Raw genomic sequence first — 65,465 nt, forward strand, 5'->3', positions numbered from 1 at the left:
TTTGTTGGTGATGTCTATTTTGCTCTATGAGTTCATGGTGACCTAACCCTAACCCTAAGTGGAATTTTCCCACTATGTAATTTTCCCATGTACTTTACCAGGAAAGATCGATAGGGCAGCCTACAAAAGGAAGTACGCTCCTAACGATACCCAAGTATTCCGAGTTCCTTGGCAATATCCCTATTTCTCTATGATTTCATGGTGACCTAACCCTAAGTGGAATTTTCCTACAATGGGATTTTCCCATGTATTTTACCAGGAAAGATAGGATAGCCTACAAAGGTAAATGCCCCCCTAACCATACCGAAGCACTCTTAGTTTATTCGCGATGTCCATTTTGCTCTATGAGTTCATGGTGACCTAACCCTAACCCTACGTGGAATTTTCCGACTATGTAATTTTCCCATGTATTTTAAGAGGAAAGATAGATAGGGCAGGCTTCAAAAGTTAATGCTCTCCTATCCATACTCAAGCACTCCGAGTTTGTTGGTGGTGTCCATTATCCTCTAGGAGTTCATGGTGACCTAACCCTAACCCCAAGTGGAATTTTCCCACTATGTAATTTTCCCATGTATTTTACCAGGAAAGACCGATAGGGCAGCCTACAAAAGGAAGTACGCTCCTAACCATACCCAAGTATTCCGAGTTTGTTGGCGATGTCCATTTTGCTCTATGATTTCATGGTGACCTAACCCTAACCCTAAGTGGAATTTTCCCACTATGTAATTTTCCCATGTATTTTACCAGGAAAAATCGATAGGGCAGCCTACAAAAGGAAGTCATCTCCTAACCATACCCAAGTATTCCGAGTTTGTTGATGATGTCCCTATTTCTCTATGAGTTCATGGTGACCTAACCCTAAGTGGAATTTTCCTCCAATGGGATTTTCCTATGAATTTTACCAGGAAAGATAGATAGGGTAGCCTACAAAAGTAAGTCCGCTCCTAACCATACCCAAGTATTCCGAGTTTGTTGGCGATGTCCATTTTGCTCTATGAGTTCATGGTGACCTAACCCTAACCCTAAGTGGAATTTTCCCACTATGTAATTTTCCCATGTATTTTACCAGGAAAGATCGATATGGCGGCCTACAAAAGGAAGTACGCTCCTAACCATACCCAAGTATTCCGAGTTTCTTGGCAATATCCCTATTTCTCTATGAGTTCATGGTGACCTAACCCTAAGTGGAATTTTCCTCCAATGGGATTTTCCCATGAATTTTACCAGGAAAGATAGATAGGGTAGCCTACAAAAGTAAGTACGCTCCTAACCATACCCATGTATTCCGAGTTCGTTGGCGATGTCCATTTTGCTCTGTGAGTTCATGGTGACCTAACCCTAACCCTAAGTGGAATTTTCCCACTATGTAATTTTCCCATATATTTTACCAGGAAAGACCGATAGGGCAGCCTACAAAAGGAAGTACGCTCCTAAGCATACCCAAGTATTCCGAGTTTCTTGGCGATGTCCCTATTTCTCTATGAGTTCATGGTGACCTAACCCTAAGTGGAATTTTCCTCCAATGGGATTTTCCCATGAATTTTACCAGGAAAGATAGATAGGGTAGCCTACAAAAGTAAGTCCGCTCCTAACCATACCCAAGTATTCCGAGTTTGTTGGCGATGTCCATTTTGCTCTATGATTTCATGGTGACCCAACCCTAACCCTAAGTGGAATTTTCCCACTATGTAATTTTCCCATGTATTTTACCAGGAAAGATCGATAGGGCAGCCTACAAAAGGAAGTCATCTCTACCATACCCAATTATTTCCGAGTTTCTTGCAAGATCCCTATTTCTCTAGAGTTTCAATGGTGACCTATACCCTAAGTGGAATTTTCCTCCAATGGGATTTTCCCATGAATTTTTACCAGGAAAGATAGATAGGGTACCCTACAAAAGTAGTACGCTCCTAACCATACCCAAGTATTCCTATTCGTTGGCGATGTCCATTTTTGCTCTATGAGTTCATTGTGACCTAACCCTAACCCTAAGTGGAATTTTCCCACTATGTAACTTTTTTTCCCATGTTATTTTACCCAGGAAAGACCGATAGGCACCTCCAAAGGAATACGCTCCTAACCATACCCAAGTATTCCGAGTTTCTTGGCAATATCCCTATTTCTCTATGAGTTCATGGTGACCTAACCCTAAGTGGAATTTTCCTCCAATGGGATTTTCCCATGAATTTTACCAGGAAAGATAGATAGGGTAGCCTACAAAAGTAAGTACGCTCCTAACCATACCCAAGTATTCTGAGTTTGTTGGCGATGTCCATTTTGCTCTATGATTTCATGGTGACCTAACCCTAACCCTAAGTGGAATTTTCCCACTATGTAATTTTCCCATGTATTTTACCAGGAAAGATCGATAGGGCAGCCTACAAAAGGAAGTCATCTCCTAACCATACCCAAGTATTCCGAGTTTGTTGGTGATGTCCCTATTTCTCTATGAGTTCATGGTGACCTAACCCTAAGTGGAATTTTCCTCCAATGGGATTCTCCCATGAATTTTACCAGGAAAGATAGATAGGGTAGCCGACAAAAGTAAGTCCGCTCCTAACCATACCCAAGTATTCCGAGTTTGTTGGCGATGTCCATTTTGCTATATGAGTTCATGGTGACCTAACCCTAACCCTAAGTGGAATTTTCCCACTATGTAATTTTCCCATGTATTTTACCAGGAAAGATCGATATGGCGGCCTACAAAAGGAAGTACGCTCCTAACCATACCCAAGTATTCCGAGTTTCTTGGCAATATCCCTATTTCTCTATGAGTTCATGGTGACCTAACCCTAAGTGGAATTTTCCTCCAATGGGATTTTCCCATGAATTTTACCAGGAAAGATAGATAGGGTAGCCTACAAAAGTAAGTACGCTCCTAACCATACCCATGTATTCCGAGTTCGTTGGCGATGTCCATTTTGCTCTGTGAGTTCATGGTGACCTAACCCTAACCCTAAGTGGAATTTTCCCACTATGTAATTTTCCCATATATTTTACCAGGAAAGACCGATAGGGCAGCCTACAAAAGGAAGTACGCTCCTAACCATACCCAAGTATTCCGAGTTTCTTGGCGATGTCCCTATTTCTCTATGAGTTCATGGTGACCTAACCCTAAGTGGAATTTTCCTCCAATGGGATTTTCCCATGAATTTTACCAGGAAAGATAGATAGGGTAGCCTACAAAAGTAAGTCCGCTCCTAACCATACCCAAGTATTCCGAGTTTGTTGGCGATGTCCATTTTGCTCTATGATTTCATGGTGACCTAACCCTAACCCTAAGTGGAATTTTCCCACTATGTAATTTTCCCATGTATTTTACCAGGAAAGATCGATAGGGCAGCCTACAAAAGGAAGTACGCTCCTAACCATACCCAAGTATTCCGAGTTTCTTGGCAATATCCCTATTTCTCTATGAGTTCATGGTGACCTAACCCTAAGTGGAATTTTCCTCCAATGGGATTTTCCCATGAATTTTACCAGGAAAGATAGATAGGGTAGCCTACAAAAGTAAGTACGCTCCTAACCATACCCAAGTATTCCGAGTTCGTTGGCGATGTCCATTTTGCTCTATGAGTTCATGGTGACCTAACCCTAACCCTAAGTGGAATTTTCCCACTATGTAATTTTCCCATGTATTTTACCAGGAAAGACCGATAGGGCAGCCTACAAAAGGAAGTACGCTCCTAACCATACCCAAGTATTCCGAGTTTCTTGGCGATGTCCCTATTTCTCTATGAGTTCATGGTGACCTAACCCTAAGTGGAATTTTCCTCCAATGGGATTTTCCCATGAATTTTACCAGGAAAGATAGATAGGGTAGCCTACAAAAGTAAGTACGCTCCTAACCATACCCAAGTATTCCGAGTTTGTTGGCGATGTCCATTTTGCTCTATGAGTTCATGTTGACCTAACCCTAACCCTAAGTGGAATTTTCCCACTATGTAATTTTCCCATGTATTTTACTTGGAAAGATATATAGGGCAGCCTACAAAAGTAAGTACGCTCCTAACCATACCCAAGCACTCCAAATTTGTTGGCGATGTCCATTTTGCTCTATGAGTTCATGGTGACCTAACCCTAACCCTAAGTGGAATTTTCCCACTATGTAATTTTCCCATGTATTTTACCAGGAAAGATCGATATGGCGGCCTACAAAAGGAAGTACGCTCCTAACCATACCCAAGTATTCCGAGTTTCTTGGCAATATCCCTATTTCTCTATGAGTTCATGGTGACCTAACCCTAAGTGGAATTTTCCTCCAATGGGATTTTCCCATGAATTTTACCAGGAAAGATAGATAGGGTAGCCTACAAAAGTAAGTACGCTCCTAACCATACCCATGTATTCCGAGTTCGTTGGCGATGTCCATTTTGCTCTGTGAGTTCATGGTGACCTAACCCTAACCCTAAGTGGAATTTTCCCACTATGTAATTTTCCCATATATTTTACCAGGAAAGACCGATAGGGCAGCCTACAAAAGGAAGTACGCTCCTAAGCATACCCAAGTATTCCGAGTTTCTTGGCGATGTCCCTATTTCTCTATGAGTTCATGGTGACCTAACCCTAAGTGGAATTTTCCTCCAATGGGATTTTCCCATGAATTTTACCAGGAAAGATAGATAGGGTAGCCTACAAAAGTAAGTCCGCTCCTGACCATACCCAAGTATTCCGAGTTTGTTGGCGATGTCCATTTTGCTCTATGATTTCATGGTGACCTAACCCTAACCCTAAGTGGAATTTTCCCACTATGTAATTTTCCCATGTATTTTACCAGGAAAGATCGATAGGACAGCCTACAAAAGGAAGTCATCTCCTAACCATACCCAAGTATTCCGAGTTTCTTGGCAATATCCCTATTTCTCTATGAGTTCATGGTGACCTAACCCTAAGTGGAATTTTCCTCCAATGGGATTTTCCCATGAATTTTACCAGGAAAGATAGATAGGGTAGCCTACAAAAGTAAGTACGCTCCTAACCATACCCAAGTATTCCGAGTTTCTTGGCGATGTCCCTATTTCTCTATGAGTTCATGGTGACCTAACCCTAAGTGGCATTTTCCTCCAATGGGATTTTCCCATGAATTTTACCAGGAAAGATAGATAGGGTAGCCTACAAAAGTAAGTACGCTCCTAACCATACCCAAGTATTCTGAGTTTGTTGGCAATATCCATTTTGCTCTATGAGTTCATGATGACCTAACCCTAACCCTAAGTGGAATTTTCCCACTATGTAATTTTCCCATGTATTTTACTTGGAAAGATATATAGGGCAGCCTACAAAAGTAAGTACGCTCCTAACCATACCCAAGCACTCCAAATTTGTTGGCGATGTCCATTTTGCTCTATGAGTTTATGGTGACCTAACACTAACCCCAAGTGGAATTTTCCCACTATGTAATTTTTGTTGGCGATGTCCATTTTGCTCTATCATCGCCAACAAACTCGCAATACTTGGGTATGGTTAGGAACAAACTTACTTTTGTAGGCTGCCCTATCTATCTTTCCTGGTAAAATACATGGGAAAAATACATAGTGGGAAAATTCCACTTAGGGTTAGGGTTAGGTCAACATGAACTCATAGAGCAAAATGGACATCGCCAACAAACTCGGAATACTTGGGTATGGTTAGGAGCGTACTTACTTTTCTAGTCTACCCTATCTATCTTTCCTGGTAAAATACATGGGAAAAATACATAGTGGGAAAATTCCACTTAGGGTTAGGGTTAGGTCAACATGAACTCATAGAGCAAAATGGACATCGCCAACAAACTCGGAATACTTGGGTATGGTTACGAGCGTACTTACTTTTGTAGGCTGCCCTATCTATCTTTCCTGGTAAAATAAATGGGAAAAATACATAGTGGGAAAATTCCACTTAGGGTTAGGGTTAGGTCACCATGAGCTCATACAGCAAAATGGACATCGTCAACATATTTGGAGTGCTTGGGTATGGTAAGGGGGGCATTTACTTTTGTAGGCTGCCCTATCTTTCCTGGTAAAATACAAGGGGAAAATCCCGTTGGAGGAAAATTCCACTTAGGGTTAGTGTTAGATAACCATAAAATCGTAGAGCAAAATGGACATCGCCAACAAATTTGGAGTGCTTGGGTATGGTTAGGAGCGTACTTACTTTTGTAGGCTGCCCTATATATCTTTCCAAGTAAAATACATGGGAAAATTACATAGTGGGAAAATTCCACTTAGGGTTAGGGTTAGGTCATCATGAACTCATAGAGCAAAATGGACATCGCGAATAAACTCGGAGTGCTTGGGTATGGTTAGGGGGGCATTTACTTTTGTAGGCTACCCTATCTTTCCTGATAAAATACATGGGAAAATCCCATTGGAGGAAAATTCCACGAAGGGTTAGGGTTAGGTCACCATGAACTACTAGAGCATAATGGACAACCCCAACAAACTCGGAGTGCTTGAGTATGGTTAGGAGACCACTAACTTTTGAAACCTGCCCTACCTATCTTTCCTGGTAAAATTCATGGGAAAATCCCACTGGAGGAAAATTCCACCTAGGGTTAGGTCACCATGAACTCATAGAGAAATAGGGATATTGCCAAGAAACTCGGAATACTTGGGTATGGTTAGGAGCGTACTTCCTTTTGTAGGCTGCCCTATCGAACTTTCCTGGTAAAATATATGGGAAAATTACATAGTGGGAAAATTCCACTTAGTGTTAGGGTTAGGTCACCATGAACTCATAGAACAAAATGGACATCGCCAACAAACTTGGAATACTTGGGTATGGTTAGGAGCGGACTTACTTTTGTATGCTACCCTATATATCTTTCCTGGTAAAATACATGGGAAAATCCCATTGGAGGAAATTTCAACATAGGGTTAGGGTTAGGTCAACATGAACTCATACAGCAAAATGGACATCGCCAACAAACTCGGAATACTTGGGTATGGTTAGGAGCGTACTTACTTTTGTAGGCTACCCTATCTATCTTTCCTGGTAAAATTCATGGGAAAAACCCATTGGAGGAAAATTCCACTTAGGGTTAGGTCACCATGAACTCATAGAGAAATAGGGATATTGCCAAGAAACTCGGAATACTTGGGTATGGTTAGGAGCGTACTTCCTTTTGTAGGCTACTCTATATATCTTTCCTGGTAAAATACATGGGAAAATCCCATTGGAGGAAAATTCCACGTAGGGTTAGGTCACCATGAACTCATAGAGAAATAGGGATATTGCCAACAAACTCGCAATACTTGGGTATGGTTAGGAGCGTACTTACTTTTGTAGGCTGCCCTATATATCTTTCCAAGTAAAATACATGGGAAAATTACATAGTCGGAAAATTCCACTTAGGGTTAGGGTAAGGTCACCATGAACTTATACAGCAAAATGGACATCGCGAATAAACTCGGAGTGCTTGGGTATGGTTAGGGGGGCATTTACCTTTGTAGGCTACCCTATCTATCTTTCCTGGTAAAATATATGGGAAAATCCCATTGGAGGAAAATTCCACGTAGGGTTAGGTTAGGTCACCATGAACTCATAGAGCAAAATGGATATCGCCAACAAACCCGGAATACTTGGGTATGGTTAGGAGCGTACTTACTTTTGTAGGCTACCCTATCTATCTTTCCTGGTAAAATTCATGGGAAAATCCCACTGGAGGAAAATTCCGCCTAGGGTTAGGTCACCATGAACTCATAGGGAAATAGGGATATAGCCAAGAAACTCGGAATACTTGGGTATGGTTAGGAGCGTACTTCCTTTTGTAGGCTGCCCTATCGATCTTTCCTGGTAAAATATATGGGAAAATTACATAGTGGGAAAATTCCACTTAGGGTTAGGGTTAGGTCACCATGAACTCATAGAGCAAAATGGACATCGCGAATAAACTCGGAGTGCTTGGGTATGGTTAGGGGGGCATTTACTTTTGTAGGCTACCCTATATTTCCTGATAAAATACATGGGAAAATCCCATTGGAGGAAAATTCCACGTAGGGTTAGGTCACCATGAACTCATAGAGCAAAATGGACATCGCCAACAAACTCGGAATACTTGGGTATGGTTAGGAGCGTACTTCCTTTTGAAGGCTACCCTATCTATCTTTCCTGGTAAAATTCATGGGAAAATCCCATTGGAGGAAAATTCCACGTAGGGCTAGGTCACCATGAACTCATAGAGCAAAATGGACATCGGGAATAAACTAGGAGTGCTTGGGTATGGTTAGGGGGGCATTTACTTTTGTAGGCTACCCTATCTATCTTTCCTGGTAAAATACATGGGAAAATCCCATTGGAGGAAAATTCCACGTAGGGTTAGGGTTAGGTCACCATGAACTCATAAGGAAATAGGGATATTGCCAAGAAACTCGGAATACTTGGGTATGGTTAGGAGCGTACTTCCTTTTGTAGGCTGCCCTATCTATCTTTCCTGGTAAAATTCATGGGAAAATCCCACTGGAGGAAAATTCCACCTAGGGTTAGGTCACCATGAACTCATAGGGAAATAGGGATATAGCCAAGAAACTCGGAATACTTGGGTATGGTTAGGAGCGTACTTCCTTTTGTAGGCTGCCCTATCGATCTTTCCTGGTAAAATATATGGGAAAATTACATAGTGGGAAAATTCCACTTAGGGTTAGGGTTAGGTCACCATGAACTCATAGAGCAAAATGGACATCGCCAACAAACTCGGAATACTTGGGTATGGTTAGGAGCGGACTTACTTTTGTAGGCTACCCTATATATCTTTCCTGGTAAAATACATGGGAAAATCCCATTGGAGGAAAATTCCACCTAGGGTTAGGTCACCATGAACTCATAAGGAAATAGGGATATTGCCAAGAAACTCGTAATACTTGGGTATGGTTAGGAGCGTACTTCCTTTTGTAGGCTGCCCTATCTATCTTTCCTGGTAAAATTCATGGGAAAATCCCACTGGACGAAAATTCCACCTAGGGTTAGGTCACCATGAACTCATAGGGAAATAGGGATATAGCCAAGAAACTCGGAATACTTGGGTATGGTTAGGAGCGTACTTCCTTTTGTAGGCTGCCCTATCAATCTTTCCTGGTAAAATATATGGGAAAATTACATAGTGGGAAAATTCCACTTAGGGTTAGGGTTAGGTCACCATGAACTCATAGAGCAAAATGGACATCGCCAACAAATTTGGAGTGCTTGGGTATGTTTAGTAGCGTACTTCCTTTTGTAGGCTGCCCTATATATCTTTCCAAGTCAAATACATGGGAAAATCCCATTGGAGGAAAATTCCACATAGGGTTAGGTCACCATGAACTCATAGAGCAAAATGGACATCGCCAACAAACTCGGAATACTTGGGTATGGTTAGGAGCGTACTTACTTTTGTAGGCTGCCCTATATATCTTTCCAAGTAAAATACATGGGAAAATTACATAGTCGGAAAATTCCACTTAGGGTTAGGGTTAGGTCACCATGAACCCATACAGCAAAATGGACATTGCGAATAAACTCGGAGTGCTTGGGTATGGTTAGGGGGGTATTTACCTTTGTAGGCTACCATATCTATCTTTCCTGGTAAAATATATGGGAAAATCCCATTGGAGGAAAATTCCACGTAGGGTTAGGTTAGGTCACCATGAACTCATAGAGCAAAATGGATATCGCTAACAAACCCGGAATACTTGGGTATGGTTAGGAGCGTACTTACTTTTGTAGGCTACCCTATCTATCTTTCCTGGTAAAATTCATGGGAAAATCCCACTGGAGGAAAATTCCACCTAGGGTTAGGTCACCATGAACTCATAGGGAAATAGGGATATAGCCAAGAAACTCGGAATACTTGGGTATGTTTAGGAGCGTACTTCCTTTTGTACGCTGCCCTATCGATCTTTCCTGGTAAAATATATGGGAAAATTACATAGTGGGAAAATTCCACTTAGGGTTAGGGTTAGGTCACCATGCACTCATAGAGCAAAATGGACATCGCCAACAAATTTGGAGTGCTTGGGTATGTTTAGGAGCGTACTTACTTTTGTAGGCTGCCCTATATATCTTTCCAAGTAAAATACATGGGAAAATCCCATTGGAGGAAAATTCCACGTAGGGTTAGGTCACCATGAACTCATAGAGCAAAATGGACATCGCCAACAAACTCGGAATACTTGGGTATGGTTAGGAGCGTACTTACTTTTGTAGGCTGCCCTATATAACTTTCCAAGTAAAATACATGGGAAAATTACATAGTCGGAAAATTCCATTTAGGGTTAGGGTTAGGTCACCATGAACTCATACAGCAAAATGGACATCGCGAATAAACTCGGAGTGCTTGGGTATGGTTAGGGGGGCATTTACCTTTGTAGGCTACCATATCTATCTTTCCTGGTAAAATATATGGGAAAATCCCATTGGAGGAAAATTCCACGTAGGGTTAGGTTAGGTCACCATGAACTAATAGAGCAAAATGGATATCGCCAACAAACTCGGAATACTTGGGTATGGTTAGGAGCGGACTTACTTTTGTAGGCTTCCCTATCGATCTTTCCTGGTAAAATACATGGGAAAATTACATAGTGGGAAAATTCCACTTAGGGTTAGGGTTAGGTCACCATGAACTCATAGAGCAAAATGGACATTGCCAACAAACTCGGAATACTTGGGTATGGTTAGGAGCGGACTTACTTTTGTAGGCTACCCTATATATCTTTCCTGGTAAAATACATGTGAAAATCCCATTGGAGGAAAATTCCACGTAGGGTTAGGTCACCATGAACTCATAGAGCAAAATGGACATCGGGAATAAACTAGGACTGCTTGGGTATGGTTAGGGGGGCATTTACCTTTGTAGGCTACCCTATCTATCTTTCCTGGTAAAATATATGGGAAAATCCCATTGGAGGAAAATTCCACGTAGGGTTAGGTTAGGTCACCATGAACTCATAGAGCAAAATGGATATCGCCAACAAACCCGGAATACTTGGGTATGGTTAGGAGCGTACTTACTTTTGTAGGCTACCCTATCTATCTTTCCTGGTAAAATTCATCGGAAAATCCCACTGGAGGAAAATTCCACCTAGGGTTAGGTCACCATGAACTCATAGGGAAATAGGGATATAGCCAAGAAACTCGGAATACTTGGGTATGGTTAGGAGCGTACTTCCTTTTGTAGGCTGCCCTATCGATCTTTCCTGGTAAAATACATGGGAAAATTACATAGTGGGAAAATTGCACTTAGGGTTAGGGTTAGGTCACCATGAACTCATAGAGCAAAATGGACATCGCCAACAAACTCGGAATACTTGGGTATGGTTAGGAGCGGACTTACTTTTGTAGGCTGCCCTACCTATCTTTCTAGGTAAAATACAAGGGGAAAATCCCATTGGAGGAAATTTCTACGTAGGGTTAGGGTTAGGTCAACATGAACTCATAGAGCAAAATGGACATCGGCAACAAACTCGGAATACTTGGGTATGGTTAGGAGCGGACTTACTTTTGTAGGCTACCCTATATATCTTTCCTGGTAAAATACATGGGAAAATCCCATTGGAGGAAAATTCCACGTAGGGTTAGGTCACCATGAACTCATAGAGCAAAATGGACATCGGGAATAAACTAGGAGTTCTTGGGTATGGTTAGGGGGGCATTTACCTTTGTAGGCTACCCTATCTATCTTTCCTGGTAAAATATATGGGAAAATCCCATTGGAGGAAAATTCCACGTAGGGTTAGGTTAGGTCACCATGAACTCATAGAGCAAAATGGATATCGCCAACAAACCCGGAATACTTGGGTATGGTTAGGAGCATACTTACTTTTGTAAGCTACCCTATCTATCTTTCCTGGTAAAATTCATCGGAAAATCCCACTGGAGGAAAATTCCACCTAGGGTTAGGTCACCATGAACTCAAAGGGAAATAGGGATATAGCCAAGAAACTCGGAATACTTGGGTATGGTTAGGAGCGTACTTCCTTTTGTAGGCTGCCCTATCGATCTTTCCTGGTAAAATACATGGGAAAATTACATAGTGGGAAAATTCCACTTAGGGTTAGTGTTAGGTCACCATAAACTAATAGAGCAAAATGGACATCGCCAACATATTTGGAGTGCTTGGGTATGGTTAGGAGCGTACTTACTTTTGTAGGCTGTCCTATATATCTTTCCAAGTAAAATACATGGGAAAATTAAATAGTCGGAAAATTCCACTTAGGGTTAGGGTTAGGTCATCATGAACTCATAGAGCAAAATGGACATCGCGAATAAACTTGGAGTGCTTGGGTATGGTTAGGGGGGCATTTACTTTTATAGGCTACCCTATCTTTCCTGATAAAATACATGGGAAAATCCCATTGGAGGAAAATTCCACGTAGGGTTAGTGTTAGGTCACCATAAACTTATAGAGCAAAATGGACATCGCCAACATATTTGGAGTGCTTGGGTATGGTTAGGAGCGTACTTACTTTTGTAGGCTGCCCTATATATCTTTCCAAGTAAAATACATGGGAAAATTACATAGTCGGAAAATTCCACTTAGGGTTAGGGTTAGGTCATCATGAACTCATAGAGCAAAATGGACATCACGAATAAACTTGGAGTGCTTGGGTATGGTTAGGAGCGTACTTACTTTTGTAGGCTACCCTATCTATCTTTCCTGGTAAAATTCATGGGAAAATCCCATTGGAGGAAAATTCCACTTAGGGTTAGGGTTAGGTCACCATGAACTCATAGAACAAAATGGACAACACCAACAAACTTGGAGTGCTTGAGTATGGTTAGGAGCGTACTTCCTTTTGTAGGCTGCCCTATCTATCTTTCCTGGTAAAATACATGGGAAAATCCTATTGGAGGAAAATTCCACTTAGGGTTAGGGTTAGGTCGCCATAAACTCATAGAGCAAAATGGACATCACCAACAAACTCGGAATACTTGGGTATGGTTAGGAGCATACTTCCTTTTGAAGGCTGCCCTATCTATATTTCCTGGTAAAATACATGGGAAAAATACATAGTGGGAAAATTCCACTTAGGGTTAGAGTTAGGTCACCATGAACTCATACAGCAAAATGGACATCGTCAACATATTTCGAGTGCTCGGGTATGGTAAGGGGGGCATTAACTTTTGTAGGCTGCCCTACCTATCTTTCCTGATAAAATACAAGGGGAAAATCCCGTTGGAGGAAAATTCCACTTAGGGTTAGTGTTAGGTCACCATAAACTCATAGAGCAAAATGGACATCGCCAACAAATTTGGAGTGCTTGGGTATGGTTAGGAGCGTACTTACTTTTCTAGGCTGCCCTATATATCTTTCCAAGTAAAATACATGGGAAAATTACATAGTCGGAAAATTCCACTTAGGGTTAGGGTTAGGTCACCATGAACTCATAGAGCAAAATGGACATTGCAAATAAACTTGGAGTGCTTGGGTATGGTTAGGGGGGCATTTACTTTTATAGGCTACCCTATCTTTCCTGGTAAAATACATGGGAAAATCCCATTGGAGTAAAATTTCACGTAGGGTTAGGGTTAGGTCACCATGAACTGATAGAGCAAAATGGACATCGCCAACAAACTCGGAATACTTGGGTATGGTTAGGAGCGTACTTACTTTTGTAGGCTACCCTATCTATCTTTCCTGGTAAAATACATGGGAAAATTACATAATTGGAAAATTCCACTTAGGGTTAGGGTTAGGTCACCATAAACTCATAGAGCAAAATGGACATCGCCAACAAACTCGGAATACTTGGGTATGGTTAGGAGCGGACTTACTTTTGTAGGCTGCCCTGTCGATCTTTCCTGATAAAATACATGGGAAAATCCCATTGGAGGAAAATTCCACGTAGGGTTAGGGTTAGGTCACCATGAACTCATAGAGCAAAACAGATATCGCCAACAAACTCGGAATGCTTGGGTATGGTTAGGAGCGTACTTCCTTTTTTAGTCTGCCCTATCGATCTTTCCTCGTAAAATACATGGGAAAATTACATAGTGGGAAAATTCCACTTAGGGTTAGGTCACCATGAACTCATAGAGAAATAGGGACATCACGAACAAACTTGGAAAACTTGGGTATGATTAGGAGCGTACTTACTTTTGTAGGCTACCCTATCTATCTTTCCTGGTAAAATTCATGGGAAAATCCCATTGTAGGAAAATTCCACTTAGGGTTAGGTCACCATGAACTCATAGAGAAATAGGGATATTGCCAAGAAACCCGGAATACTTGGTTATGGTTAGGAGCGTACGTCCTTTTGTAGGCTGCCCTATCAATCTTTCCTGGTAAAATACATGAGAAAATTACATAGTGGAAAATTCCACTTAGGGTTAGGTCACCATGAACTCATAGAGCAAAATGGACATCGCCAACAAACTTGGAATACTTGGGTATGGTTAGGACTGGACGTACTTTTGTAGGCTACCCTTTATATCTTTCCTGGTAAAATACATGGGAAAATCCCATTGGAGGAAAATTCCACGTAGGGTTAGGGTTAGGTCACCATGAACTCATAGAGCAAAACGGATATCGCCAACAAACTCGGAATTCTTGGGTATGGTTAGGAGCGTACTTCCTTTTTTAGTCTGCCCTATCGATCTTTCCTGGTAAAATACATGGGAAAATTACATAGTGGGAAAATTCCACTTAGGGTTAGGTCACCATGAACTCATAGAGAAATAGGGACATCGCCCAGAAACTCGGAATACTTGGGAATGGTAAGGCGCGTACTTCCTTTTGTAGGCTGCCCTATCGGTCTTTCCTGGTAAAATACATGGGAAAATTACATATTGGGAAAATTCCACTTAGGGCAGTGCTTTTCAAATAGTGGGGCGGGCCACCCAGGGGGGGCGCGAGGCTCCGTAAAGGGGGTCTCGTTTGACCTCGGCAAATACTGCCATATTGGATGCACGTGACATACGCAAAGGACCCGATTGAATAGACAGTCGCGCGGGGGACGTGTAATGTTTTCTTCTTCCTAGGGGGGCATGAAAGAAAATAATTGAGAAGCACTGCCCTAACCCTAACTGGAATTTTCCCATTATGAAATTTTCCCATGTAGTTTACCAGGTATGATAGATGAGGCAGCCTTCAAAAGTAAGTACGCTCCTAATCATACCCAAGCACTCCAAATTTGTTGGTGATGTCCATTTTGCTCTATGGGTTTATGGTGACCTAAGCTAACCCTACGTGGAATTTTCCTCCAATGGGATTTTCCCATGTATTTTACCAGGAAAGATAGATAGGGTAGCCTACAAAAGTAAATGCCCCCCTAACCATACCCAAGCACGCCGAGTTTATTCGCGATGTCCATTTTGGTTTATGAGTTCATGGTGACCTAACCCTAACCCTAAGTGGAATTTTCCTCCAATGGGATTTTCCCATGTATTTTACCAGGAAAGATAGATAGGGCAGGCTTCAAAAGTTAGTGCTCTCCTAACCATACTCAAGCACTCCGAGTTTGTTGGGGTTGTCCATTATGCTCTAGAAGTTCATGGTGACCTAACCCCAAGTGGAATTTTCCCACTATGTAATTTTCCCATGTATTTTACCAGGAAAGACCGATATGGCAGCCTACAAAGGGAAGTACGCTCCTAACCATACCCAAGTATTCCGAGTTTGTTGGCAATGTCCATTTTTCTCTATGAGTTCATTTTGACATAACCATAACCCTAAGTGGAATTTTCCTCTAATGGGATTTTCCCATGTATTTTCCCAGGAAAGATAGGGCAGCCTACAAACGTATGTATGCTCCTAAACATACACAAGTATTCCGAGTTTTTTGGCGATGTCCATTTTGCTGTATGAGTTCATGGTGACCTAACCCTAACCCTTCGTGGAATTTTCCCAATATGTAATTTTCCCATGTATTTTACCAGGAAAGATAGATAGGGCAGCCTACAAAAGTAAGTACGCTCCTAACCATACCCAAGTATTCCGAGTTTGTTGGCGATGCCCATTTTGCTCTATGAGTTCATGGTGACCTAACCCTAACTCTAACTGGAATTTTCCCATTATGGAATTTTCCCATGTATTTTACCAGGAATGATAGATAGGGCAGCCTACAAAAGTAAGTACGCTCCTAACAATACCCAAGCACTCCAAATTTGTTAGCGATGTCCATTTTGCTCTATGAGTTTATGGTGACCTAACATTAACCCTAAGTGGAATTTTCCTCCAACGGGATTTTCCCCTTGTATTTTACCAGGAAAGATAGATAGGGCAGCCCACAAAAGTAAATGCTCCCCTTACCATACCCAAGCACTCCAAATATGTTGACGATGTCCATTTTGCTGTATGAGTTCATGGTGACCTAACCCTAACCCTAAGTGGAATTTTCCCACTCTGTATTTTTCCCATGTATTTTACCAGGAAAGATAGATAGGGCAGCCTACAAAAGTAAGTACGCTCCTAACCATACCCAAGTATTCCGAGTTTGTTGGTGATGTCCATTTTGCTCTATGAGTTTATGGCGACCTAACCCTAACCCTAAGTGGAATTTTCCTCCAATGGGATTTTCCCATGTATTTTACCAGGAAAGATAGATAGGGCAGGCTTCAAAAGTTAGTGCTCTCCTAACCATACTCAAGCACTCCGAGTTTGTTGGTGTTGTCCATTATGCTCTAGGAGTTCATGGTGACCTAACCCCAAGTGGAATTTTCCCACTATGTAATTTTCCCATGTATTTTACCAAGAAAGATCGATAGGGCAGCCTACAAAAGGAAGTACGCTCCTAACCATACCCAAGTATTCCGAGTTTCTTGGCGATGTCCCTATTTCTCTATGAGTTCATGGTGACCTAACCCTAAATGGAATTTTCCTCCAATGGGATTTTCCTATGAATTTTACCAGGAAAGATAGATAGGGTAGCCTACACAAGTAAGTACACTCCTAACCATACCCAAGTATTCCGAGTTTGTTGGCGATGTCCATTTTGCTCTATGAGTTCATGGTGACCTAACCCTAACCCTACATGGAATTTTCTTCCAATGGCATTTTTCCATGTATTTTACCACAAAGATAGATAGGGTAGCCTACGAAAGTCAATGCCCCCCTAACCATACCCAAGCACTACGTGTTTGTTGACAATGTCCATTTTGCTCTATGAGTTCATGGTGACCTAACCCTAACCCTAAGTGGAATTTTCCCACTATGTAATTTTCCCATGTATTTGACCAGGAAAGATAGATAGGGCAGCGTAGAAAAGTAAGTACACTCCTAACGATACCCAAGTATTCCGAGTTTCTGGGTGATGTCCCTATTTCTCTATGAGTTCATGGTGACCTAACCCTAAGTGGAATTTTCCTCCAACGGGATTTTCCCCTTGTATTTTACCAGGAAAGATAGATAGGGCAGCCCACAAAAGTAAATGCTCCCCTTACCATACCCAAGCACTCCAAATATGTTGACGATGTCCATTTTGCTGTATGAGTTCATGGTGACCTAACCCTAACCCTAAGTGGAATTTTCCCACTATGTATTTTTCCCATGTATTTTACCAGGAAAGATAGATAGGGCAGCCTACAAAAGTAAGTACGCTCCTAACCATACCCAAGTATTCCGAGTTTGTTGGTGATGTCCATTTTGCTCTATGAGTTTATGGCAACCTAACCCTAACCCTAAGTGGAATTTTCCTCCAATGGGATTTTCCCATGTATTTTACCAGGAAAGGTAGATAGGGCAGGCTTCAAAAGTTAGTGCTCTCCTAACCATACTCAAGCACTCCGAGTTTGTTGGTGTTGTCCATTATGCTCTAGGAGTTCATGGTGACCTAACCCCAAGTGGAATTTTCCCACTATGTAATTTTCCCATGTATTTTACCAAGAAAGATCGATAGGGCAGCCTACAAAAGGAAGTACGCTCCTAACCATACCCAAGTATTCCGAGTTTCTTGGCGATGTCCCTATTTCTCTATGAGTTCATGGTGACCTAACCCTAAATGGAATTTTCCTCCAATGGGATTTTCCTATGAATTTTACCAGGAAAGATAGATAGGGTAGCCTACACAAGTAAGTACACTCCTAACCATACCCAAGTATTCCGAGTTTGTTGGCGATGTCCATTTTGCTCTATGAGTTTATGGTGACCTAACCCTAACCCTACATGGAATTTTCTTCCAATGGGATTTTTCCATGTATTTTACCAGGAAAGATAGATAGGGTAGCCTACGAAAGTCAATGCCCCCCTAACCATACCCAAGCACTCCGTGTTTGTTGACAATGTCCATTTTGCTCTATGAGTTCATGGTGACCTAACCCTAACCCTAAGTGGAATTTTCCCACTATGTAATTTTCCCATGTATTTTACCAGGAAAGATAGATAGGGCAGCGTAGAAAAGTAAGTACACTCCTAACGATACCCAAGTATTCCGAGTTTCTGGGTGATGTCCCTATTTCTCTATGAGTTCATGGTGACCTAACCCTAAATGGAATTTTCCTCCCATGGGATTTTCCTATGAATTTTACCAGGAAAGATAGATAGGGTAGCCTACACAAGTAAGTACACTCCTAACCATACCCAAGTATTCCGAGTTTGTTGGCGATGTCCATTTTGCTCTATGAGTTCATGGTGACCTAACCCTAACCCTACATGGAATTTTCTTCCAATGGGATTTTTCCATGTATTTTACCAGGAAAGATAGATAGGGTAGCCTACGAAAGTCAATGCCCCCCTAACCATACCCAAGCACTACGTGTTTGTTCACAATGTCCATTTTGCTCTATGAGTTCATGGTGACCTAACCCTAACCCTAAGTGGAATTTTCCCACTATGTAATTTTCCCATGTATTTTACCAGGAAAGATAGATAGGGCAGCGTAGAAAAGTAAGTACACTCCTAACGATACCCAAGTATTCCGAGTTTCTGGGTGATGTCCCTATTTCTCTATGAGTTCATGGTGACCTAACCCTAAGTGGAATTTTCCTCCAACGGGATTTTCCCCTTGTATTTTACCAGGAAAGATAGATAGGGCAGCCCACAAAAGTAAATGCTCCCCTTACCATACCCAAGCACTCCAAATATGTTGACGATGTCCATTTTGCTGTATGAGTTCATGGTGACCTAACCTTAACCCTAAGTGGAATTTTCCCACTATGTATTTTTCCCATGTATTTTACCAGGAAAGATAGATAGGGCAGCCTACAAAAGTAAGTACGCTCCTAACCATACCCAAGTATTCCGAGTTTGTTGGTGATGTCCATTTTGCTCTATGAGTTCATGGTGACCTAAGCGTAACCCTAAATGGAATTTTCCCATGTATTTTACTACGAAAGATCGATAGGGCAGTCTACAAAAATAAGTACGCTCGTAACCATACCCAAGTATTCCGAGTTTGTTGGCGATGTCCATATTGCTCTATGAGGTCATGGTGACCTAACCCTAACCCTACGTGGAATTTTCCCACTATGTAATTTTCCCATATATTTTACAAGGAAAGATATATAGGGCAGCCTACAAAAGTAAGTACGCTCCTAACCATACCCAAGTATTCCGAGTTTGTTGGCGGTGTCCATTTTGCTCTATGAGTTCATGTTGACCGAACCATAACCCTAAGTAGAATTTTGCTCTAATGGGATTTTCCCATGTATTTTACCAGGAAAGATAGATAGGGCAGCCTACAAAAGTGTGTACGCTCCTAATCATACCCAAGTATTCCGAGTTTGTTGGCCATGTCCATTTTGCTCTATGAGGTCATGGTGACCTAACCCGATCCCTAAATGGAATTTTCCCATGTATTTTACTAGGAAAGATCGATAGGGTAGCCTACAAAAGGAAGTACGTTCCTAACCATACCCAAGTATTCCGAGTTTGTTGGCGATGTCCAGTTTTCTCTATGAGTTCATGTTGAGCTAACCCTAAGTGGAATTTTCCTCCAATGGGATTTTCCCATGAATTTTACCCGGAAAGATAGATAGGGTAGCCTACAAAAGTAAGTACGCTCCTAACCATACCCAAGTATTCCGAGTTTGTTGGCGGTGTCCATCTTGCTCTATGAGTTCATGTTGACCGAACCATAACCCTAAGTAGAATTTTGCTCTAATGGGATTTTCCCATGTATTTTACTTGGAAAGATCGATAGGGTAGCCTACAAAAGGAAGTACGCTCCTAACCATACCCAAGTATTCCGAGTTTCTTGGCGATGTCCCTATTTCTCTATGAGTTCATGGTGACCTAACCCTAAATGGAATTTTCCTCCAATGGGATTTTCCCATGAATTTTACCAGGAAAGATAGATAGGGTAGCCTACAAAAGTAAGTACACTCCTAACCATACCCAAGTATTCCAAGTTTGTTGGCGATGTCCATTTTGCTCTATGAGTTCATGGTGACCTAACCCTAACCCTACATGGAATTTTCCTCCAATGGGATTTTTCCATGTATTTTACCAGGAAAGATAGATAGGGTAGCCTACGAAACTAAGTACGCTCCTAACCATACCCAAGTATTCCGAGTTTGTTGGCGGTGTCCATTTTGCTCTATGAGTTCATGTTGACCGAACTATAACCCTAAGTAGAATTTTGCTCTAATGGGATTTTCCCATGTATTTTACCAGGAAAGATAGATAGGGCAGCCTACAAAAGTGCGTACGCTCCTAATCATACCCAAGTATTCCGAGTTTGTTGGCGATGTCCATTTTGCTCTATGAGTTCATGGTGACCTAACCCTAACCCTAAGTTGAATTTTCCCACTATGTAATTTTCCCAAGTATTTTACCAGAAAAGATCGATAGGGCAGCCTACAAAAGTAAGTACGCTCCTAACCTTATCGATGTGTTCCGAGTTTGTTGGCGATGTCCATTTTGCTTTATAAGTTCATGGTGACCTAACCCTAACCCCAGGTTGAATTTTCCCACTATGTAATGTTCCCATGTATTTTACCAGGAAAGATCGATAGGGCAGCCTACAAAAGGAAGTACGCTCCTAACCATACCCAAGTATTCCGGGTTTGTTGGCGATGTCCATTTTTCTCTATGAGGTCATGGTGACCTAACCCTAACCCTAAGTGGAATTTTCCCACTATGTAATTTTCCCATATATTTTACAAGGAAAGATATATAGGGCAGCCTACAAAAGGAAGTACGCTCCTAACCATACCCAAGTATTCCGAGTTTGTTGGCGATGTCCAGTTTTCTCTATGAGTTCATGTTGAGCCAACCCTAAGTGGAATTTTCCTCCAATGGGATTTTCCCATGAATTTTACCCGGAAAGATAGATAGGGTAGCCTACAAAAGTAAGTACGCTCCTAAACATACCCAAGTATTCCGGGTTTGTTGGCGATGTCCATTTTTCTCTATGAGTTCATGTTGACCTAACCATAACCCTAAGTGGAATTTTCCTCTAATGGGATTTTTCCATGTATTTTACCAGGGAAGATAGATAGGGCAGCCTACAAAAGTGTGTACGCTCCTAATCATACCCAAGTATTCCGTGTTTTTGGGCGATGTCCATTTTTCTCTATGAGTTCATGGTGACCTAACCCTAACCCTACGTGGAATTTTCCTCCAATGGGATTTTCCCATGTATTTTACCAGGAAAGATATATAGGGTAGCCCACAAAAATACGTTCGCTTCTAACTATACCCAAGTATTCCGAGTTTATTGGCGATGTCCATTTTGCTCTATGAGTTCATGGTGACCTAACCCTAACCCTAAGTTGAATTTTCCCACTATGTAATTTTCCCAAGTATTTTACCAGGAAAGATCGATAGGGCAGCCTACAAAAGTAAGTACGCTCCTAACCTTACCGATGTGTTCCGAGTTTGTTGGCGATGTCCATTTTGCTTTATAAGTTCATGGTGACCTAACCCTAACCCCAGGTGGAATTTTCCCACTATGTAATGTTCCCATGTATTTTACCAGGAAAGATCGATAGGGCAGCCTACAAAAGGAAGTACGCTCCTAACCATACCCAAGCATTCCGAGTATGTTGGCGATGTCCCTTTTGCTCTATGAGTTCATGGTGACCTAACCCTAAACCTAAATGGAATTTTCATCCAATGGGATTTTCCCATGTTTTTTACCACGAAAGATAGATATGGTAGCCTACAAAAGTAAATGCCTCCCTAACCATACCCAAGCACTCCGTGTTTGTTGACGATGTCCATTTTGCTCTATGAGTTCATGGTGACCTAACCCTAACCCTAAGTGGAATTTTCCCACTATGTTATTTTAGCAGGAAAGATAGATAGGGCAGCGTACAAAAATAAGTACGCTCCTAACGATACCCAAGTATTCCGAGTTTCTGGGTGATGTCCCTATTTCTCTATGAGTTCATGGTGACCTATCCTTAAGTGGAATTTTCGTCCAATGGGATTTTCCCATGAATTTTACCAGGAAAGACAGATAGGGTAGCCTACAAAAGTCAGTACGCTCCTAACCATACCCAAGTATTCCGAGTTTGTTGGCAATGTCCATTTTTCTCTATGAGTTCATTTTGACATAACCATAACCCTAAGTGGAATTTTCCTCTAATGGGATTTTCCCATGTATTTTCCCAGGAAAGATAGGGCAGCCTACAAACGTATGTATGCTCCTAACCATACACAAGTATTCCGAGTTTTTTGGCGATGTCCATTTTGCTGTATGAGTTCATGGTGATCTAACCCTAACCCTTCGTGGAATTTTCCCAATATGTAATTTTGCCATGTATTTTACCAGGAAAGATAGATAGGGCAGCCTACAAAAGTAAGTAAGCTCCTAACCATACCCAAGTATTCCGAATTTGTTGGCGGTGCCCATTTTGCTCTATGAGTTCATGGTGACCTAACCCTAACCCTAAGTGGAATTTTCCCACTATGTAATTTTCCCATGTATTTTACCAGGAAAGATCGATAGGGCAGCCTACAAAAGGAAGTACGCTCCTAACCATACCCAAGTATTCCGAGTTTCTGGGCGATGTCCCTATTTCTCTATGAGTTCATGGTGACCTAACTCTAAGTGGAATTTTCCTCCAATGGGATTTTCCCATGAATTTTACCAGGAAAGATAGATAGGGTAGCCTACAAAAGTAAGTTTGCTCCTAACCATACTCAAGTATTCCGAGTTTGTTGGCGATGTCCATTTTGCTCTATCAGTTCATGGTGACCTAACCCTAACTCAGTGGTTCTCAACCTGTGGGTTGGGACCCCATTTGGGGTCGAACAACCATTTCACGGGGGTCACCAAACAAGGCTGTCCGCCATTTCCCCCCCTTTTCTTTGGCCACGCCCCTGGCACCCGGTGATGTATAAGTGGTTAGGGGGTCACCACAACATGGGGAACTGTATTATGGGGTCGCAGCATTAGAAAGGTTGAGAACTACTGAGCTAGACCTTAGCTATTGCTACGTAGCCTTGCAACAAGCAATATATATCTGTGTGTTGGGAAAGTAGGAAAATCCACAATAGATTTTTTAAAAAGACTCCCCTTACTCTGATACGTGTTGGGTTTATAGAAAATTTGTGTGTTACGCAATTGAGTAGTAACTTAATGGAGAACTCACCTGAACTGTAAAGTTGGAAAGCTAATAGAACTTGTTAGCCTATCCCATTTCTATTCTGCCACAGTCTAATCAACTCGGGTGAAATTTTGTTTTGGAGAGTTCAGGATTAAGAGCTCCTCTCAAGTGAAGCATGTCTTAACTACCTTCAAGAATCTGTAAAAGATATCTGAAGGCTATTCCTTATATGGTAGATTGGACAGAGAAGAAAATGGCCATGCCACTTTACTCTTAAAAGATAAATTGGCTTTTGTGCTCCAAAGTAGAATGATGGCCAGGAAATCAGAGAAGCCACAAGAAGAACTAATATAAGCCCTACCCCCAAAATAAGCCCTAGTTTTGGGGCAAGGCACACACCTAAAAATCAAGCTAGGGCAGGGGTGGGGGATGGATCTGCCCTATGCGCCCCACACCCACTTACCTTGCAGCCAGGCCTTTCCTCGCTGGCCCATTTCTTCTGCAGCGTCCTCTGCAGCCAGGCCTGCATTTTTCAGTCACAGGCCTTTCCAGAAGGCCACTGTAGCTGAGAACCAAGCTATGGATTGAATCCATAGCTTCTGCAAGACCTCTGTAGCCCTGAGCTATGGATTGAATCCATAGCTCGGTATTCGGCTGCAAAGGTCTTCCAGAAAGGCCTGATTGCAAAATGCAGGCCGGAATGCAGCTGCAGAATGAAGCTGCTCCTTCAGCCCCAGAAGAAGTAGACCGTCTGGGCGGGGCTGTTGGTACCGGAGGTGAGCTAAGACATCCCCCAAAATTAAGACCTGGTGCCTCTTTTGGAGGCAAAAAAAAAAAAAAGACCCAGTCTTATTTTTTGGGAAACACCGTATGTATATAGCATGTGTATATGTGTGTTATGTGTATTATGTGTGAATGGGTAGATATATACTTTTTTTTTTGAGAGCAGAGAATTTCATTTTTAATGTGGGCCAGTGTACTCATAGTAAAAAATGACAATAAAGGTTATCTTATGTTATCTTACCAATAGAGAGAGCTAAACAGGGTTATCTTAACTATTCTGTGCTTATTTCTTCCATTCTTTCATACCACAAAATATCCACCAAGAAAGGAAAAGAAAGAAGAGTTACACAGTTTCTCCTCTATTCTGGAAACTAACATTTTTAAAGAGAGCTGCAATTAATAGGAGAGCCACCTGAAGAAGTCTGTCAAGTTTTATTTTTTTTTTATGGATTAATCTATAATGGGAGATAATTTTATTTATTTATTTACTTTACTTATATCCCGCCTTCATTATTTTTATAAATAACTCAAAGCGGCTAATATATCTACTAATCCATCTTCCTCCTATTGTCCCTATAACAACAACCCTGTGAGGTGGGTAGGCTGGTCCAAGGTCACGCTGCTGACTTTCTTGGCTAAGGCGGACTAGAACTCATGGCCTCCATTTCCAGCCTGGTGCCTCAACCAGTAGATCAAACTGGCTTTCTCATGGATTTCAACAAGTGCCTCTGCCAGTAGTTTGTATTTATTTTATAATATAAGCTCTCATTTCTTCCCATTCAGACCAGTACTTTCATTTAGAAGCCCATTCAGGTAATCATTCCACTTTGGATGCCCGTGATTTCTGATGTTTGATGAGTTTTTAGAGACTGTGTGTTGTTCCTGGTGTTTGCTGAAGTGCCTATTTAATCCAGCGATTAATTTGTTTTATATATAATATATGGGGACTGAAGAAAAAAAAATTGAACAGGTTCCATTTTTTCCCATTTGTACTTGGTGGTGGAAGATGTGAAGGACTTATCAAGGGAAATAGAGATATTGTTGGCTGCTGGCTTAACTGATATCAACAGCAATTGATGTAAACCAGATCTGGACAGAAAGGAGACATAACATCGTAATTAATTACAAGTAATGACTGAAAACCAAATCCCTTCCTTACCATTTCCTGCATCCCAAATGCCATATGTTTGCACTTTTGGTAATAAGGTTGATGTACTGACAGTTGCCTTGCTTCCCTTGCAAGCTGCAAACCCTTTGGGGGAAAAGCTGTCTGTTTGCCGTGTGGTAGCAACTGGCATCTACCCTTCCATCTGCATCGTTGATGCCTGTGGGACAGGCAGCGCCTCTGGCATCAGCAAGCTGCACCTCTGGAGACTCTTTTCTTTGGAGAGACTGAACCAATATCTGGAGCGAGAGCCGACACCCCAGGAGCTCACTTTCCGAGTGCCTACCAGACACAGGTAAGAATCCTTTTTTTCTTAATAGTTCTTAGTCTGTGGTGATGACGATGACGATGATGATATCCATTCAGTCATGTCCAAGTCTTGGCGATTCTATGGACCAAGTTAATATAATAATAATAATAATAATAATAATAATAATAATAATAATAATAATAATAATAATAATAATAAAGTTGGAAGGGACTTTGGAGGTCATCTAGTCCAACCCCCTGCTCAGGCAGGAAACCCTATACCATTTCAGACAAAAGGCTGTCCAGTCTCTTCTTAAAAACTTCCAGTGTTGGAGCATTCACCGCTTCTGGAGGCAGGTTGTTCCACTGGTTAATTGTTCTAACTGTCAGGAAGTTTCTCCTTAGTTCTAGGTTGTTTCTCTCCTTGATTAGTTTCCACCTGTTGCTTCTTGTCCTGCCTTCAGGTGCCTTGGAAAATAGCTTGACTCCCTCTTCTTTGTGGCAGCCCCTGAGATATTGGAACACTGCTATCACATCTTGCAATCTTGCACTACTTCTTTGAGTTTTTTTGTGCTCTGGCTGGTGTCAGCTTTGATGGTGCCTTAGTTTTTAGTTCCTCCATACAGAAACTTTCTTGATTACATCATAGTCTGCAACCAATACTTTCTTTTCTTCCTTTTCTTTTCTTTTCTTTTCTTTTTTTTTGCTTCAAGCAAGACACAAGAAAATACAATATGTAAGCAAGGCAGATTCTGGGACTATTGAACATAGGAACAATTCCTCCACCGTTCTTCTCACTTTTCATTTCTTTTCAACATGCAGCACTCAGCGAATACCCCCAGTTTACACACCTGTCATGGTAGATTTCAATTTTGGAGCTGCTCCAGTTGGATGTGAGCCCTCTATGGTTGTGCTGATGATACAGAACAATGGAATGATACCTGTAAACTGGTAAGTTATGCTCAATCACTGACTTAACCAGGAACAGCTTCTGTTTAGAGTTCAGAATTTTTGCACTATCTTCCTCCTGCACTTGAATTTAGGATGGATCAGATAAGTATCTTCATAGTATGGATTTAATTTGGGGGATATTTTTCTCTGCAGTTAAGCACAAAGGGTATCCCTCGTGCCTGGTTTAACAGGCCAAATGGTCTGATTTATAAATAATATTGAGGCATAATTCATGAATATGCAGGTAAATAAAGATTCTATAAAAATTGCATCTTCAAGGGTGCTTAATTTATATTTCTGGTGCATTTCATAGAATGGCTATGAATGTAAGATTTGACAATGGAACAAGTTATTTGGGAAAATAAAAATTGGCTCTTCATTGTTTAGAGAGGCTTTGCTAGTGAGGATACTGTAGCAATGTCTTTCTTGCATTGAGAAGGAAAATAATTAGATGGCTACCATTTATAATTCTGTAGAGCACTGTACAGAGATGTTATAAAGTTCCTTGGATCTGGTTAATCATAGTCTAGGTACTGGATAATCTTAGTCTGGATGTTGGAATGGGCCATTGATACACATCAATGGAAGGGAGAATGATCAGAGCCTGCTTAGCAGTGAGGAAATTTGTCAGCTGAACAGTCTCCTAGCATTTAATGTTATTCTGTCTTCTAATCTAAAGATCGGATCTGTGCATTTTCTTCCTCCTTTTCTCGGCATTAACTGCTTTTGTAGGGATTTTCTTTTTCCTTCTGACCAGAAGATTGACATGGAATATTGGGCAGAAAGTACTGAGTTTGATCCCAGTGAGTTGCATCAGATGCGAATCCAGGATAATCAGCTTTTCACCATCGCTCCCAAGTCAGGAAAGCTTCCTCCAGGGCAAGAGCAAATTATACACCTGTCTTACAGGTATTCATGTACTATGGTTCCTTACTCATGTGGGAGCTGAGCTCACCCAAATGTCAATTTCAGCTCCTATGTTAGATAGGGCACACCAACTTAACCCGCAGTTTGGGACCCTCTTATGATCACCTGAAGTATGAAATTCCAACAAAATTCTCTCAACACTGTTCCCAAAGCAGAGGACTGCATGATTTTACCTTTTCCGAGACTCAGATTTTGAATTCTTGAATTTATTCAGAACCTAAGGCAGCTGTAGATTAACTTTACATGGTTCTTTCTTATCCAATGCTATCCTTGTGCCCAGGAGGCTCTTTATGCAACAGGGCAGTTCTGCAACAGGGAAATAATTGTTCCTGATCTTTTATTTGATATAGGATTCCTCAGTTAAGAGTTTGGAATGGTTTCATTTATGCATTTTTTTTAATGCTTATATCTGTTTTTCCTTCAACAGACATGATTTCATTGGCACTGACCGACTTCCAGTCCTACTAAAAATATCCCACGGTCGAGAAATTCTGGTATGATATTAAGTGCAGAGGTTCATAAACTCCCCAGGAGGAAGTGATACTATTCTTCCCTAAGGACTCACTAAATTCTTTAGCTGCTATAGCTATAGTAGGCAGTGCCCTGGTAAAATGTCCTTATCGTGGACACAGAGCGTTCTTTTTATGATTCACATACTCACCACAACATATTTGAGACCTCTGATTTTTCATCCATAAGCATCATTATAGTTACTACTCTAGGCACTATGGGGGTTGAATAGTTCTGATGGCAGAATTTTCTTTTTAGCAGTTAACTGTTTGAAAATAGCGTCTTAAGATTTGATTCACCTTCTCTCTGTTTTAGTGACAGTCAAGAGAACATGTTTTTATCTGTGTGGTTTGTGGATGGAGACAAAGGAGAACTAATCCCAATTTGATAACTTTCTTGAGAAAAATAGAAATTACAGTGCTGATTTTTATTTGATATTAATTCAGTTTTATACTGCTAGTGGTTTCATCATCTCCTTGATCCCCAAGGTTGTTTTTTAGTTGCCTTTTCCACTTTGGCCCTCCCTAATTTTTCAGTTAAAATCCAATTCCCTTATTCCCCAGTGACGCCTCCCTCCTTTCTTACTGACCTTCTATTAGATGCCCATTACACATTCAAGATTTCTAGGTATTCTTGAATGTATTCCTTTTTGTTTGTATGTTTTTCCTCTTCCAGGAATTCAGAATTTCAAAAAATATGAAAATCCAGATTTGTGTCCAAACCAACCATCAGTGTGAGATTTAATGAGGAAAAACCTTGAGAATGCTGAAGGGCTGTTCCCTTTAACTTTTTACTTTAGCTTTAATGTTTTTAAGAATGAGATTGGGGAAAGGCACTATTTGTGGTTGTTATAAATGCAGCCTGTATGGTATGGTGCAAATAACAGCCCATTATTTCACCTCTTTTCTTTTTATTCTGTGCCTGCAGCTGAATTTCATTGGTGTGACCCTGAAGCTGGGATGCCACTACATTCACTTCACTTCAGCTAAACATATGTTCACACCCATTGCTATTGGCACATATAATTCTCCTAAACAAGTGAGTCATCAAAAGCCCACCTTGTTTCTTCAACTGCTTTTGATTTGTTGGTGCTGTTTCCTCTGTCTTTGCAGGACTTATCCAATCATTCTGCAATGAATGGACCTGGATAATTTCAGGGGGAGTTTGGGGTTTTCCCCTGGGAATCTGGTAGACATTCCAGCAAGATCTTAATCCCTGCCTGGAATGGGTGTGTGATGAGAGCCTTGGACCAAATTGTGCCTCTGCAGTCTCTCTTTGTGCTTTGATTCCATGGTCCTCCTTGATAGTTCAAAGAGGTCCAAGAGATTAAGCAGCATCTGGCTCAGGAATTCTGGGAGTTGAAGTCCACGAGTCGTACAAGAGCCAAGGTTGCCTACCCCTGATCTATACCATGCTAGTACACTAGTTCCCAGTGGCTTCTGAGTGCAATTTAAAATCCTTCAAGGCCTATGCCAGTGATGGCGAAATTTTTAGAGACCGAGTGCCCAAACTACAACTCAAAACCCACTTATTTATCACTGGGTGCCAAGTGGGCGTGGCCCACAGTGTGGGCATGGCTGTGGTGGTCATGGCAGTGGTCATGGGTGTGGCCAAGGTGGGCGTGATCACCTCAATGTTGCTTATGGGGAGGGATGCCTGTGGGGGCCAGGCAGGGTTAGGGGAGATCCAGGGGGTCTCTGCCAGGTGTGGCAGTAGGCAGGAGGCTTGTCCTGCAGGGTGAGGCGAGGCAGGGCAGGGTTGCCATTGTCGCAGGGCAAGGTGAGGCAGGGGCCGGGGCAGCTGCTGCCTGACACCATCGGCTCCCACACACAGAGGCCAGCGAGCACATGGGGGCCGACAGTGTCCGTCAGCAGCCACAGCCTGCCGGCCCCTCAACCGGTGCACTCTGAAGCCGCCTCTGAGCTGGACGGCTGGCTGACAGCTGAGGAGGCAATGCAGTGAGTCGTGCCCGGGAAAAGGAGAGCATGCGAGGCCAGGAGGGATGGGACAGGGGGGAGGGAAACTAGCCATACTGGGATGCATCTGGCCATGTGGGACCTCGGTGAGTTAGCGGGCAGCTGTTGAAGAGGGATGATTGCCATCTCCGGGGCATGGTATGCGTGCCCACAGAGAGGGCTCTGAGTGCTGCCTTTGGCACAGGTGCCATAGGTTCACCACCACTAGCCCTGGCTATCAGAGATGACCTCTCTCCCATTATTTCTGCCTGCCCAGGCAGGGCTGGTATGCTACATGTCCCATTCATTAAGTACTGTCATCTAATGGGACCTAGGAACTATGCCTTATCTATTGTGGCACTTGCCCTTGGAATGTTATCTCTCTGGAGGTTTGTACCACCCTGAAGGTGCAAATTTTTAGGCAATTTTTAAAAATGTGGTCAATTCCCCAAGTTCTGGGATAGATAAGTGATACACCGTTTGCCATGTATAGTTTGGTTGTATTTTATGTTTCCTGTGATGTTCTTTGTTTATTTGGCTTGCTTTTGTAGGTTCCGGCCCTGGATAGATAGATAGATAAATAGATATGCATACATATATAAATCCAAGGCAATAGTATTGACAAATAGCTTGGGAATTCTGCTGGGGGAATATTTTTCATTCATTCATGTTACATCCATGTAAGAATATATTTTAAATTTTAAGATTGCTTCCTAATATCACTAATTAATATTAAATATTCATATGTGCCAAATTAATTCCCCCCTAACAATGGTCATATAATAGAGAGGCAAGAGGCTGAAGTTATACAAAATGAAGGTATTTGTGCATCTTGTCAGAAAATATTTAATAATCTTTGCCGATAGACCAAATGGAATTGGTGTCTCTCTCCTGCAGATTTATGAATTGTATAATGGAGGTTCTACCAGTGCAGTCTATGAAATTCAGACGGATGCCCTCCGGCAGGTAGAGAGAGAGAATCACCATCATGCAGTTTTTACCTGCCTGAATCCAAGAGGAGAGATTGGCCCCGGATTAACAGCCCACACTGAATGGATTTTTTGCCCACTGGAAGCCAAAATGTATTCGGTAAAGCTTTTATCTTTAAGAATAAGCACTTTCCTTTAGGAATTTATATTTCTTGCCATTCTTGATGCCCTCTAGCTAGCCCACCGAAATGCATTAGGCCTTCATGAATCATGCAAAATCCAATTCAAATTGTTGATCTAATTTGAAAAATCAGTCCAGTTCTGAGTTTATGAGTGAAACTAGGCTGATCTAGATTTCCAAATTGATTAGGAAAAAAATTTCTGCACACATACAGGAACATCTAAATCATCTGAACTGCCAAATCCAATTTTAATCAGCTTTAGAACATACATTCTGGTGATTATTATTCAGTTAAGTTCTGATATTTAGTTCATTTCAGCAAAACTGCTTTGTGTCCAATGTTTTAGCTATTACAACTATTTTATTAATTTATAAAATTTGTAGGCCACCCATCTTACCTCAAGATAAGTCTGATCTATTACTGATTCCATTTTCTTAATCTCAATTCTTCATCTTGATTTGAACAATATTTTGCTTTTTTTTTTACCCCTAAACACCCCAAGATCTGTTACACACATCTGTTCCCCAAAGTAAATTGATAGAAAGGTTAATTTCACTCCCTCTTTTATTATGGCCATTGTTCTTTTAGCTGCAGTTTTCTTTTCTTTTTTTCTTTGCACAGGTGGACGTACCTATCCATATCCTTGATGGAGATTCTGCTTTAATTACCTTTCAAGGAGTAGGCTTTGATCCACAAGTTATGGGAGAAACAGCACAATTTGACAAAGTTGTGTCTGCTGCAACAACACCAGTCTCTGCCAAATTAACAGTACCTGGTCTGGTAAATCTGGGAGTTTACTTGTTCCAGTATCACACAAGAGAGTGTTTAACAGAGATTTCAGATTGCCAGTAGGAGTAAGTGAGCCACTGGCACTGGAAAAGCTATTCTTATATGATGCTGTTTTATCTCAAGTAATGTCTTTTTTTTTCTTTTTAAAATAAAAGAAATGATGGTTCTTATTTATCTGATGAGCCTCTGGCAAGGCACCGAAAGGATACACTTTTCATGCTGTATCCACTGGTAAAGCTGTACATTGTGCAGGCTATTATGTGTTCTAAGAAGTCCAGTATGATCTCTTTAATGAAAAGCCAGGCATGCTATGACATGCAGTCCAGCTGAATGAAAGATGAATGCATTGCTGTTGGTATTATTCTGTTGCCATCTGTAGGATGCCAGAAAATGTACCAGCAGGTATTTCTCTCACACACTGGATAACGTGACCTTGTGACTCTTGGGCCTGATTGACTTTATTCCTTGGTATCATATTGGCTGCTCCCAACAGCAGGGAAAAACAAATTTGCCATCATTTCAGTATCTGTCGATCTGTTACGCAGAATTATTGTTGCGTCCATATATAGGCAGAAAGTAGCGCTAGATTTGTAAAACGGAGAATGGTGACCTCTTCAATCAGATCCTTTTGTAACAAGCTAAGGATGTTATGTTGGCGATAAAGCTCCTGAGACTCGCAGGTGTTTGTTTTTTTTTTTCAAAAGGCAACTGGACTGGGTTTTTTTTTTCCTTGAGGAAGAAGAAGAAAACATTTTGCTTCTCATCCAATAAACTTTGTCAGTTGTGGCTCAACGGTGGGGGTGAGGGGATGAAAAAATAGGTTCTGACAGGATGATGGGGGGGAGGGGTGGAAGGATTATATTTCTTTGCAGTCATCCGGTCGAAATACAGGTAGCTCTTGACTTACAACAGCTCATTCAGTGAGCATTCAAGGTTACAATGGCACTGAAAAAAGTGACTTATGACCATTTTTTACATTTAACGATCGTTGCAGCATCCCCTTGGTCACATGATCAAAATTTGGATGTTTGGCAACTGGTTCGCAATTATGACGGTTGCAGTGTCCCAGGGTCATGTGATCAGCTTTTGTGACCTTCTGACAAGCAAAGTCAATGGGGAAGCCAGATTCACTTAACAACCGTGTTGCTAACTTAACAACTGCAATGATTCACTTAACAGTTGTGGCAAGGAAGGCCATAAAATGGAGTAAAACTCACTTAACAAATGTTTCACTTAGCAACATAATTTTGGACTCTATAGTGCCCAAGTTGAGGACTACCTGTACAATCTTTCCATTCCCCCGCCCCCCGCAACCTGTCAGAGCCTTCTCTTTCCATCCCCCACCATTGTGCCACAACTGATGAAGCTTCTTGGATGAGAAGCAAAATGTCTTCTTCTTCTTCTTCCTCAAAAAAAAAACCCACCCACCCCCCAAAAAAACCCCAGTCCAGTTGCCTTTTGAAAAAGCACCTTTGAGAAAACTGGATGACTGAGAATCTCCATAGACTTAAAGTTCCTGAGGTTGCTAAGATATCCTATGGGAGATTTCAGACATAAATATCACATGATTCAAATGAAAAAAACAAAACATCAAGTTGCTTTGCCTACAAGGAATCCATGTTATGCCATGATGTTTGTGAATTGGTTTAAATCAGTGGTTCTCAACCTGTGGGTCGGGACCCCATTTGGGGTCGAATGACTATTTTACAGGGGTCGCCAAACAATGCAGTCCACCATTTTTTCCCCCCTTTTCCTTAGCTGTGCTACTCCCTTTTATTCTATTGGCTTTTGAAAGCCAATAGAATAGACTCTCTTGAACAATCTAATTCTATTGGCTTTCAAAAGCCAATAGGAATTGTCCAGGCTGTCTCTGCCCTGCTGAGCCCGCCAAAAGTCCCATTCTGCAAATGGTGCTGCACCAGTTGAGTAGTCCTCAACTTACGACCGGTTGAGTAGTCCTCGACTTACGACCGGTTGGGGGTCGCAGCATTAAAAAGGTTGAGAACCACTGGTTTAAATGGTTCTCATTGCTGAGCCTGTATCTCTGTGCTGTCGAGTCAGTCACAGAAGTACTGCTTGTACTTATTATGGTTGAGATTGGAAGCTTAGACAAATGGAAAGATTTTCCAGTGGTAATCTGGGTGCATTTGAATCTGGCAGGGTACTAAAAAGCCATTATGAATGAAACATAAAGTTTGGATGTATTATATATTCTTTTGAAAGCTGGAGATTCTTCTGCTCTTTCCAAAAATATCATGGATAGAGCAATAATAAAGTAACAAGTTCAGAAAATAGCAGAAGGTGCATGTACTGCCCCCATAATATTCTTCCATCTCTCTCTCTCTCTCTCTCTCTCTCTCTCTCTCTCTCTCTCACACACACACACACACACACACACACACACACACACACACACAGAGAGAGAGAGAGAGAGAGAGAGAGAGAGAGAGAGAGAGAGAGAGAGAGCGATGCATGTATGTGAACATACTCATCACACTAATCCTTTTTGGGTTAAACAACATTATACAAAGCACAAAAAAGAACACCAAATAGCAGGCCAAATGAATTAAGGCATGAGATAAGAAAAAGAAAGGGAAATACAGTTAAATATGGTTTACACCAACCATTCCTTCTCCTTATTTTTCTGTTCTTCGTAACCATCCTTGCTTCCACAACATCCATACATTGCTTTCTGCATTGCCTTTTGTTCTTTACATTTCTCAGCTTTTGAGAATCGCCATGCGACTCTATTCTTTGACTTTTATATATAATTTGCAGGCATTTACTCTGTTTTCCCTGCAATCATTTTGGTCTTTGGAACACTAATTTTGAAATACTTATACTTTTGTTGCATTATGTAATCTATTTGACTCAAAACATTTCTTTTTGCTCTTTTCCAAGCAATTTTCACATCCTTTTTCTATTCATTCTGTTGGAAGAGTTATCTATGTTCTAATGCATTTTCAAAGACTCATATTACTCTGTTTTCCCTGCAATCATTTTGGTCTTTGGAACACTAATTTTGAAATACTTATACTTTTGTTGCATTATGTAATCTATTTGACTCAAAACATTTCTTTTTGCTCTTTTCCAAGCAATTTTCACATCCTTTTTCTATTCATTCTGTTGGAAGAGTTATCTATGTTCTAATGCATTTTCAAAGACTCATATTTTCTCATCTTGCAGTCATTCTACTTTCTCTCTTTGTTTTTCTTCCATGTTTGCTTTCCCCAAACCCATTCTTAAATAAAAGTTTGTTCCACATTTAGAACATTTCCATATCCTTGTATTCTTCACTAATTTTCTTCCATCACAAATATTCAAATCAATCATGCTTTTTGATTCAGTCCTTCCTTTCCAAATAAACTGTACCTATGGGTAGACTTATACTTAAATGACATATTTGAAATAATCATTTATTTTTGTAATGGAAATATATCCCCAGACACAATTCTCATTATTCTTCAGTGTCTGAAGACCTAATGAATTTTTCTGTACTCTCTTGACTAATTTCTACCCATCCGTTTATGTCATCTACAGCAGGGGTCCCCAACCCCTGGTCCGTGGACCGGCACCAGGTCACGGCATTTCAGAAATTGGGCCGCACAAACAAGTGAAGCCCCATCCATGGGATACAGGCAGCATGCGAAACCGTGCCCCCTCTGGTCCACGGAAAAACCATTCTCCACAGAACTGATCTCTGCTGCCCAAAAGACTGGGTGCTTCTGGTCTACAGAATAATATTTTTCCCTGGATCCCATTCATTTCATTGTAGCAGGGTTTATGTATGAAATGCTCCATACATGTCTGCAATTAGCTACAGGCTCTACATACCACTTTAAATCACCTAGTTTTCTTCCACTAGTTAGACCAAGAAAACAAAGGGATCCTTACTTATTAGGCTAGCAATTCATTCTGTTTATTTTCTTTCCAGGCAGTATATTTATCTCAGCCTCGGATATGTCTTGGCAATATCCCTGTTTACAGCAAATGTAGCCGCCTTTTTTTCCTCAACAATGCTTCTGAGGATGAGGCCATCATTTTTACCTGGCATGTGGGGATCTCTCCTGCCATGGTGGTGAGTTTCATCTACATGATTGTTTTTTTGGCTTCCTTGTTTTTCTCCTAGCCATTCTGTTCCTTTCAAGCTTCCTCCACTTTGATCTGGCAATGTTACAACACTTGATCAATTGGCTTCAATTTTATCAAGTCAAACTTCTGAACCGGGTTACACCACAAATGGAAAAATCTCCAAAAGTTAATATAAACACTTGCTAAAGAGAACAGCATGGCTCAAATGCAGTGTTGTATTTTATGACTCCAAAACAATCTTTCTTTATCAGTATTCTGCTATTGTGGCGATATTCAACTATTCCAACTCTTTTTTAATATAAGTAGGAAAGAGTCTATTTGCAGAGTGACAAACAAAGATATTTAATGTGAATCCAGTACCTTGCATGCTTTATGTACTCATTCATTTATTTCATTGTTTTATATGGCCACACAATTTACAAGAGTGACCCTGAGCAAGTTACAATTTAAAGAAATACGAAACCTATCTGGGCAGGGAAAAAGTCAAGGGTTAAGTTTAAAATTATGCAAGACTTCCGTGAGAGGGGTGGACTTAAGGTACCAAATTTGAAATTATATTATGACGCGGTGGTTTTAACACTAATCAGTGATTGGGTAAATTTGACAAATTCTGAGATACTTTATTTAGAGGGATGGGATTTACTTTATGGGTGGCATGCCTATTTAATATTCAATAAAAAAATGGATTGGGCTTTTAAATCTCATATCTTAAGAATTTCTTTACTTAGGATTTGGAGAAAATATTATAAAAGTGATTTCAAAGTACCATTATGGGCTATACCTTGGCATGCGATAGAAGCAATAAAAAGAGGGGTTAAAATGGATATGGTGTCTTACAGACAGTTACTTAAATGGGATGGACAAAACTGGCAATTAAAATCACGGGAAGAGTTAGCACAAGAAAACTTTATTTATTCTTGGTTCCAATATAGGCAATTACTAGACAGATGGAAGATGGATTGTAAGGTGGGTTTTCTTAGAGAAGATGAAAATCTTATTAAGCAAGTGAAGGATTCAAGACAAACCCACATTAAGAGAATTTATGCGGTTTTAGTTGAATTGGATTCAGAAACGGAACTAATTAAAGATTGTATGATAAGATGGGCGCAGAATTTTGGTGAGCCAGTCTCATTGGACACCTGGGAAAATATTTGGGTGAGAAATGTCAAATTTACACAAGCACAGAACTTAAGGGAGAATTTTTATAAAATGTTTTATAGATGGCACCTTGATCCACAAAAAATGTCTTATATGTACCCTGACGTGCAACCCAAATGTTGGAGATGTGGTTATAAGGAGGCTTCCTATTATCATATTTGGTGGTCATGCAGAGAGATAAAAGCATTTTGGATCAAAATATGGTGGAATATCCAGAGAATTTTTAGAAGGAGGGTAAAATTTACTCCGCAATTATTTTTGTTAGGTATTGTTACAGATTGTGATACAAAGGAGGTTGTATTGATGTTAAATTTGATTACAGCCGCTAGGCTGTTAGTAGGACAATATTGGAAGAAGGAATCTTTGCCTACATTGCAGGAATGGTTTCTTAAAGTAGCTTATCTGGCGGAAATGGCAAAGATTTCGGCTTTCTTAAAGCAACAAACGCAAGAGAAGTTTCTTGCTGTTTGGGATAAATGGATAAAATTTATACAATTTAGATTGGGTATACAAAAATATTATATAGTTTTTTCATAAGTTTTATTTTCATATATATTATAGATAATCTTTTTATATATATAAATATAAAGTTCTTAATTTAATTTTTATTTTTATTTCTTAAGCCTATATTCTGCTCTGGGAAGCTCAGGGGGGGGGAAGGGAGGGGGGGGTTTTGGGAGGGGTGGGGTTTTTTTTTTTTTTTATATATATGTATTGTTTAGTTTTATTTTTTTTGTATATGTTGTCTCTTGTTTTGTATTCTTTTTTCTTTTTTGTAAAATTTATAAAACTTTTAATAAAAAAAAAAAAAAGAAAAAAATAAAAAAGAAATACGAAACCTAGAATTAAAAATATAATATATTATGTCATGTCATGTAGTAAAATACAATAGACTTAATGGCATAAAAACAAGATAATAGAATAACAACAATAATTATAATAACAGAAGCAACTGAGGCCAACCTAACACATATCTCATTCAAGGAAGGGCCTTGAATTCTATGTGGGCCTTAAGGAAGGACAGAAGGATGAGGACTGTCTGAAGCTTCATATATTATGATATAATAATCCATTGTTTTATTTCAAGGCACTGACGATCATACCTCAAAATGGAATTGTGCAGGCCGGAGAGAGCACTCATTGTGTTCTTACACTGCATGCTGGTGAAAATCCATGCTTCTACAATGTGGATTTGATTTGTGAGGTGAGATTTAGTGGATACCTCAGATCAAAGTTTCCTTTAACACCAAAAGTCGGGGGGGGGGTTGGTTGCTTATATGCAATATAAGAGATCTTGGTGCCAAGCAGAAAGGCTATAGTTCTAAAAAGAGTATGAGACTGCATTGAAGTCTGTCACTGATTAGTTCATTAAAATTAATAACAAATGTGGGATTTATATAATGGAGCAATTAAGGCTGAATGGCTTTTGTCAAGGGAACATCTGCATAGAAGCCTCAAGAAGATAGAAATAATGTACACTTGACACAAATTATATTTTTCCATGATGCATAGGTCAATTAGAATGCTCTTGAACATGCATGATTTCATTTTTGTCCTCTTTCCTGTCATCCAAACATGTTGGCTTAACTGTTCTGCATATAATTATCTTGTTTTCTCTTTGGTGAGATAGTTGTTTCCAGTAATTTCTATAAAGAAATTCTATAAAGTCATAACATTGAACTAAAGTGCTGCCAGAAACTAAGTCTCAGAAAGCACGTAAGGGGTGATATATCTCACCAGTACAGAAGAAGAAAAGTAGCAAAAATCCCAGTTGAATAATGTTAATCTTAGGTATTTTCCCTGTAGATTTTTACTCAAAACTCATTAGATCAATATGAGAAAGAGCTACAGGAATGGGAAACTGAAAAAGGTCGCCAAGCTGTGGAGTTTACCATCACGGAGAAAGACCTGGATATAAAGAAGGCCCTAAAGGAACCTTTCAAGGTAAAAACTAGCTTGCTTTGAAGAGACATCTATTGTATATCTGAATTAGAATGTGTTTCTCAAGGTTTTTGTTACCACTTGATTCTGCGTTTAGTGAACATATGTAAGAAGATGGCTAAAAATACCTGGCAATGTTTTCAGTTTGCAAGATAGTCTGGTATAAGACTTAGCCATATCATTTAGATGCCAGAATCATTCTGCTCCTCAGAATTAGAAACTACTTATTCAGACATTACAATATATAGATTTGCAAATGATTGTAGAGGTAATTTGCTGACAGTGAGAGCAATTAACCAATGGAACAATTTGCCTCCTGGAATTGTGGGTGCTGCATCACTGGAGGTTTTCAAGAAAAGATTGGACATTCATTTATCTGGGATGGCATAAGGACTCCTGCCTTAGACAGGGGGCTGGACTAGAAGACCTCCAAGGTCTCTTCCGGTCCTGTGATTCTATATTCTATGATTCATATTTTCCTGAATATATTTTCTAAATACACCGGGGAAACACAAGTTGAAATTAGTGCTCAGGTTTTATCTACATATTTTTCTTAAGGCCAGCCAAATCCTTTGAGTTGCTAAACTGGAAAATCTAAGTGGCATCTTCCTCTTACTAATTTATATGAGTTATCTAGAAAACTCCCTCTGGAAGTTCATTCAGTTCAATGGAGTATGTATAATTGTATGTATTATTATCTAAGTTCCATCCGCATTGTTTTCTTGTTATTTGTATTGGAAATTCTAAGTACAATTATAAATAAATATCATAAATAACACTTGTTTTATTTATTGAATGTGTATGCCATTAACTTCATATAAATGCTTCATGTCGACTTACAAGAAAATTAAAACATCGATGGTATGACATATAAGTGGTAAAATGTACACAATACATTTAAAATATCAGTAATAAAGCATGCACAATAAATCTGAAACACTTACATTACAAATTTAAAGTGTCCACGGTCAGAACCAATCCCATGTCATAAAAATATAATTAAATTAAAATGATTGCAATGTTAAATAAGTATATTTATTTACTGAAATGCAATGTTTTAGATTTCTATTAGCACATCTTTTTGTAAGGATTTGGGAATTAACAGCCAGCCATAGGGAATGATAGAGGAAAGACAAGAACCTTACAAAAAAAAGAAAAACCACCCCTCCTAATACTCCTAATATGTCAATGCTTTACTAAACCCCAGAAATTTTTACAGTAAATCCACAGCTTGATGTTGAGGGAAAAACCAACAGAGACAGAAGCATATGCTTGACTTTTCCTCTGGAAGGCAATTTTGTGCTTAGAATCCATCACTGATTTTTCTCCACTCTCATCTAGACACCCTACAAGGAGAAAAGTAGCTTGGAGATTGCCCACTTTGAGCAGAAAAGGGACTGGCAGAGAGAAGATTAAGGTTTCTTTATTCAGGGTTGCATCCTTCTTCTTTTTTACAACTACATCCTACATGTTTGTGTGTATGGATTAACTTGCTTCATTTAGATATATATCACATCTGTTCAGTTTTTGTAACTTTTTGCTATTATTATCTCCTTTTTCTTTAGGGAGCTCCAAATGTGCCAGGATTATCAAAGCTTTCTAAAGAACTTACAAAGATCAGAAAATATAAGGTAATTAGTTAAAAGCCATAATGTAGATATAGTGAGATCTCTTGTTGTCAGCCTCCGTTCCACAAACTGAGCAGGAAATGTAAATCTTCCAGGCATATTTCTTTATTGTTTCATATCTATATCCACACCTATAGACAGAATCTTCCCAAACTATACTCCAGGAACTATACTCTCTTCCCTCCCTGATACAGCTGACAAAGTGAGAAAGAGCCTGTGGCCTAGAGGTCAACACAGCTGCCTAATGTGCAAGCAGCCCAGGTTCGAATCTCAGAAGGGTATGTCTGGCTGATGAGAGCTAATCAGCTCAAAATAGCTATCCCAGTCCCCCTTAACTCTTTGTTAGCAATCCAAAAATTTAGGAAACACTCCAACAATTTAGGAAATACTCTGGGAACTATTAGGGAGATGCTGGCTTCTCCCTCTTTCTCTCACACAAAGGTAAGTTTCTCTGTCCAGTCATGTCCGATTCTAGGGTGCAGGGCTCATCTCCGTTTCTAGGCCGAAAGAGCCAGCATTGTCCAAAAATATTTATGGCCAGCATGACTATAACAATAGCAAAAGCACTTAAACTTATATACCACTCCATAGTGCTTTACAATTTTCTCTAAGCGGTTTACAGAGTTAGCATATTGCCCCCAATCATCTGGGTCCCCATTTTACCAACTTCAGAAGGATGAAACGCTGAGTCAACCTTGAGCTGGTTAAAATCGAACTCCTGGCAGTGAGCAATGAGTTAGCTTACAATATTGCATTCTAACCACTGTGCCACCATGGCTCCTAATGCCAAAGGTGCCTTTCCACCAAGCATTTGCATGCTTTTGAACTGCTAAGTGGGGAGGAGATAGGGCAGGAACAGGAGCTCACCCCATTGCACAGTGCTCAGTGCTTAGTTCTTGAACCTGGTTTCTCAGCTTTCCAGCTGACAAGCTCAGTGTCTTTAACCCCTGAGCCATCATGACCCCTTTCAAACTATCTGAAAAGAATTGTTGCTTACTCCTCTGGAGTGCACTGCCTTCCTCCTGGGAATCCATCTCCTGACTACATCCCACCTCACTTGTGAAGAAATTGATAGAATAGATAGCAAATAAGGCTTTTATTTCAGAGCTAGCAGAATTCATTGAGAATTTGGCCTCTGTGTTACAGAATCCAATAATTGTGTCACAAAAATAAGTGCATGCAATGTATTTCCATAGTGTTTACCACTGCGGCTAGAACAGGTAGAGATGAATAAGAATCTAATACAATAGGGGTCCCCAACCCCCAGGCCGTGGTCTGTTTGAAATTGGGCTTCATGAGTGATGGGCAAGCACGCACATATGTAAAGCTCCATTTGCACAAGCAGTGGGCACTTGAGCTTGCGCTTGAAACTCCACTTGCGTGAACAGAGGGCATTCATGCACAAACCTCCATTTGTGCAAATGGAATTTTGTGTGTAAGCATTCTGCTCACTCGAGTGGAACTTTGCACTTGAGCACAAGCATCTCCAATCACATGCAAAGCTCCATTCGGGTGAGTGGAGGATGTGTGCGCCCGCTCCTTGCATCAATGGAGCTGTGCATGCACAGGTGTGCTAGCCATTCACAGCACACACACACCTGCACCAGGCTGGGCCACCAAGGTGGAAAGGTTGGGGACTGCTGTAATACGGTATGGTCTTATTCGAGTCAAACCCATCTTCCTTCTGCCTTTATAATACAGTTAACTCTCTAAGTCTAAGACTGATTTAGCTGTCAAGCTTTTTCCTTATCTAGTTTTCAGCAATGCTGCCTCCCTTAAAATATATCATAGCTCCAATGGAATATGTACAAAATTCAGAGCTCATTTCATACATTAAAAGGGTGGATGGATAGCTTTAAATGTGTATGGAATCACACAATTTATAAGACTCACTGAAGCTATCGGAATGCAAAAACATCCATTCTGGGAAAAATCACTCATAAGGGATGAGAGTGAAAATGTTTATAACTGTCTAGAGGGTGACAGTATAGGTATAATGGATATAATTAATCATGAAAGGCATAATATCATAAGGTTAAAAGTTCATGCCATGAAAGGATTAGGAGTATAAATCCTGCCATTCCCCACCATCCAGTCAGAGCTGAACAAGTTTCTTGGATGAAAAGCGAAACATCTTCAAAGAAAAACAAGAAAGTTCAGTTGGCTCATGAAAAAGCACCTTTGGGACGAAGGATGAGACATATATAGATGCTTATATGCAAATACTAAGAATAGGAGGAGTGTTTTATGTTAGGTGGAAAACATAGCATAAATTATGGAAATGTGATATAACCAGTGGGATGCAGTTATCTTTGTGACATGATCTCCGAAAAAAAGAAAGGGAAGGACATAATGGGAGCAGATCTGCTTTGTATGCAGACCCAATTAGTTCTCCCAAGAAAGCAGAACTCTTGAAACGGCATCATTTCAAAAGGTACTTTTATTGGGAGGTGTTGACAGCAGGAATAGAAGGCAGGATCTGACGGTTTCCCACGCGAATCAAGTAAGTAAAAGTGTCCATAGTAACCTCACCCTAACTGTCCATCTGGATGATTCAAATAGGCCAATCTGCAGGTGTGAAAACGCTGTTGGAACAGAGTGATAATGTGCTGCTTCCAAGGCTGTCAGGTATCTGCCCCGTTTCTTCTGCGCTTGGAGATAAGGCAGATGGCCAGAGGTACATTCCATTCTCACCCCATTAGAGACTTTCAATGTCCTTCTTTATGGATTCTTTATGGATGCCACCAAAACTATCTCTTTGCTAGATGGAGCATTTTTACGAAATGACATAGTTGCATAAATTTCAGTTTCTGGGCTTTGGGTATACATAATTTCCCACCCACCCAAGGCAGTCCATCATCCATCGAAGAGAGGTTCTTATGACCCAGGAACCATTCATCTGTTTCCAAAGCCTGTCTGAACTCTGGTCCTGCTTTGCTGTCTAGATGCTTTGGTTTCTTAACTTGCAAGCATATGGTTACTGGAGCTGCTAATTGTTTAGATGGCATGAGGGGGCCCACCACTTCTGTTTTGGTGCTGTTATACTGTGGCAACCTTGACAAAGCATCTGCTAAGAATTTTTTTCCCCCAGGCAGGTATGTGATAGTAAAGTTAAACCAGTGGAAGGGTTGAGACCAACTTGCTTGTTTTGGTGACAGTTTTCTGGGTTTTTTTTTAAGGCTTCAAGTTTCTTGTGGTCAATCCATATCTGGAAGAGGATTTTATTCCCTTCTAGGAAATGCCTCCATGTGAAGAGGGCCCAACGTACGGCATAGGCTTCCTTCTCCCACACTGCCCACCTCTGTTCCGTCTCTGTGAGTTTTCTGGATGTGTATGCACAGGGCTGCAGTTGGCCCTTTTGGTGTTCTTGGAGCAGTACTGCGCCTACTGCTACCTCACTAGTATCTGCTTGTATGACAAAAGGCTTCTCTGTGTCTGGGTGTTTCAGGATCGGTTCAGCTGTGAAAAGTCTTTTCAATTTTTCGAATGTAGCTTGACATTCCATAGTCCATTTGAATGGTTGGCTCATTTTTGGTTTGCCCTCCCCTCTCGTTTTTACTAAATTTGTAATGGGAAGTGTGATTTGGGCAAAAGAAGGGATGAATTGGTGGTAGAAATTAGCGAACACCAGGAAACTTTGCAATTGTTTCCTCATGCATTGCAGTGCCCACTCCAGTACTGTCCTGACCTTTTCCAGATCCATTTCTATCCCATTATGAGATAAGCGGTATCCTAAATAGTCAATTTTTTCTTTATGGAATTCACACTTTGATAGCTTGGCATAAAGTCAAGCGGCCTGCAATTTATTCAGTACCACCTTGACCAGTTTTATGTGCTTCTCCCTTGTTTCAGTAAAAATTAAGATGTCATCCAGGTACACGAGAACCTCCTTGTAGAGGTGCTCCTGGAGGACTTCATTAATTAGCTGCATGAAGACTGCTAGCGCTCCCTGCAGTTCAAACGGGAGCACCCTAAATTGGAAGCAGCCCATGGGGCAGTTAATTGCTATCTTCCATTCATCTCCTTATTTAATCCTAACCCGGTAATATGCTTCCCTTAGGTCTAATTTTGAGAATATTTTCCCCTTCGCTAGGTGGGCCAAAATACCTTTCATTAGCAGCAGGGGGTAGATATTGTTTTTGCTCACTGCGTTCAAAGACCTGTAATCCACGCAGAGGCAAAGAGACCCGTCTTTCTTCTCCTGGAACAAAACTGGAGTCCCTGTTTTTGGTCTTGCCAGCTGTATGAAGCCTCATGCTAAATTTTTCTCTATGAACTTCTGCAGTTCTCCTAGTTCTTGGGAGGGAGGCTCATCGAGTACATTTTTGACTTGGGTAATTTGGCCCCCAGTAGGATTTCAATGGTGCAGTTGGTGGGCTGATGGGGGGGCAGCTCATTGGACTGTTCTTCATTGAACACCTCAGCTAAATCCCGATATTCCTCGGGTACCATTTCCAATCCCCGATCTTTCACTGTTGCTACTACCTCTGGGGTTCCTTTTCCCTTTGTCCTTCACTCTCCACCCCAGGCGACATGCTTTTGCTTTGGGAACCTCAACTCTCCAGTTCTCCAGTCCAATTTGCTCCTCACCAGGATTTCTAGGTTCTCCACTAAAGTTGGGCTTATGAGGCAACGGGTGCAACCCGAATCCACTAGAACCTTCAGGGTTACCTTTCTTGGCATCCCTGGACTCAATGGCTCTATGGTTCTGGTGAGGGGCGTGATGGGTCCTCTTACCAGGGGCTCATCTTTGGAGTCGCTGTCAGGGGATTCAGGTGGTTTTCCAACTGCAACCTGAGTTCCTTCCCCCAGGGCTCCAGGGGATGGGACCTCAATGACCTCAGCGCTCTTCATGGCGGTCTCTTTGGGTCTCTGTGGAGTCTTCTTAGGTTTCCCTCCTCTGGCTTGATCGGGCTTTTGCACGGGAGTCTTCAAATGGCATTCGGCAGCTCGGTGCGCTCCTTACCGCACTTGAAGCAAGCTGTTGAGCATGGTGTCACAGAGGTTGGTTTCATCGCCTCCCGTTTTCTCCCCGAGGGGGAGCATCTCCAGGTTCGCCCCAGGTGTCGCTGCCTTCAGGCTTGGTCGATCTCAGCTTCTTTGGCCAGGATACATCAGTTGTGGAGTCGATCTGGATCTCCTCTGGAGATGCAGGCACGGTACAGGTTGTTGTTCAGCCCATCTTTGAAATGGCCCACTAGGACATCGTCCATCCAGTTGAGTTGGCTTGCCAGGTGTCTAAATTCCTCCATATACTCGGCTACTAGGAGACAATCTGTCTCACTGTTTTGATGCGCTCTCTAGCCTTCTGGTCAGCTAAAGGGTCCTCGAACCTCCTCCTCAGAGCAGCCATGAAATGGTTGAAGTTTCACAGTTCAGGCGTTGGCGTTGTGCAGGGTCACCATCCACTGAGCTGCTGCTCCCTCCAGGGCCATGGTTATGATTCTCACCCGTTCGTTGTCACTGTGTATGTGTCAGCCATATTCCTCCATGTAGCTCAGGACATGGGCTAGGAAAATCAAGTAATTAAAAGTGTCCATAGTAACCCTACCCAAACTGTTCATCTGGATGGTTCAAACAGGCCAATCCGCAGGTACGAAATGCTGTGGGAACAGAGTAATAAGGCGCCGCTTCCAAGGCTGTTAGGTGTCTGTGCCGTTTCTTCCATGCTCGGAGATAAGGCAGATGGCCAGAAGTACATTCCATTTTCACCCTGTTAGAGACACACCAAAGAGGATAGAGCAAGAGACAGAGCAAAGCAAATACATATCAGCACCTCAAGCTTCCCCCTCCCCCCTCAGGAGAATGGCTGAACCTGAAAAGAATGAGAAATCCCATGCACACAGAACATAGATTTCTGACAGCCACAAAATGGAGCAGAAACTTCTACTGATGTCCATATCAATCCTCCAAAGTAGGTTAGTACTCAGCACATACTATTGTCCCACACAAGAGGCTAAAGCTGACCTATGGATAGAAACTGAATTAAAGAAAAAGAAACAATAAACATAATTTCCCTTCATGTAAGCATAGTTTGGGAAAATGAATTCTCTGGAAAAGGACTAAGAGACCAAATTTCTAGATATTCTAAATAGTTGTACACTCAAAATCTATTCAAAAAGCCAACAAGAGTAGTGTTTTGCACATTATACTTGCCTAATACTTTTTTGGTCAACATTTTCCAAATGTTCCTTTTGGTTTTCATACACTGCATCACTTACCTTAATGCTAAGCCCAATCCAGAATTTTGCCTAAGAGATGTATTGAACCAACTGACAATCAAAAAGCTATTATCTTCAGGTGTATCTAAGTGAATATTTGGCTGAAATGTCCAACTTAGGCAAGTGTGACTTCAGAAGATCAAGCTTTTTTAAAAAAAAAATAAAATAAATGGATTAGTGAAAAGAAGATTGAAAGCAAGAGTGAAAATCAGTCTCTAAATGTTTGGCAATTTTTCAAAACGATAGTAATAGAATCTCAGCTATAATGTCCAGAAAGGGTACCATTAAATCCCAAGAGAATACCAAAGTGCCTAACAATATGATCAGAGATGTAGTTGAAGGCAAAAACCTTTCTCCAAAAAATGGACATCTTTCCCTTATGAAAACAGAAAGGAATATTTGGAAAATGTTGGCCAAAAACATAAAAGGCATCAATAAAATATGCAAAACACTTTGTAAAGCACACAAAAAAAGAACATTAACAGCAAAAAAAAAATCTTCAAAGATATTTGGAGTAGGAAGCCTATCAGTTAAGGCAGTGGTTCTTAACCTGGGCGATATTGCCCCCCAGGGGGCGATTTCATTTTTCAGGGGGGTGATGGAACAAAAAGGGGCGACGCGGGGGCGAAGGAAAGAAAAGGGGGCGATATGGGGGCGATGGAGCGAGAAGTTTTGGGGAAACTTTTGAGACTTTTTCGTACAGTGAATGGCTGTATATCTGTCGTAAAAAACATCAGATCGCTCGCTCTTAGTGGATTGAATTGTGTTTTCAAATGTTCCTCCAGCTAGCTTCAGTACAGAACGCCATACATACAGTACATATGTGAAGACGCATCGCTTATCTTCATGCGTGTTGCGCAGCAGCCTCTACCCATACAGTGGTGCGCCATTGGCCAGAATATGGGAGATATGGGGAAAAGACTGGAAATAAATTATTTGCATCGATATGTCCTGATGACAATTTTAAAGAAAACAAAAAAAGTGTTTGCATACATTGAAGAATTATTTCCTATGTTGTGATTGAGGGGTTATGTTGGGGGAGGGGGTGATGACAACTTCCTCATTGGCTCAAGGGGGCGATTCGTTCAAAAAGGTTAAGAACCACTGAGTTAAGGCATTGGAGAACAAGAGCATTAAAGGAGTGCTCAAGCTGGATAGGAAGATGGCAGAGAATTTAAACGAATTGTCTGCTTTGGTCTTCATTGCTATGAAAGTATGGCAGATGCCTGACTTTTTTGACTTTTTAAGCAGGAAGATTGAACCAAGTGAAACAAACGAAGTTAAATTATAATCCAAATTGACAATTAAAACTAACTAACTAAAGATAAATTTGGAGAAGATTCTGCCACGAACTATCCAGGTTTCTTTGGGTATTAGTTTTGTCGAACCCCAGGTTTTCTGTGCTGTAGGCTCTGCAGAACTTGATTTGTATCCCACTTTGTCCTCAAAGATTGGAAAAGAATTGGGGTGGGAATAAGGAGGGAGTGTGTGTGTGTGTGAGAGAGAGAAAAAAAGCTGCAGTTCCTGGGCAGTTCAAAGGAAAAGCTACAAATAGGAAAGATATATGAAATGAAATAAAATTAATTCCCACCTACACATTCCTTCTGTTATCTTCTCACATTTAATTATTTGGCAAGAGGCGTGTGTGTTACAAGTTAAATTGGTTAGATAGCCTCTTTTGCTAAACAGTTTATTTTAATGTCTTCTCAACAGACTCTTCCTCCTATTAAGAACATCTGTGAGCCAAATGCCCCTGCTAGCCGAAGCCAGAGGAGGCACATAAGGGACACCGAGGCCAGCAGGTTTTGGCCTAAGCCCGAACTCCCCAAGCCCTTTCTCATGCACCTAGGCTTTACGGCCAGGTCCCACTCAATTGATGATTTCTTGTTCAACTTCTCTAGTGATTTGCCCCAGCACTTCCTTTACCGGTAAGACACATTATGTTACTTGCCTTCTCCAGTTGTGACCTCTCCACTTAGATATGTTATGTGATGCTCTTTATAATTTATTTATTTACGGCTGGATGTATGCCTTATATACCAAAACACAGTTTATTTTGGAATTGTTGAATATACCGTAGGGACTAGAGTTCCGTGTTTGACCAAGCCGTGAGTTTACAAGACACAATTGTTGAGTTCATCAGATGTACTGATCTGTTTTAGCATGTTTTATGATACGTAAAACCACTTAGCTTTTAACCGTGATGATGTTACCTAGTTTGGTAATGAAATGCCTGCAGGAACATAACCAAGCTCAGAGAGCGTCAAGGACCCTGTGGAAATCCATTTAGTACTTGCTTTAGTTTTGCTTAAATCGTATTATTATGAATAAAAACTGTTCTACGTATTGCTTGTCTTAATGTGGAAATATTGGAATTGGGAAAAAAAACAATCTGATTACCTTCCAACTCACCCCTGTGGTATGAGAATATTTAATAAACTGAGCTGGAAGACAAATCCTGTCTCCTTGTTTCTCATGGTTGTAGAAAGACTTAGATCATTTAGAAGAGGTGTTTTAATGTTTCCTTTATAGCCAACTGAAGAAGAAAACAGCAAGAAAAGATTCTGTACATAGGGCATCGCTATTCTCAATTGTGAGCAAAACTGGAAAAGCATCTATAAAGGATGTCACCCGGATGGATTTAGAAAACCGCACAGAACAAGAAGCCCAGCTGCTGACGGACATGCTCTCTATGGTGATCAAGTAGGTGGCTTGTCTGTCAAAAATCCTGAAATATTTAGATAGTTTTACTGCGTAGCTGATATATTTTATAAATATATAGACTGCAGAGCTAAGATATATTTATCATATGTATGATCTGCTGTTTAACCAGGATGCTGAAAATAATGTAGTTTATTCCTGTCTTCTTTCAGAATAACCTCATAAGAAAGGTTAAATTAAATCAATTATGAGAAATGCAAGGCCTGATAGGAGATTGGATTTCTTATCCAGCTCCAGTGTATCTCACTGATATGAATCGCCCAGCTTCAACTCCATCCTCCGTCAATTAAAATTTACTGGGGGACTTTGCGCCAGTCGTTATCACTTAGTTCAACCATTGTCTGGCTGAGCTGTATCTCTGGCAGAGTAGTGATGACTCCCGGGAATTTTGCCTTCTTTTATCCCTGACACATAAGTGAATCATCTTAAGCATATATTAGCTTTTATGTTACCAGGATTTCAGGTGCTATGGGCAATGATACAATGAATCTTGATGATTCTTAATCTGAATTGCAATAGGAATCCTCTTTGATATTCCAGGGGTTTATTGGAGGAGACACAGTTCCAACAAGCAGTGGCCAGAAGCCTCACAGAACCCATACCCTACTTCTGCCAATTCTGGAGTGAAAAGTCAGCAAAACAGAAGAAGAGTCCAACTGGCACCTCTCCAGAAACGCCTTCCCCAGAATTCAGTGCTAAAGATAGGACAGATGACGAAGATTTGGGAAGAGAAACAGTACCTTCCAGAGTCACTTCATGTGTTACAGAGAACCTAAGTGTCATTATTCGCAAGGACCAGTCCCGGGAAGAGAAAGAATTCATTATCAGGTGAGACAATTTGAACATTTCTAAACTAAAAGTTGAGGCAAAACAGCTGTGTTCTAAGCTAATATTCCTGTAATGAAAAAGAATATCAGATGCATTTATTGATTCTATTTATGAGGCTGTCCCAAAACTTTCCTACAGAAAAATACTGACCAGGGAAACTAATGATCAAGAGGCCATATTTGTCCTGAGATTCTACAACAGGGGTGTCAAACTCAATTTCACTGAGGGCTGCATCAGCATTGCGGTTGCCCTTGGGGGGCTGGGTGGGCGTGGCCAGAGTGGGTGCAGCCTACTGGGTGGGCGTGGATGGAGTGGGTGTGGCCTGCTGGGTGGGCGTGGCCAGTTCTACATCATTCGCGTCAAGGGTGCCTGTGGGGGCCTGGGCAGGAGTGGGACAGATCTGAGGGTCTCTGGCAGAAGGGGGTGGGACCTAGGCCAGGGCCAAGGCAGAGGGGGCCGTTCCCTCACTGTTCCCAGGATGGCTTCGCGGGCCACATGTAACCACTTCGCGGGCCGCATCTGGCCCCCGGGCCTTGTGTTTGACATGTCTGTTCTAGAACAATGTATCGATATGTGCTAGTTGAATCACAAAAAAGATGAACTTAATACTATACATAGTTTACTGGGAAGCCTCCTCTTACTTACAGGTGAAGGAAAAGGTCTGGCAAACCTGGTGGCGGTGTCTTTTCAAAGCTTAGGTCCTCATAATGGCTGTAGGCATAGAGCTTCAGTGTCTTAACAATTCTCTTTTTCTGCCCATGCCTCCTGGAGGTCCGTTTCATGATGCATAGTCAAAATCAGGCATCTTAAATTCCAGCAAAAGGATATGAGAATAAGAATCTAAGGGACCAGAGGCAGATATGCAGTCAGAACCAAAAAGATGTTCAAATTCCCAGACAAACGGTACAGACGGACTAGGAGGAACCATATAGTCAAAAGTTAGAGGTTAGGATTCAAAATATCAGTACTGGGCTGGAGAGCCCAAAAGCAGAAATATGGCGAAATTCAGTCAAAATTGCAATCTGGTTACAATATAGAGCCCGGGTATCAAACTCGCCACGTCACGTGACATGTCACGACGTATCGTGACTCTTTTTGCATTGCCAGCAATGGGGTGGGCGCGGCTTCAGTATGATGAAACCGGCCTGCGGGCTGGCAGTTTGACACCCCTGATATAGAGTGTGAGAAGCTTCCTATACATATGTTTAATGTTCTGGCATTGGTACTGAAGTTTGAATGAAAGCTTAAGTCTGCCAGGCTTGTTATGAAAGTACAGATAGTCCTCAATTTGTGACCACTCATATAGTAACTGTTCGAAGTTAAAATGGCCCTCTCTCGAGGTATTTACAACCCAGTTCCAAAGTTACAAAAGCTGCCACAAAAAAGACTGTAAAATTGGGTCTGTTGTGCGTATGACCTGATTTACAACCATCACAATTTACAAGTCATAAGTCGAGGACTACCTGTAATATTAGAGTCGTGGGGGCACAGTGATTAGAATGCAGTATTGCAGGCTAATTCTGATGACTGCCGACTGCCAGCGTCAAGTCTCACTGGCTCAAGGTTAACTCAGCCTTTCGTCCTTCTGAGGTCGGTAAAATGAGGACCCAGATTGTTGGGGGCAATATGCTGACCCTGTAAATCACTTAGAAAGGGCTGTGAAGCACTGTAAAGCGGTATGTAAAGTCTAGGCTAGGGGCTATTGCTGTTGCCTCTTTACAATGTTAATCTTGGATGAAGTTTTCTAAATCTTTTAATATAGAATATTGCCAAATTATAAACATTCTCTGGTCTTATGCATTGCCAAAGTATTTCCCATTAGTAGACAATATTTTTTTCCCAGATCAATTTGGTTTCTCATTATATATAGTATTTTCTATGTAGCTGACTTTAAATACACCAAGATCAGGGTGTTCCTTTTTTCGCCACAAAAATATTATCTTGGGTTGATGCATACTTGACTGGGCATGAGTTTCCGCTGTTGACCATGGCATTATAAAAGGTGCTCTGGGTACAGTCCCTGACAGCAACATAGGAAACACCAGCATCAGTGAGCATGAAGATCTGAAATGTGCTTTCTGTGAAGGATGCCGGCATTTGCAAATCTGGCTGAAATGGTGCTGGATAACACCATCCAGAACATTCTGGTGGAGGCCAGTCGTGGGGAAGTAATGCTGACAGCACGGCCGAGAATCATTGCACACTCTCCTGTTTTCTCCCAAAAGTGAGTAGATCAGCAGAAGGGAAGGCGATAAGGGCTCGTAGTGTGAAAGGACTGGTTCAAAATTAAAATGCAATCAAGTACACCTCGAGAGAGGTGTAGTAGCTGATGCCTGTTTGAGAGTTTAGGAGTGGCCGAAAGGTGTTTCTGCACAGGTTCTCTTTCGTAGTCCCTGGGTTTCTTCTTTGGCTGCCTCCTGCTATTTATTGGGTTGTATAAGGTCCAGAAAAATCCCAAGGAAAAGGAGTGTGCAGAGGAAAGGCGACAACAGGTAGTCCTCAACTTACAACAGTTTGTTTAGCAAGCATTCTAAGTTATAATGGCGCTGCAAAAAGTGACTTATGTCCATTTTTCATACTTATGACCGTTGCAGCATCCCCGTGGACATATGATCAAAATTCGGACGCTTGGCAACTGACTCGTATTTATGACGATTGCCGTGTCTAAACCTTCTGAACAAGCGAAGTCAATGGGGAAGCCAGATTCACTTAACAACCCTGTTACTAGCTTAACAACTGCTGTTGATTCACTTAACAACCGTGGCAAGAAAGGTCTTAAAATGGGGCAAAACTCTCTTAATACCTGTCTTGCTTAACGACAGAAATTTTGGGCTCAGTTTTTGTTGTAAATTGAGGACTATCTGTAATTGGGAAGAAATTGTAAATGAGGACCATGGATTCAGTGGGTGGAGATGTGAAAACTAAAGAACAGTAAGGATTCCCTAAACCAGTGATGGCAAACCTTTTAGAGACCGAGTGTCCAAACTGCAACCCAAAACCCACTTATTTATTGCCAGGTGCCAGGTGGGCATGGCCCACTGGGTGGGTGTGGCTGTGGTGGTCATGGCAGACTGGGTGGGTGTGGCCAAGGTGGGTGTGGTCACTTTGATGTTGCTCGTGGGGAGGGATGCCTGTGAGGGCCGGGCAGGGTTGAGGGAGATCCATGGGGTCTCTGGCAGGTAGGGCGGTGGGTAGGAGGCTCGTCCTGCAGGGTGAGGCAAGGCAAGGCGAGGCAGGGGCCAGGGCGGCTGCTGTCTGACACCATCAGCCCCCGCACACAGAGGCCAGTGAGCGCATGGGGGCCGACGGTGTCCGTCGGCAGCCACAGCCTGCTGGCCCCTCGACCTGCGCACTCTGGGGCTCCGCAGCCCGCTGCCAGCAGTTCAGAGAAGCATAGATGCAGTGGGTCGTGCCTGGGAAAAGGAGAGCATGCGAGGCCAGGAGGGATGGGACGGGGGGAGGGAAACCAGCCATGCTGGGATGCATCTAGCCATGTGGGACCTTGGCGAGTTAGCGGGCGGCTGGCTGAAGAGGGACGGTTGCCATCTCCGGGGCATGGTGCGCGTGCCCACAGAGAGGGCTCTGAGTGCCGCCTCTGGAACCCATGCCATAGGTTCGCCACCACTGCCCTAAACTGAGGGAAAATCTCGAGCAACAATTCTGTGACGGAAAAGCATTCCTCTGCCAGAATGGGTTTTCTTGCAAAAATTGCAGTTGAAAAACAAAAGGTAGAGTATGGAAAATCATTACATCCAGGGTGGTTAATCCCCAAAGGTGGCATTTCCTTTCTAGAAAAGGACTTGCCAAACCTTGTTCTTTAACAAGCAGGGACTTAGTAAAAGTCATTTAAACAATGATTGTAAAGTTGTGAAAGTTCAAAAGAATTTTTGTCTTTCAGAGGTGTCAGTCCCATAGCTTCGATGCACAGATCACCTATGATGCAGGGGACCACTGAAATCAAGAACTGTGAAGCGCAGCGGCACATTGTTTTGGCCCCCTAGGAGCTCACGGAAGACTTTGGGATCACTGTGGGTATTACTAGTGGGAAGACTGCCCTTTGTGATTAATATCCCTGCTGGAAGATGCCCCTGCAGAATTGGGTCCAAGGAGAAATGACATTTGTAACAGAATCTGATCTGATTTTGTTCTGTGCAAAACTGGAATGGCAGAGGGTCTTATCCTGGATTTAACATTCAAAATAAAATTTCATTTTCTATCACAGGAGAAGTGATTCTAATTGTGTCATACGAAAGATTGAACTTTTACCTTTCGTATAAACGTATATGATTCTTATTCATTTTTGTGTGGTGTTTAGTTTTCACTCCAGCAGGGGGCAGCTTAGGCTTCTCGTCTAGTTTGTCAGTAGCAGGTCTCACTAGATGTTAAATGCAGAGGATACTTTCCTTGGTTACTGTGATCTCTCGGTGACAATGAAGTTTAACAACTGCACATGAACACAAAGCTATAGCAACTCTAAGAAACAATATTGACTAGGGAGGAAATTGGCTTCATAGCGCTGGTTAACAAACAGGTCATACACAGAAAGAGTCCTTTATTCCTTTTGCAGTTTTAATATGGTACTTCACAATTTCATTTCAACTCTCTCCATGGACTTTGCTTTGCCTTATAATCAAATGTTTTGGAGTGTAGTGCATCATTAAGAAAGAGGGCAGTTTCCTTCAAATCATGTTGAAATACTGATAAAGCCATGGACATATCTACATAAAGTAATTGCTAATATGGAATAGACGATATGGATGGAAAGTTCTTGCATCAAAGGATCTAGTAGGATTCTTTTCAGGATCATTTTTTTAAAAAGATCAGAGAACATTCTGTGTGATTCAGTCATCAATTTGGCCTGTGCTGGACATCACTTCATGCTTCGAGGCATGGAGTAGACACACCTTTGGAGCACATGATTGGTGGCAAAGAGCCATCTCAGCTCAAATGGAATCAAATGGAATTGCGTGAGCACTGGAAACAATGGCAGCATTCAACCTTTTCAGAGAATTTGCCTTCCACTGTAAACACTTCTGTACTCTCCATACTACTAGCACTTTCTCATGTAATTTACTTTAGCAGTAGAGTTTGACTATCATGGGAGAATGACTGGACTGCCCCAGCCCATAATCCTATTTAAAAAATAAATACATTAGACCCAAGCTAATCTATTTCAGTGAAACCACATTGGCTTTAATATAAATACTTTTGAATGTGTCGGACGTCTACATAGGAGTCTCATTATTCACGTGCAAATCAAACACTCTCAATCTTTTTTACATACTGCTGCATTTTGGCAACATGTACAGCAAGATTTTCAGGTATAAATAGAAAACAATTTCTTATTTGGAGAATTTATCTAGTTTGCTATTGTGGTTAAGGTATCAGGCTAGAACCCAAGGAGACTGAGAAGTGTAGTCCCACCTTAGGCACACAGCCAACTGGTGACCTTGGGCCAGTTATTTGCTCTCGGCCCTAGGAAGCAGGCAATGGCACTTACGGAAACAACCTTGCCAAGACAATTTGGTGGATAGGTTCCATTTTAGTATATTCAGAGTGGCAACTCTGAAAAAATCCTTCTAAAACAGAAACTAGAAAGGGGGAAATATACCTGCCATTAAAGTACAGCCTAAAATGATTAAATCCTGAGAATTCCTGAAAAAGCTGCTGGTATTATTACACCAACCCCCCCCCCCATTTCATTTGCTTACTGCTTCACTTTTCATTTAGTACAGAATAAGGTGATTTAACCTATCTGGGATAAAAAGAATTCAGTCTAAAAAAGAAGCCCAAGACCAAGTCCTCTCACACTTTCACCTTGCTACAATAAGCCACCTGATCATTTGTGACCATTTAAAATAATATAAGCATAAAACTTACATGTTTGGATATTTTGGGGGGGAGGGGGGTCACATTGTTGATTATATTATATCATTATCAACTCTACAAAGAATTTCTCCATGACTATCTGTTCCTAATTTGATCTTTCACATCTTCCAATAATGCACTCAATGCCACTGGATGATAATTCTATGAATGCAGTTAAGCTGCATTGCCTTGGATGGGGGGGGGGAAGGCATATGTAATCTTCAGACATTTTAAGCCCCCTCCTCACCCCGAATCTGTTTTCTACTGCTGGTTCTGAACATGGACAAGAGATTTCATTGGCACAAGTAGTAAGCTTTGCCTCCCATCTATACCCCTTCTAGCATTAAGGCTGTTCAATTTTTCTGCCACCATTATCATTGCCTCAGACCTGGCCTTCAGGCTTAGCTCTGTGACCATTTCAGATTGTTGTTCCCTAAATTTAATGAATGTTTGGCAATTTAACTATCTCCTAATAGCATAATGACTGTGAAGAAAAACACATTTGCAATCACAATTTAAATCTTTGCTTTAGACTCAACTTTTCTCTATGAAAGTCATCTGGAACAAATCTCTGTTGTGAAACAGACACTCTCTTGGAGGACTTTCCATTTAGTCCCCCTCTGTACTATGCCTTTAACAGTAGCCAGTGCTTTTTTTCTAAAAAAAAAAAAAAAAAAAAAAAGGTGCCGGAACTCACACATGTCATACAACCTGCCTTGCCTACCCTACAAAGTTCCATCCAGAAAAGGTGCCGGAACTCCATTCTGGGCATTCTATGAGAAAAAAAGCCCTGACAGTAGCTAAATAATAGATTTCATTATATAAAAAGCATTATCTTTCTTGTTGGGTTCATATATCTTAAGCCAGATAGTACTCTAATTTTGGGCATATTGTATTGTGTGAACCCAACTGTTTCCCTCGGAAAGCTTCTAAAGTGAACGTCTGTAAATCAAAAGGTTGTTGAGGTTGAATTGCCAAAGTTGCTTGTATTTGCATTGAGTCAGCTGGCAACTATACACACCGTGACCTAATTGTAGCAGGCAATCCTGTAACAATCTATTTTTCTTTCCAGAATGTGCACTTCTTAGCCCTCCCTGTTATCTTCTTCTATGTACAGTATAGCTTTTGCTTTTCATCCCCTACTAATTGCACAGCAGCCCCTGGTTTCCCAGGCTACTTTAATGTCTCCTTAATGCTGTCCTCAGTGGCTAGGATTGTCAACCGCAGCTTCCCTGATGGGATCCTATAACTTTAACCACGTGCAGTAACAAGAAATTAAATAACTGAATGTTTTCTATCACAGTCATGCTGTCTTATATCTGCTGAACCTTTGCATGTTGTAATTTAGGTAAGAGGCAGAAGCCCTTCCAGAGCAAAGGTGGCTATCATATGGCTATAGATCTGCCCATATTCAGAATCCTGGGAGATAAAGGTATCTGTTTCTCAAATAAAATACTATAAATACAGAGGCAGCTCCTTTTTTTATTGCCCTATCCAGTGATTGGAGTAAATTGCATTGGCAGTTCTTCAATATTAATTAATTGTGACAACACTCAAGATATAAAAGTACAGGATATTTGTTTGTGTGTGTGTGTGTGTGTGTGTATACAGGTACTGAAAGAGGAAACAGTTCAACATTGTGGATAAAAAGCTAAGTAAATACATAAAATTTAACTGTTTAAGTTTTCAAAGTTTATTGGTATACTGTATTGCAAAATCTTCTCATATAACTTACAAATAGGGATAATTAATACAGAGTGCAAGGATGAGATTTTACACATAGTAATTATATATATTTAAATTAAAAGATAAAGGATATCATACCGTAGTTAAAGTCTAAGACCCAGGAGCCTAATTATTACAAAATAAATTCTGTTATAGAAGTTGGTTTTAAATTGGCATTCTAATACCATGACCAGGATAATATCAATAATCAAGTAATAATTAGGTTATGTGGTTTCCAGTTGCTCCCAAAGAAAATGTGTTCAGACATTAGCATATATTTTATATGGACTGTTCTCTATCATATCCGTGTTTAAAGCTTAATCTATGCTGAAAAAAGAAATAATAGTCAAATAACATTTAGCAACTAAGATGCTGAGAAGAATTCTGCTGGAAAAGGATTTCCTTGCTTTTCTATTTTTTTTTTCTAATGTTTTCCATCTATTGTCTGCTTCCTCTTGTATAAACCACCTTGTCTTTTAATAATTTACAGCATAGAAAATCCTTTTCTCATACCTACTTTTCATAGAAGGAGCCTCTTTTCCGACATTGTTGTTTCTTCTTTAAGAGGATGTGAGCAGATATCCAGGTTTATTGTCAACTCACCACACCAGGATATGGGTGTCCTTCCTTTAAGGTCTTTGCCGGTGGGAAAACCGGTTTTGCTCAGACTAGGACTTAGCAACTGTCAGCCCACTCATTGCATCAGTTATACTCTTATCAGTTTATTCTTGCATATTGGTCATGGGTACATCTTGAATATCACTTACAGTAAGAGGGCAATGTTCTCTCTCTTCCCATTATTTTAATACAGATTTCTCAAGGACCCTCTCCTCTGTATGGCACTCACATAGTTGTTTAGGAACCATTTTCCAAATTCCTAATGTAAAAGAGTTGATAACAGACCAAAGGTTTCCACTTAAAATACAATTGAATTTCCCATAAAAGGATGCATACACCCCACTTATTGTGAGGACAAGAGTAATTCAATTTCTAAAGTCTGACAACAAGACAATCAGGTTATTTTATTTACCAATTAAATAATTATGATGAAATATGTGGAGATTTGATCTAAATTATAACAGAAGTGATGCCACTGTCATTCTTGATGCAAGTGACAGATTTAAGATGATTTTAACAACAATAGGCAACATAATCTAAGTTCTATTTAAACAATCTTATTATAGCATAATGTAATATGTCTGAAAATACAATGTTTATTTTGAGTCAAAAACTTGCTTTTAAGAAGATTTAGGGAGGGAACACACACATTAGTGTTTGTCTAAGTCAGGGATCCCAAATTCCTCAGCTCATTGACCCTTTTGTGAAGTTTCAGATTGTTCATCAATCTCCAAACATTTATTATATGAAAATAAATTAATAAATTCTACTTTTAATCATACTATGAATAATGAAAGCAACAAGGATACCTTGGATAGTCCCTTTCACCCTTGTGGGTTGATATCGATAATTTTGGGGGAGCCTTGATCTAGGATATTCTCTTATTTAACAAATGTGTCTTTAGATCAGGGGTGTCAAACTCGCAATGTCACATGATGTGTTGCGACGTATCGTGACTTTTTTTCCCATTACCGGCAATGGGATGGGCGCAGTTTCAGCATGACGCATCCAACCCGTGGGCCGGTAGTTTGACACCCCTGCTTATTTATTTATTTATTTATAAATATATATGTGCCGCCCATCGTGCTTCAACATTCCATATTGCCAGATACAGTACAATATGGATTTTATTATACCTTATTATACTTATTAAATAAATAAGGATTATAGCTATAGTAGATATAGTAGCCAAGTTAGAGCAGATGGCAATTTGCTTTGGCTGATATTAAAATCCCCGCAACTTTGGTTAATATTTGGTTGGAGGCCACCACCTATTTAGTCTAGAGCAGGGGTGTCAAACTGCTGGCCCACGGGCTGGATGCATCATAGTGAAACTGCGCCCACCCCATTGCTGGCAATGGCAAAAAAGTCACGATATGTCACGACACGTCATGTGACGTTGCGAGTTTGATACCCCTGGTCTAGAACAATTATAGACTGAAGAATCTTTTTTTTGGTGGGGGGACTTTTGTACCATGCTAAGATAATTCTTCCTTTTCAAAGGAAAAAAAAACAGGGAAGCCAGATCTGATGCCCTTAATTAATTTTAGGCATCTCATATTGTTCTGAGCATGGTTGATTTACTTATGATTTGTTGAATAAGTCACAATGGTTAAAATCAAACTGGATGTTAAATCAAGATGAAACAAGGGCGGATGCAGTTTCGGTGGGGTGGGCAGGCGACATCTAGGTGTATTTATTTTATCTTGTTAAATGTGAAATTTCTTCTTTTTTGTTTATGTAATTGATAATTGGAAAATAAAAACTTTTTTGAAAAAAAAAAAAGATGAAACAAACCACAAAATGGCTTAGGGTTATGTGTGAAGTCAACAAGACAACTGTAGTCCAGAAATGGCTTTCCCTAATTTACTACCTCCTTATCATTCAACCTCTAAACCAGACATGTCAAACACAAGGCCCAGGGGCCAGATGCGACCCGCGAAGTGGTTTCATGTGGCCCGCGAAGCCATCCTGGAAACAGTGAGGAACGGCCCCTCTGCCTTGGCTCTGGCCCAGGCCAGCTGGGAGCCAATGTACAATTTTGTGATGGCCATTTTGGCACTTGCCCCAGTGGACCATGCCTTGGCACTTGCCCCGGTCCCACCCCCTTCTGCCAGAGACCCTCAGATCTATCCCACTCCTGCCCAGGCCCCCACAGGCACCCTTGATGTGAACGATGTAGAGCTGGCCACATCCACCCAATAAGCCACACCCACTCCATCCATGCCCACCCAATAGACTGTACCCACCCTGGCCACACCCACCCAGCCCCCTGAGGGCAACCGCAATGCCGATGTGGCCCTCAATGAAATTGAGTTTGACACCCCTGCTCTAAACCTATTTCCTTTTTTCTCAACTAGCTAAACTTAAAGCAAAATCGTCTGGAAGGGGCAACCAATCATTACAGCTCGAGTTCACATAACTGGACCTTGAAGAATACGTTTAAGATTTTGGCTAAATCAATTACTCAGTTTGTTACCTAAAGTATATGGAGTTTCCCTTGCCAAAGTACAGACCCAAATGTTCATTTACAAGGAGACCCCCAACTAGCACAGCTCTCTGGAAGAGACCCTCTGCCTTACATCCAAGTACAAGAGAAGAACCCACTCTTGCTGCTTGCCACCTGACAGCCATATAGGGAGAGGGGCTCTTTACACCAGGTGTGATTCTGAGGCCTGTTAAACATTTAACACCTGCTGAATCCCTCCATTGTCAGGCTGGGGGGGAAAATGAGCAAAGGAACAAAAGCAGCACAGGGGAATCACCTGGTGGAAATCTGCTGTGTGCAGGTTTAGATGAAGCTCTTTCTCCTTCAGCAACAGGAATACTGATGTCCACTTTAAGATGCTTTTCTAAGGCTTCCTTGCTCTGGAAAATGTATGTGCTTTTGTTTAAGATCATATTGTTAGCTTGTTAATGTAACTGTTAACTGTTATAAATACGTCCCTGTCTTCTTATTCACAATGATTTCAATCTAATGTTCCTATAATTGTGTCTAGTGCTTTAAAACATCCAGCTAGAAAGTGAGAAACCGTGAGTTCAAGTCCCACCTTAGCCATGAAAGCCTGCTGGATGATCTTGGGCCAGTCATTCTCTCTCAGCCCAACCCATCTCACAGGGTTGTCATGGGGAAATTAGGAGAAGGTGTTCTTGGATATGTTCGCTGCCCTGAGTTATTTGAAAAAGTAATATAGGTGGGATTGAAATACATAAATAATGAGTAAAAGGTAAAACACTAGGAGTTGTCATTATTTTATAGTAATGTTTTGTATTGCAAGCTTGGATCCTTTTGTATTTTTGAGATGTATTTTGAAAAATTAAACAATGTCTTTTTTAAAAAAGAACAAATGAGAGCACCTGAGATCCAGGCAAAACTGTCATCATTATTGCCCACGGAATTTCGCATATGAAATATTGTTCTCTCAACTGTAAAGTTTTCAGTTAGAGAATATTAGGGCTAAGCATCACCTTGGAAATAATTTGGAAAAGATGCGTTGAAGCAGCTGCCATAAAATGCTAGAAAACCTATGGATGCTTTACACAGCTGTGGCCAGGTGCTAGGTTTGTGTCTCTCACACTCCGAAGCATATTTTTGGAACTGATTCTGAAGTGTTGACAGCCCTGTAAAATGCAGTCTACTCTAATGTCCGTTGAAAGGGTTTGAGGACCATCACATACCTCAAGCAATAGCAACATAGAGGACCTGTGGACACCAAGGGACATTCATCTCCTCATTGATCCTTGGGACCTCTAAAACACACACACACACAAGAACTTGAGAGATCCCCAAATATGAGATATTCCCAAATATGGGTACTCCTGCTTGAAGATCAGAGGATTAGAAACTAGCTTCTGTGATGTGTATTTGAAAAAATTAGAAATAATTAGCCTTGAGACTTAAAGATATCTGAAAGGATTTCTCACAAAGAGACAAAACTTCTTCTCCATCATTCAGTATACAAGATACAAAAAAATTATTTTGGATTATAAAAAGTTTCTTATTGGTTGTTACACAAAAAATATCCTACAGTAGATGTGAGAGCAGTTTGACTATGGAGCCAGTTGGTGAGTTCTCCGTCTCAATTTATTAAAATACTTTGTACTAATGTAAGTACCGAGCAAGAGGTTGGACCTGAGGTTTTCTTCCAATTTTAATATTATATGAAATGCTGTGAGATTTGAGGAAAGAATATCAATATTTTGGGATGAATCTCTCCATGTTTCTTTTCCTATTTTGTGGCTCAGTTAAAAATGGGATATACTGTATTATATAATGTTATTATTATTTTGGTGCTCTCCAATCAGTGTTGATTCCTAGTGACTGCCTGGACTTTCTTGGCAAGAATTCAGAAATGCCCTTTTTCTGAGACAAACTGGCTCCAAGTCACCAAGCTGGTTTTGTGCCTAAAGTGGGACTAGAATGTGCAGCCTTCTAGTTTCTAATCTGATGTCATAACCCCTACTCCATTTTGGCTTTATACAATTAGATGATTCACCTAAATCTCATCAAGCATGATTTGAGGAACTACAGTTTATTGAATAAGCCAGAGTTAACTAGGTTCACAAGGGAGCTACAAACATGGTTTACAGCCACAATACCTGGGTTCACATGACATAGTAAACTGCACTGTGTTTTATTGAGAAAAGGGAGAATCAAAACAGAGACAGCAGTTCATTTTTCGATGATCCTTTTCTCCTGGAAAGGCCATTGATTGTGAGAGTTCTCTGTATTCAGATGTTTGTGTGATGCTCTAAAGCAGGGGTGTCAAACTCGCAATGTCATGTGACATATTGCGACGTATCACAACTTTTTTTCCATTGCTGGCAATGGGCGTGGTTTCAGCATGACGCACCCGGCCTGTGGGCCGGCAATTTGACACTCCTGCTCTAAAGACAGAAATTGGTATTTTTCAGTTTCTGATTATGATGTTTTTGTTTTATGTTTTTTTTTAAAGTTTGCTTCGATAAATCACATTCTTCATTAATTCAGTCTGGGATTTTTTTATTTGCTGTATAAAATAAGAATCCAGTAATATTACACTCACACACTGGATCCACACATTATCTGAACACAAAACTCTGTTTGATTCTGTGTTAGTATTATGTATAATCCATCTATTAAGACTCAGTGAACATATCATTGTTCAATTAAACCATATCTTATTACATGTGGAAAATAGTTTTACCTAATTATTTTTGTCCAGAAACTAGAAGTAGCCTGTAATATTTCTACTGGCAGATTTAGTATGGTTCTTAATGCCTGGCTTTTATAATAGGCATTTCATTTTTATTGCTATTTTGGTGTCCACACAGGTGTTGTGTTTTTTTTTTAGAGTGAATGGCACCACAATGATGCCAAAAAAGAGAGAGAATCTAAGGAAGATTAGTTGGTAAAAACAGAAGCCAAAGTTAGCTAGTCTAGAAGCTCCTTCCTCCCAATTCCCCCTGGCCATTATTTAATTTACCTCAACTTTATCAACTCATATTCTCAGCGAAAGCAAAGAGAGATGTCATCTGTGGCACATTCTTACAGATGTACCCCTGGAGTTTAAGTCCCATCTTGGTATTCGCTGAGGGAATCCCAGAGGAAAAGCACATTCCTCTCAGCCTCAGGGTTCTGCCTATACAATGGGCAGATTGTACAGCAGCTGACTGAGGCGAATGGTGAAATGCATTCAGGAGGCTAAGAAAACAATTAGCATGAAGAATGGCCCTTGTTTTCTACTGGGTAGACCAGCGTAACAACTTTCCATATGTCTTGCAAAGTTTTCCTAGTGCATTTATTTGAACTGGGTTGTTAGCTTGCTGAGTCCCAGCCAGCCTGTGACACTCGCTAATCTCTCCAGCCCATCCCTAGGGTGCTGAGCCAAAGCACCAGAACGCTGTTCCTCCTTCAGCAGGATTTGAATACCTCAGCCTCTCCCCGCATGAAGGAGCAGACTGCCCGCCTTCCTGCCCCACAATCTGCAGTCCTGCTCTTCTCCCAGGTGTGCAAGGCCAAGGGAACTAGACTCTCTTCCCTCTTGATCACTCTCCCGAACCTCAGCCTACTCCCTCCCAGCACCTGTCAGTCCTCCTCTGCCCTCCCCTCAAACCAGGGTGTGGACATTTTCCCCTTCCCTCCCTCCTTCCCTCCGCCCTGCCTCTGCCTGCCCCTGGCCATCCCCTCCTTCTCCATTCCCAACAGCACCCCACAGCTGCCCTGGCCTCTGCTCCCTCGCCACTCTGCCAGCCCTGGGGCAGCAAAGAGAGAGAGAGGCAGGTGGGTGGAAAGCGACAGCTGGTGTTGTTCCAGGGAAGGTTTAATGAGCATCTCTTCCCTTCCCTCCCCCTCTGCTCTTTGTGGAGCGAGTTGCCGGGGCTGCTGGCTCTAATCAACCCCATTAGCAAAGGCTCTGGTGCTACTCTGGGGGGCTCCCAATGCCCCCTCCCCCTGCATGCCCGGCTTGCCTTCCTGCCCTGCTGTGTCAATATTTGCCCTGAGTAAATGCAGAGCCCATGACAGGTGTGCAGGGGAGACGGCACTCTTGGTGACAACACAGCCCTCCGGCTTGTCGTCCGTGCAGCCCCCAACACCCCAGCCCCCCCCCACTGCCTGCCAAGCCAGAGCTATTTTTATCAGGCCTATAAAAGGCACTGCCAGGCCAGCATCACCCTCATTTTCCACTTGCTTGGCTGGGAAGGTGAGTCGCTCACCTGGAGCTGCCGACGTGTCACCGGAGCCAGGTGAGATGTTCCCAGACTGAGGCTTAAGGGGGGAAGGGTGCTGGGAAGAGCTCAGCACTGGAGGCCCCAGTGGGCACTGCGCACCCCAAGTGATGGGGGTCTCCTTTCAATTATGAA

General features: G+C 41.2%; 1 protein-coding gene across 1 annotated transcript; it reads left to right on the forward strand.

Annotated features, from left to right (window-relative positions):
- Positions 1–24,067: 24,067 nt before the first annotated feature.
- Positions 24,068–54,630, forward strand: LOC120318332 (cilia- and flagella-associated protein 65-like). Its single transcript, XM_039365797.1, has 17 exons — positions 24,068–24,158; positions 25,409–25,625; positions 26,402–26,530; positions 27,263–27,439; positions 27,885–27,951; positions 28,895–29,005; positions 30,820–31,011; positions 31,655–31,813; positions 35,757–35,900; positions 38,160–38,276; positions 38,879–39,016; positions 40,579–40,644; positions 48,576–48,790; positions 49,395–49,565; positions 50,124–50,411; positions 52,498–52,635; positions 54,310–54,630. The coding sequence occupies exons 1-17, from the start codon at positions 24,071–24,073 to the stop codon at positions 54,410–54,412; spliced, it is 2,520 nt and encodes an 839-aa protein (XP_039221731.1). The 5' UTR covers positions 24,068–24,070; the 3' UTR covers positions 54,413–54,630.
- Positions 54,631–65,465: the final 10,835 nt, after the last annotated feature.

Source organism: Crotalus tigris, unplaced genomic scaffold, assembly GCF_016545835.1.
Source record: "Crotalus tigris isolate CLP2741 ecotype Arizona unplaced genomic scaffold, ASM1654583v1 scf7180000020184.803716, whole genome shotgun sequence".
Taxonomy (NCBI): Eukaryota; Metazoa; Chordata; class Lepidosauria; order Squamata; family Viperidae; genus Crotalus; species Crotalus tigris.

What these genes read in the sequence shown, in the direction of transcription:
- LOC120318332 (XM_039365797.1), top strand. Translation starts at nt 24,071, where the DNA reads ATGCAGGCCGGAATGCAGCTGCAGAATGAAGCTGCTCCTTCAGCCCCA. An exon ending in CGAGTGCCTACCAGACACAG is followed by an intron (nt 25,626 to 26,401) that starts GTAAGAATCCTT and finishes TTCAACATGCAG; the next exon opens with CACTCAGCGAATACCCCCAG. An exon ending in TGGAAGCCAAAATGTATTCG is followed by an intron (nt 31,012 to 31,654) that starts GTAAAGCTTTTA and finishes TTCTTTGCACAG; the next exon opens with GTGGACGTACCTATCCATAT.